This window comes from Helianthus annuus, chromosome 7, assembly GCF_002127325.2.
Source record: "Helianthus annuus cultivar XRQ/B chromosome 7, HanXRQr2.0-SUNRISE, whole genome shotgun sequence".
Classification (NCBI taxonomy): Eukaryota; Viridiplantae; Streptophyta; class Magnoliopsida; order Asterales; family Asteraceae; genus Helianthus; species Helianthus annuus.
In genome coordinates this window covers 104,199,440-104,271,528 of record NC_035439.2, presented here as the reverse complement: position 1 = coordinate 104,271,528, position 72,089 = coordinate 104,199,440, and the positions used below count along the sequence as shown (strand labels likewise).

General features: G+C 38.4%; 3 protein-coding genes and 1 long non-coding RNA gene across 5 annotated transcripts; 1 reads left to right on the top strand and 3 right to left on the bottom strand.

Annotated features, from left to right (window-relative positions):
* Positions 1–1,548: 1,548 nt before the first annotated feature.
* Positions 1,549–2,658, bottom strand: LOC110866735 (fibronectin-binding protein A-like). Its single transcript, XM_022115878.1, has one exon. It carries the CDS (start codon positions 2,656–2,658, stop codon positions 1,549–1,551), a length of 1,110 nt encoding a protein of 369 aa, XP_021971570.1.
* A 24,211-nt stretch (positions 2,659–26,869) lies between these two features.
* Positions 26,870–31,538, top strand: LOC110868171 (putative receptor-like protein kinase At4g00960). Its single transcript, XM_022117279.2, has 8 exons — positions 26,870–27,288; positions 29,097–29,491; positions 29,569–29,697; positions 29,759–29,874; positions 29,997–30,207; positions 30,294–30,525; positions 30,619–30,772; positions 31,108–31,538. The coding sequence occupies exons 1-8, from the start codon at positions 26,897–26,899 to the stop codon at positions 31,360–31,362; spliced, it is 1,884 nt and encodes a 627-aa protein (XP_021972971.1). The 5' UTR covers positions 26,870–26,896; the 3' UTR covers positions 31,363–31,538.
* Positions 31,539–32,968: 1,430 nt separating this feature from the next.
* On the bottom strand, positions 32,969–34,009 carry LOC110868173. Its single transcript, XR_002552272.2, has 2 exons — positions 33,668–34,009; positions 32,969–33,423 (listed from the first exon to the last, which is right to left on the bottom strand). It is a non-coding gene; the product is annotated as an uncharacterized LOC110868173 (long non-coding RNA).
* A 1,329-nt stretch (positions 34,010–35,338) lies between these two features.
* Positions 35,339–38,955, bottom strand: LOC110868174 (cold-responsive protein kinase 1). Of its 2 annotated transcripts, XM_022117280.2 has the most exons (8): positions 38,475–38,953; positions 37,349–37,752; positions 37,143–37,265; positions 36,830–36,957; positions 36,414–36,624; positions 36,101–36,332; positions 35,863–36,016; positions 35,339–35,774 (listed from the first exon to the last, which is right to left on the bottom strand). In XM_022117280.2, the coding sequence occupies exons 1-8, from the start codon at positions 38,855–38,857 to the stop codon at positions 35,487–35,489; spliced, it is 1,923 nt and encodes a 640-aa protein (XP_021972972.1). In that variant the 5' UTR covers positions 38,858–38,953; the 3' UTR covers positions 35,339–35,486. The 2 variants fall into 2 exon arrangements, with proteins under 2 accessions (XP_021972972.1, XP_035831070.1); XM_035975177.1 differs by lacking the exon at positions 37,143–37,265 and having other exon boundaries at positions 38,475–38,955.
* Between the last annotated feature and the right edge of the window lie 33,134 nt (positions 38,956–72,089).

Here is a 72,089-nt window from a genome sequence, read left to right as displayed (position 1 = left end):
GAAATACAACTATATACCCAACCAATGAAGCCTTTATAAAAGTCTTGTTCCATCTGAGGCATTGGTATCGTTTTCATCGTTCTTGGCGGTTTGACATTCAAAATAGTCTCTTCAACTCTCGTTTCAGGATCAACCCTCTGCACCCTCTTAGGATGATGTGGCTTCCATTTACGAAACTCTTTCAATGATTCATATTTAATGTAGCCCCACATAGCAACATCATTCTTTCGAACAGGATAATCCAAACATCTAACCTTCAGCAGTTCATCTACATCCCACCATGGTAATGACATGATGTCATATAAACGTTCAAAATATTGTACTCCGCACTCTCTTCTAACTGCATACGCATTCACCTGAGGTAAGAAACCCCAACTGATGATGTCACCAAGAGATACGCTTCGATCACGCTGATAATACTTCAAAGGTCTTTTAAACTTTCTCTCGTGACTTTTTCTGAACCACTTCGATCTGTCTTCCTTTTCCATTTCCTTTTGAGTGCTCTCGAAGTTCTTATCTTTCACCGCCTCAGTTACTTTTTGTCTTAATTCTTCTCTATTTTCATCTGCAAAGAACTCCATAAGTGTAGGATACTTAGAAGTATCTTCAACTACATCCTCATCATTCGTCCAGTCTTTAATTTCAACTCTGTCGTACTTATCAGCCTCTTCAACATACTTATACGTGTATTCAGGCTGTTGATTAATATCAAAAGTATCCAACTCTTCTTCAAAATCGAACTTGAACTCAGGATCCACAGTATGCATCATTTCTCTGTAAGCATCCAATCCCAAGATTAACTTCTCAGTATGTTCAACGATCTGAGTTTTACTAGACTTCCCCTTTCCACTTGCTTCCCCTGATTCTTCATTTACCGAATCATTCATCAGATCATCAACTGTTTTCTCAGTGGAAGCTTCTGTAACTTTCAAACCTGTACCACCTGCAGCGCCGTCATCATCATCATCAGAACCATGACTGCTCGCAAAAAACACTTTTTCATCCTCTTCATCTTCCTCTTCATCCTCTTCTTCATCATCTTCATCACTATTTCCAATTAACTCATTCATAGGAGTATCATCTTCAAATAGACCAGAAATAGCAGAAATACGCTCGGGATTATCAACCACCATAGAAGGAACAATCGATCTTTCAGTCACAGCTGAACTTCCTTCAACTCCCTTACCTTTATCTTTCATTTGTCTTTCAATCTCTGCTTGACGTTCAGCTCTAAGCTCTTCAACTTGCAACTCTTCAAACTTTAGTTCTACTGATGTTCCGAGCATGCTTTCGACAACTTTGTTCAGCATATAGAACTCGTGATCTCTTAATGCCTTAGCTGCTTCAAGCTCTTTGTTCTTTAACTTGAAGTATTCATTCTGTTCATCATGTCTTGTCTTTTCTTCTTCAAGTTCTGCAACTCTAACCTTCAAAATGTCTATCTCAGATTGATCATTGTCAATTCTTTTCACCAGCTCTTTGTTTTCCATCTCCAGCTTCTTTACTCTCATCTCTAGATTCTTTTCACGGTCAGACACTTTCTTGTTTTCAGCTTACTCTTATCTCTAGATTCTTTTCACGGTCAGACACTTTCTTGTTTTCAGCTGCTATCCTCTTGTTCTCAGCAACAACTTCTTCAACTTTCTTTTCAACATTTCTGACTTGTGAAGTGTTGGCAAAATCAAAATCTCCAACATCTAAAAGATTATCCTGTGGAGTATAAAGACCTTTGCTAGACAAACCAGGTTGCATTTGGGTGAGTGGAGGTGTTTGAAATATTTCTTGTGAGGTAACAAAAGGTTGTTGTGGTGGTGGTGATTGATGAATAGGTGATAGTTGTCTTGGTGGAGTTGGTTGTTTAGGTGGTGAGGATTGTTGTGGTGGAGTAGGTTGTCGGGGTGGTGATTGGATAGGTGATTGTGGTGGGATTGGTTCATGTGGTGGTGTAGGTGGCTTTTTGCTTTCTTTTGTTTGTTTCTTCTTTAACACAATCTTTGGAATCTTGATCTTTGGAGAGACTTTGCGTAACTTTGGAGAGACAACTTTCTTACGACCTCCAGCTTTCTTCCTAACTCTTGGAGAAGATTGTGATCCTGAGACATGTTCTGGAGAAGGCACATAAACATCATCATCGTCCTTTTCCTGTCTCTTTCTCTTTCTTAACAGCTTCTCTTTTTCTATCTCCTCTTGAATTCTTTTTCGACTTTCAATCTCGTCAATACCATCATCTGAAGAACTTGATGAACTTGTAGTATCTTTGTTTACATCATCTCCCTCAACATCTTCAACAATCTTCTCTTTCTCTTTCTGACTTTCAACATTTACCACTTTATTAACATCAGCAACAATTTCTGGCCCTGTTTCCAATACATTTGTATCAAACAATTGATCAACATTAAATGGATCGTCTTCAGCAGTTACAACTTGTTCTTTCTCAACATCAACCACAGGATTATCTTCAGCAGGTTCATCTATTAACAATGTTTGAGCAGCTTTCTTTTGTTTCTTCTTAGGTTGCGAAGAAGATCCTTCACCTTCTCGAACAATAGGAGTTGCCATTCTACGTCTTCTTCCAGTTTCTTTCACATGCCACTCATTCTTAGTAGTTTTGAAATCTTTAAGAAATTTCAGCTCGTCAGCATATCTTGCTTCTTTCATTTCCACTTCATTTCTCCAGTTCTAATGATTAACTAGATCTGGATCAACATATTTAACATCTTTAATAAAACCGAAAGGCTCGACAACAAGTGTTGGCTCTGGGTGATTCGGATGATATTTCACAAGTTGCTTCAGTGTATTATTGGTCATGTGAGCTTGCACCAACAAGTCATCTTTAATATCTCGATCAATCTCTGGATACGCATGGTCAATCAACATTTGTACAAACCTTGGATACATCTAGGTCTTGAGATCTGACTTGCTATTCTCAGCCATATAGTGGAATACTATATGTGAAAAATTATACTTTTTATTCAACACCAATGCTGTAATCATATTCATTTGGTAATCGCGCATTGCATCAAATCCTCCTTTAGCATGACTTAATGAAATCAGTACACAGTGAATCAAAAACTTGTAAGGTTTCTGAAACTTGGACTTTAAATAGTTTCCGGCATTTAAAGCTCCAGTATATCCCATTCTCAGCATACACCCTTTCACCATTCTTTCTGGAAATCTCGTTGGATAATCTGGCTCGTCAGGAAAGTTAATGACTTCACGAATCAGTGCTTCAGTGACTAATATCTTTTCTAACTTGCCATGAACTTCAACAACTGATGAAATCACTTTGCTTTGATCGTCATAACTTGCATTGCTCCAGAAACGCTCGATGTGAGATTTGTATAAAGGCCTTTGGTCAGTCAATGCCTTCTGGATGGGAATACGACCCATAAACTCCAAAATGCTTCTGAAATTCTCTAGTTCTGGGTTTTTCTCAATATCCAAATCACAACAGATGTTGTGAGTAGGATCAAATATAACATTAGAAGCCTGCAGTTCAATCACAGATACACTGAATCAGTATTACTTAGAAAAAATTTCAAACATCAAACTTTTACAACATGTTCATAAAAGCGAATCACTTTATGATCAAAAAAACGAACCAACTTAATGTACACACAAGCGGATCTATATCTGGTACAAATGAGCGGATCTAAACATGCACACATGAGCGGACCCAAAAATTGTTCACAAAAGCGGACATACACATGTTCACAAAAGCGGACCTCTACATGTTCACTAAAAGTGGACCTGTACATGTTCACTAAAAGCTGACATACACATGTTCACAAAAGCGGACCGAAATATGATCGAATGAGCGGACCTATCATCAACTATTCAACACTAATCAAATCTCAAAATTGAACATGTAATCAAGTTAAACTGATGATTCCGAGACTTGGGTATGTTTTGATTTCATTTTTGACATCTTTAAAACCCTAGATCTGAGATTGAAACATCTGGGACTCGACTAAAACTATCAATCATCAAATTCGAAACAATTAACACACACCATCATCATCTACATACTCAGACGACTACCCAGACTTGTTTTATTGTACATTTTTAACAGTTAAAGTCCTATAACTATGTTTCGTTCAAACCGACATGGCTGACATCTCAAAATAAGCATAAAATTGAACAAATTAAGCGAAGACTTACCTTGCCCATGATTGAAATACTAAAAATTAACAAAATCTGGTGAAAATTGGGCAGCACGACGCCTGAAATTGGTTGTTTTGTGGTTCCGCTTCAAATCGCCGGTGAAGATGGACAAATAAGCGAAAGTGGTAAAGTGACTTTAAAAGCGGACCCTGGTTTATATATGTGATGTAGATCCGCTTTTATGACAAATGTCATATAAGCGGACCCTTATGAACAAATAAGCGGACCACAATGAAATTTTGACACATAAGCGAACCTATGATGAATTTTTTTCAAAAATTTCAATTTTTTTATATTTTTTATTTTTCAGATTAAACACATTTACACCCAGCTGACCAAGTCCAAGTCAATGACCTTGGTCAACTGTTTGACTCACCAAGTCCAAGTTAATGGCCTTGGATTATCAGATTTATGAAGTTTGCTGACGTTTCTTTCTGAAAGCAGTTCAAATGAATGAACTTTTGAACATTTCAAACTTTCAAACACATTTTAACTTTCAAACAATATACCAATCACTGTATAGCAATCTCCAGCTTACCCATCCCTCATCAAATACTGACATGTTCTGCACTTAGGCTTTGATCCTCCAATTCCCAACATCGGTTGTCGAAAAATAAGATGAGAAAAGAAAATCTTTTTGGATTTTAATAGGATAAACTGAAACTATGTACACACAATATTTTTGCGAGTGTCTTAGGGGATCATATCAGCTGTCGACCAGACACGAGCACCGTTAAGTTGTTTATTTCATACTAAGCTTTTAAACAATTCGCGTAGATTGCTGATATATTGATCCTCTTAAATTCTCACAAAATTTTTAATCTGTTCGGGATACTAAATTAGTTTTTTAGGACTTAAACATTTACATGTGTCCCACCTCAGTATATACTCCCGTATCCAGACCCCAGTATTCAGTCTTACAGGTGAGTATACCACAGCTGATATCTGTATAGGGGTAATTGCGAGGGCCGTGAGAGCTCAGGTCGATATTTCCGTATACGCAAAGAGATGACGGCTTCGACTTTAAGGTGTGTCCCCTTTAGAGGATCTTTTGTTTTCAACAGCAGCGACTATCAATTTTATTGTTTCATCAGCATGCTGAGGGCGAGCTTATATTTCAAAGCTTGTGCAGAAAGTATTATCCGGGGACTAGGTCAGTATTTCCATACAGCAGAAGTCCCGGGATAATACCCTAGATATCACTGAGCATAAAGACCTAGTATCTCAGAATACGGGACCTTTTAAACAGGATTTCAGGGGTTACCTATATATCCTGGAGGTGTTCCCAACGTAAACGCAAGTGAATTTTATGTTTATATCCCAAACTGATCTACTAATTTTGTAAAAACCTATCAGCACATCTTTAACGAGACTGCTTAAAAGCATTTTAAACACTACAAATCTTTAGCGTACTGTGTCCATCTAGCTGATGTACTATCATTTCCCCTACTCTACACAACTCTTTTTGAAATTTTCTAATGTTTTTGGATTTTATGGTTTTCTATTGTGTTTGTATTTTTTTATTTTATCATGTTTTTGGATTTTTTTTTGCGAATATCTCCCCCTAAAACTAAAACATATTTTTGTGTTTTTGTTTTTATCAAAAAGCAGAAATACAACTGTACAAAAGAAATTTGACAACACTACACAGGTTCATGTCAGATCGCCGCCCAACTCGACTTCACATTCGATTACCCTCCCAGATTGCAGATTGTTCATCCCGTTTAATTTCAAAAGATAATAAAATCTCTTTTTGTCGAATCGTTTGGTGTAAAAATCCGCTTTCCGATCATCGGTGTTAACGTGTTCAATCCGAATCAACTTTTTCTCGTGACAATCACGGATAAAGTGATGACAGATTTCACTGTGTTTAGTTTTTGAATGGTGAACCAGATTTTTAGTAACATTAATAGCTGCTTCATTGTCCACGAAAATCGGTGTATCCAAGAATTGCAAACCGAAGTCGCGCATCTGCTGTTGGATCCAAAGGATCTGCGAACAACAGCTAGAAGCTGAGACATACTCAGCCTCACATGTGGAGAGCGCTACTGCAGTTTGTTTCTTGCACTGCCAGGTAACAAGTCGAGTTCCGAAAAACTGGCACCCAGCAGTGGTGGACTTAGCATTCTGTTTACAGCTACCAAAATCAGAATCAGCGAAATCAGACAAAGTAAAGTCACCCGATCGAGGGTACCACAAGCCGATGCTTGGGCAACCTTTCAAATACCGTAAGATACGTTTCACTATGGACAGGTGTGACTGCTTCGGATTCGACTGATATCTGGTGCAGAGACACATCGGGTACATGATGTCTGGACGGGAAGCTGTGAGATACATCAACGATCCGATGATTGATCGGTACAATGTCTCGTCCATCTTCACACCTTGCTCGATTCCATGATTCTACGCGAGGGGGGTGGATGCAGGACTGCAATCTGTCATGTCGAACTTATCGAGCATGTCCTTTACATACTTCGTCTGGTGAATGAAGATTCCGTCGGGCATTTGTTCTACCTGCAGCCCGAGGAAGAACTTCATCTCCCCCATTGAGCTCATCTCAAACTTTTTCTTCATAACCTTTTCAAATTCTTTGCACAGGTCGTCGTTGGTGGATCCAAAGATGATATCGTCAACATATATCTGCAAAATCAACAAGTGGCCTGCTTCTTCCTTGGTGAACAAAGTTCTATCTACTGTGCCTCTTGTGAACCCGTTGTCCAGCAAGTATGTCGAAAGCGTCTCGTACCAGGCTCTCGGGGCCTGGTGAAGTCCGTATAGTGCTTTGTCCAGTAGATACACCTTGTTTCTGTGCTGTGGGTCGGTGAACCCCGGTGGTTGCCCCACATACACTTCTTCTCTAGTTGTGCCGTACAGGAAGGCAGATTTGACGTCAAGTTGATAAACTTTAAAATCTTTCCAAGACGCAAAGGCTAGAAAAATTCGAATTGCTTCAAGTCTTGCAACCGGTGCGTAAACTTCATCGTAATCTATTCCTTCCTGTTGACTGAAGCCTTGAACCACAAGTCGTGCCTTGTTTCTCACCACGACACCTCTGTCATCACGCTTACACTTAAAGACCCATTTCGTATTGGTTAACTTCTGATTCTTTGGCAGATCGACAAGTCTCCAGACGCCCAGCTTTTCGAACTGTTGCAGCTCCTCCTGCATTGCATTCACCCAACTATCCTCGGTTAATGCCTCTTTGTAAGTTTTGGGCTCTATCTGCGAAATGAAACATTTAAGTGAGACTTCTTTCTGCATATCAGCAATAGAAGAGTAAAAACAAGTAAGAGCTCGGTCTATTTGATGTCGGGTCTTGACACCACTTTGTAGTTCACCAATGATCTGTTCTGAAGGGTGGTAAGACAACGTCTGTGGCATAACCGTGTCAGGAACAACTACTTCCGATTCCAAATTCGAAATGTCAAGATCAATGATTTGATCCACAGCATCCTCCGAAGTATCATTTGGCTCCTCGTCAAAGGTAGGCGCGGGTTCCTCCTCTGAGTCGTCAGAAACGTCAAATGATGGAGCTGGTTCCTCTGGTGATTCGTGAGCAGTTCCACTTGGCCCTGCTTCATTGTCGTGAGTACCCACGGTGGGTCGAGAAACTTCTAGCGGACTAGACACAGGCTCTTGTGAAGTATATTGCTGATACTGGTACAGAAAAGCTAGTTCCTCATCACTCGGCTCGACAGGCAGTTGAAACGACTCCCAGAGTTTGTCGTAATCGAATAGAAATCTTTGTCCGGGAAGTTGTGGCGATGGAGTGTGCTTCTGACAATCCACGTGTTGGACTTGAATCACCTTCCCCAGGCATGGTACGAACACCCTCTTCAGCGGGCTTGCGTAACCTACAAAGAAACCCTCATTAGCTTTTGCTCCAAATTTACCATTTTCATCTATAAACGTGCAAGGCGAACCAAATGGTTCTAAAAACTCAAGATTTGGCTTGTAATGGTGCAGCAGCTCAAAGCAAGTCTTCTTGTATTTCTTGACAGTGAGAACTCTATTCAAAGTGTAACAGGCTGCTGAAACTGCTTCACTCCAGAAGTAGATTGTAGCTTGGAATCGGCTAACATCGTACGTGCTGTCTCAATCAGAGTCCGATTCTTTCGTTCAGCTACGCCGTTTTGCTGTGGTGTGTACGGCGCACTGAATTCATGAAGAATTCCCTTCTCGTTACAGAACTCGTACATCTTGTTGTTCTTGAATTCCGTTCCGTTGTCGCTCCGAATCCTCCGGATTGGCAGTTTGTACACCGTTTCCATCTTCTTAAAAAGCATCATCAATGACTCGAATGTTTGATCTTTTCGTTCTAAGCACACAACCCACGAAAACCTCGTAAAGTCGTCTGTCACCACCAGACAATAAAAATCTCCGCTAATGCTCTTGACGTTGACAGGCCCGAAGAGATCCATGTGCAATCTCTCAAGAGGTAACCTGATAGAGTTGAGCATCTTCGGTGGATGTGACTTCCGAGTCTGCTTTCCCTTTTTACATGCAATACAATCATCAAGTAAGTGAAAGTTTTTCACATTAACGCCCTCAACTAAATCGTTATGTACTAAAAAATTCATTTTTCGCACGTGAATGTGACCCATTTTCCGGTGCCACATTATGGACTCCTTTTCAGTAGCTTTAGACTTAGTGACAAAACACTGTTTTTGATGAGTTGTTGGTGTTGCGACACTCATGTCCAAAATATAAAGATCATTTACCCGCGGAGCGCGCAACAACACCAACTCATCAGGGATTTTAAACCCTGGTTTCAACACTAAACATTCAGATTTAGTAAAATGTACACTAAAATCTTTATCACAAATCTGTGATATACTCAGTAAGTTGTTTTCCAGCTCGACTATATAGTTCACTTTGTCAAATGAGATCACTCCGTTTGTAAGCGTTCCTTGACCGGCTATTCTTCCTCCTTGATTCCCTGCAAACCCAACATACCTTCCATTGATTGACTTAACATCATAAAGAAGAGCTAAAGTCCCAGTCATATGACGTGAAGCTCCACTATCCATAATCCATCTTGATAGAATTGACTTGGGCAGCCCCTGCAACCAACAAAAACATTTTACTCAAACAATGAAGCCCATGATTTCTTTACTTCCGACACACTCCCGAACACAACATCACACTTTTCATTTGTTTTCGGAAAATCAAATGTAACATTTGAAACCTCTGCTCTCACAATTGTTTTAACTTTGTTAGTTATTGGAGGAAATTCATCAAGAAACTTATCTGCTTCATTTTCAAGATCAACCACATCATTTTTAAAAAGATTTGAATCATTTTTCAAAGCGTTCTCCATCTTCTTGATCTCAACCGACGGTTTCGATTTCACGATCCAAGACTGATTTTCAAAAATTTTCGTTTTGGGGTTAAACTTTGAAGTCTTGCTAGTCTTAGAGGATTCGCCAATCTCGAAAGTCAATTTCGGCTTATCCTCCGACTTCAACGATTCACCTCTTTTCAAAATACGGATCGGAGAAACCATTTCCTTTTTACCTTTTGAAACAACTGGTGATTTAGGTCGAGATTTTTGAACCAATTGTTTTTGAACATTTTGTTTTTGAACATTTGGTTTTTCAACCTTTGGTTTCTCAACCATTTGTTTTTGAACTGGTTTTTCAACAACATGTTTCTTAAACACTTTTTGACACTGTTTTGCCATGTGTCCAATCTCAATGCAGCGATAGCACACCCTTTTATCATACTCGACAAAAGTAGTATTGACCGTTTCTTCTTTAAGCTTCTGTGCTGCATTGAAATCGTCCATAGCTTTTTGACTAAAAATATATTCCTTTTCAACATCAGTACTAGGACCAGCAACAAAAACATCATTTATCTTTTCTTTTGGCTTAAACACTTGTTTAGCCGTTTTCTTTTCAAACCCAATTCCTTTGTTTTTAAGATGATTTTTCTTGTTTTGACCTTTACCAGCCCCATCTTTCTTTTCCGAACTTGTGGGACGTGTAGTAACAAACGACTTTTTCAGTTTCGAAAAGAAATCATTGTTATTAATTTCGTTAATGTTCAATTCAACCAGTTTAAACACTTTCTCGACATTTTCGATCTTGACATTCTGAAGCGGGTACTCGAAGTCGGAATAAAGTTTGTCAGTTCCAACCATAGTGTATACCACCATGATCGGATCATCATTCGTACTCTTTTCCGATTTCGGTACATATCGATCTAAGAGATTTCCTTCGTCTTCAGAATCACTGACAGCCTTCTCAGAATGAGCCTTTTCAGATTTCTCACTTTCCTCATCCAACACCTGATCGATAACATTTTTGACAACTTGAGATTCGTTATCAGTGTCAGATGCAGTGAAAGTGATATCAATGCTGTCAGGTAAATCACTCTCAATCGTTTTCAGCTTAAGATTTAAAGCAGCTTCCACCCCATCTAGATATTTCTGAGTGTAGTGATTCCACATTGGGGGTGGAACGCTCTTGAAAATAGGTGTAGCATGTGGCTGTTAAGGGACAATTTGTTCCAAAACATAAGACGATGCCACATAGCTCATTAACTTTTTATCAATCCTGTCATTCTCTATCTTGGCCAATTCAAGTTCTTTTCTTAGTGACGCAATTGTGTCAAGATGATAATTGACTTCTTTTTGTTTATCAAACAGTGTAGCTTTAGCCAATTTAGTAGCTTTATCATTTTCGAAACTTTCTTTTTGAATCATCGTAATTGATCTTGCTAAGGTATCATAAGCTTCTTTTAATTGTTCAAGGTCAAACTTAATCATATCTGTATGATGTTTCAATTCCCGATACTTAGTGTCCTTTTCAAGACACTCCACGCACGGTTGTAAACAACTTTGGCATGGCGTTTCGGAGATTGGAACAACCTTTTCATCAACCTTTTCATCACAATCAGTTTTACCGACATGCTTTGACTCAGACACAGACTGTTTGACAGATTTGACCTCCTGAACTCCAGATTCCTCTCTGTTAACCGACACCTTATCGACAGACTTTGACTCCTTGGGTTCTGAATCTACCTCTTTAAGCTTTCCCATTAGAGCTTTGTCAGCAATGTCTTTCAGAACTTCTTCGGTCATCTCTTTAGACACGTCAATCACTTCTTCGACGGCTTCTTTCTTCTCCTCAAATCTAGGACAAGATCCGGTTCTTGGTTCCTCGAAATAACCTGCAAAAGAATCAAACACATTAGGAGGCATAACTGATTTCATAGTATAAACTAACTCCTCCTGTTGTGATTGATAGTAGTATACTTCAGCTGCTATTTCCTCAACATCTATAACATTTTCTGTGGGAATTTCTTCAACAACTTCAGAAACAACTTCATCAACAATCTCCGGTTCAGACACAACTTCAGAAATCTCAACAACCTCTGCCATCATGGCCTGATCATCTCTACCAGGGATATATTTATCCCAACTAAAACCTGCAGCTACCTGTTCATCATCTTGGTTCACAATCAATGCCTTTTCAGGTTTGTTTTCTATCTGTGGCCTTTGAACCGTTTGCTGTTGGTTCGGTCGATGGTAGATTGCCTGTCGATAGTAATCATTGGTGAACGGGTTTTGGTGATTGTTGACTTCACGGTTTGGACACTCTCGTTTAAAGTGACCGCATTCTTTACACTTGAAACATGTTACTTTCGACTTATCAAATCCCAACTTCTTATCTGGACCTGATAAACTATTTCTTCCCATGATTTCCATGAACCTTTTAAGCACGACGAACTAAGCTTGCCATACCCCATTTAATGTCAATCAGTTCAAGCTCCTCGGGGTCTATTTGGTCATAGTCCTCCTTTGTCATGTCCAGATTTCCAATTCTCCCTGCAACTAGACCTTCATATGCCTCGAGAACGGAAGCGAGTAGTACAATATGTTGCTTCGCAGCAGTTTCTGTTATCTCGTTTCCATTTTTGATGTTCACTGCGATATTACACTGTACTCCAGAAACATATGCCTGATGATTTGATCCGGTAGAGCTTTGAGGCGAAGACTGTTCCTGAACTTTGACATTCGGTTCAAAATTCACGAAAGGTGTAGAACTGCTTGATTGATGAGAACTTGATGTAGCATTTGAAGTGTTATCAGAACTGAATCATGTTTGTATCTTTAGGCTTTGAAGATTCGCAACTGAAGGACTGCCTTTGTAATATAAAGATACATATTGTTGCACGCTAGCAGAATTCATCTTCTTTATCTTCAACAACTCAAGCTCGTGGGCTTTGATCTTTTCAATAAATGAACTCAGATTGAGATTCACAAAATCAGAACTGTTTTTCAGTATCATAAGATACGTTCCCCACTCATCATATGGAAGTGCATCACAAAGTTTATCAATCCATTCTTCATTTGTTTTTTCAATTTCTAATCTTTTCATTTCAACTACAATGTGGCAATATCTTTCAATTAACTGTTTTGTTGACTCTCCTTTGATCCCAGTAAAAATATCGAATTCTTTCTTGATAAGCGCCTTTTTGCTCTTGATCATAGAAACACTTCCTTTAAACTTCAGTTGTAGCGCTTGCCAGATTGACTGAGAACTTTCGTCATGTTGTAATAACACAAGAATATCTTCTTTAATTGCTTGCTGCAAGATGCTCACCATTTTCTTTTCAGCTTTAAACTCCGTCTGTTCAGTATCTGTAAGACTTCCAATGCCTTTAACCAACCCGAGCCCATCAACTGGAGGTATGTATTTCTTTTCGATCTTCATCCAACACTCGAAATGGTTGGCTTGAACCCAATTTTTAAACCTTCCGGACCATCCAGCATATTTATCTAAGCTCATCAGTTTGGGTGGCTTTTGCATTGTTCCCAATTCATTTTCCATGTTGACATTCTGTACGATACTAGCTGGACTTTGGATAGCCGCACCACTTCCCGCAAACATGTTGAAAAAATCTTAGTGTTCCATTTTAATGACAAGTTTTGAAAATGTTTAACTTTTTCACAAAACAGGTTGTTTTTATCAAAAACTTTTAACACAAATTGAACTTCCAACACTTGATCACGTACAAAACGGACTTGAACGCTCAAAATATGAATTTCACACACTAACAGGTCAAATAAGCGGACCTATACACTAAGTGTACGTATAAGCGGAACTGCCTAAGGTCAAATAAGCGGACCTAAGTGTTGTCTGTATAAGCGAACCACAAAAGCGAACCTCCACAAGGTCACAATAAGCGAACCACAAAAGCGAACCTCAAATACCTGTAACTACGAGCGGACCTCTTGAGCGGAACTCCAACAAATGTGTAACTAGGAGCGGATCTCTAGAGCGAACCTACTACAATTATGTCCCTATGAGCGGACCACTAGAGCGGATCTACAACAAACATGACCTAATAAACGGACCTAAAAAGCGAACCTCCCATAATGACAGAAAAGCGGAACCTATTCACGAGCAGTTTTAGGTCACTTTTAATCCGATTTTAACCCTGAACTTCTCAAGGGTTTGATATTTAGCAGTTTTACACTATGTGACAAGTTTTCAGTCCATTCTGTCCGTCGGAAATGTCAGAAACTCAAAATGTGTAGGTAAAAAGCTTTGATTCGTGGAAACTAGCTCACAACTGGCTCTGATACCAATTGTAGGACCGAGTATGACAGTCAAATGAGTCAATTCGAGCTAGTACCTACCGAACATGTAGCGGAAATACATATTTGGCTTGAATCAAAGCAAAACGATAGAAGAAATGAGTAGAAACAGGTAGAATTCACTATTAACTTGTTTTCACATTAAATCTTCAGAAAACACACGGTCAGCAGTTCGGCTCCCGATGACATCAAAGTACCAAATGTGAAAACAGACTTGGGGTATTTATAGGAGTGACAGGTTCGCTTATATGGACATGTCCATATGAGCGGACTCTAGCATGTAGATCCGCTTTTATGGCATGTGTCCATATAAGCATATAAGCGGACCTCGTCCATTTACATCACAAAATTACATATTTCACCCCTGTACAATACATAAACAACCCATCTAGACCCTATACATTAAACTAATAAGACTAAGACGCAGGCTTTAGATATAATGCACCAACAGTCAAGATTTGTGATCCTTCGCTGTAGTCAAGACTAACTATGAGGATCAAGGATCCTTACCTCAGTGACGAAGTCATGGAATTGACGCTCAATCTGGAAGCCATCCTCCTCAGGATCAGATGGCTTCTTCCTCTTAGATCCTGCCTTGGCTCTAGTGGTCATAGTCCTTAGCTTCGGATGGGTTTGGCCCTTGGCCAGCTCCTTCTTGATAGAACGGGGGGAGATCATGCTGTCGATGTCACCCAGGTCGAATTTGGAAGCTGACTTGCTAGTGGATCTCAGAGCACCTATTTAGTCAACAAACAAATAAGTTGTAACTCTTTGCATATTCATACTTTCCTGATTTAGCAAGCATTGTTGTACTTTCCATTTTTAGTTACTTGTACTCTTGTTGTATTCTATTTCGCCTCAATTTGTAACACGAGACAATTGATCATAATGAAAACGCAAATATTTTAACCATATTCATGTTATTCATGTTAGACTTATGTGCAAACTCGTAATCATAATTCACATTTCGAACGATATATTATTCATGATTCTGGACTCTTCATTATACTTGATGCTTGATACTCGAAAAATCGATTAAAACATATAAATTAATCAAGTTTGAAACCAAAAACATCAGAAATGAGTAGGTTCACACGGATCGAGTAGATCCTCACGAACCTGCCGATCCGCGCTAAGTCCATTCGTCCGAAAGTATTGGAAACCCTAATTTTTCCCCGAAGCCTATAAATAGGCAGACTACTCTATTATTTCACTCGCCCACTTTCTTGCAAACACTCTCAAGCTTTCCCTTGGCGATCAGAACTTGTTGTAAGGGTTTTCTTTCATTTTCAAATACATTTCATTACATTTCTTTGCATTTTATCATGAGTTCTTCAACTTTTCACAAACCTTCTTGATCCAACCTATCTCAATGATGGTTTCCAACTAGTTTGCTTGGGAAAACTGCTTTTGGAGCATCATACATATGATATTAAATTAAGATTGATAAAAATCTAAACATTTTAAAACGTAATTATAACTTTCTTGTTAGTTATTACACGATCTTGAAGGAATCCGGAACCATCAGACCCCATTAGGATTAATTTCCATCAAGAAATGATCTAATTAAATGGATCAAATACACGTTTTCAACAAGAACAGTAGGTTTAAACGAACGGACTCTGTCTATCCGCGCGAACGAAAAATCTTTTACGTTTTCAGCTTTGATTTTTCATTGCTGTTTTCACACATGATTTGATCGTTTTATTTACTGATTTGAATAATGTGAACAACTTACTTAATGGCTGCAAATGAATCGAATTATAAATTAAACGGTACACGACATTTACAGTCGGTTCGCACGAACGGACTAAGTCCATCCGCACGAACCGACCACCTTCTAGACTAAATCATTTTATCTTCTGTTTTAAACATCGGCCACTACACCCGACCCTTTTATTTACTGTTTTGAACTATATACTTTAGTGTTTTACAATTAAATCAGTTTGTATCCAACCATAGCAGCCGGTCCGTTCTTACTGAAAACGTTGATCCGCACGAAAGGACTATGTCCATCCGTGCGAATCAACCTGTTACCCGTTTTCATCTCGCACACTTCATGCAATTTAGCATTCTGGTCCGACATTCTTTCACAACAGAATACTTAGACTTTTGCTTGACCATTTCAGTGTAATCTCTGTGTTCGTACTTCGTCAACTCCACTCGCGGTTTAAGTGTATACCCTATGTTGCCGGAATGGTGATTAAATTTTATTTTTTCACATAAATTATGTCTTTTCTTTTAATGTTCTTTTGAAATGGTTGTGTTGTATAGATATTTCTCAAGGAATAATTTTTTACGGACATGACAATTATATTATGATCAGCTAGTCAAAATTGCCAAGGTATGAGTACCGTCTCAGATGTGTTTATAATCGCCAAGGTATTAAGAAAATGGATTAATTCGGTAAAAAGAATGTGTCCATTTGAGTCTACTAAAAGGGTTGACATATTTACACACCTTAATGCCTATTTCCACACCTTTCTAGACGCCTCGTATAGGGCTATACGAGGCGTATAGGGTTGCTTTTCCCGACCAGCTTCTGCACCTCGTACAATGTCACATCAGTCACACCAGGCGGGGAGTCTAGGCCTGTACGAGGGACCAATACGAGAGTACTTAGACGCCTCGTATAGGCATATACGAGTCGTCTTACTGACTGATTTGACTATGTGTCTGACATGTGACTTAAAGGCATACGGGGAGTCTATAGCTATAAGAGGCGTCTATATCTCACATAAAATGCAACATACAGTGCATTCTTGGTCCACACCTGAGCATTCAACAAACACACACATTCACACATTCTGTTTCTTCTTGTATTTATTCGAAAGACACTCTTGTTGTTTGTATTTGCATTCTTATCATCCCGGAGTGTTGAAATGTCATCATATTGGGACGGCAACTATATCTTCGGGCAGTATTCTAGCGACAACTGGGTGCACGAAAGCATTCCGATAACAGTTATTAGCTTAAATGTTTTAATTACTTGTTGTTTTAGTTTATTATTTACTAATGATGATATGGTTGTCTATTTTGGAGGAGTCTGGCGTTCCCGATTCTAATGAGCAAGAGGAGGTTGTGTCTATTATACAAGGAAAACAAAACAGACCGTTTCTAGATTTGAACAAGCATCCTCCAGTTGATGAAACAGCCCCTGTAGATGACTCATACCATGCTGGTGGATACGGAGGAAACGGTGGATACGGAGGAAACGGTGGATACGGAGGAGACGGTGGATACGGAGGAGACGGTGGATACGGAGGAGACCGTGGATACGGAGGAGACAGTGGATATGGTGGATATGGTGGATACGGTGGATACGGTGGATACGGAAGAGACGGTGATCATCAGCAATTCATTTCCCCGGGCACTCCTTACGTTCATCAAAACAATCCGGACGTTGGAGGATATGGTGGATATGGTGGTTATGGTGGATATGGTAGATATGGTGGTGAGGCACCTCCCATCCTGGACAGTCCGTACTTAAAAAAGCAGGTATAAATTACTATTTTATTATTATTATTATTTATTATTATTATTATTATTATTTTATTATTATTATTATTATTAATATTGTCGATGTTACAGGTTTCCAACTCTTTAGATGAACTAAAGAAACGGATACAAGAAATAGCAAACGCTGATGGTTTCGTTATTGTCACCCGTCGATCAAAGAAAATCGGGGGAAGAACCAGGAGGGTATGGCTTGAATGTGATCGTGGTGGTGAGCACCAGACTACAGCAACACTTAGAAAAGCTGGAAGCAAAAAAACCGGTTGCCCGTTTTACCTGCTGGCTGTGCGAAACCACCCGTATGAAACCTGGGAGATAAAAGACGGAACAATTGAACATAACCACGAACTTTGTGAGGACCTGTCGGCCCACGCGTTTGTGCGAAGGTTTACTCCAAGCGAAATGAAACTGATCGAACAGCTGACAGCTCAAAACATGGAGCCGCGCAAAATATTTCAAACGATAAGGAAGCAGGACCCCGATAGGTTTCATGTTCAGAAAGACGTTCAAAACGTTGTGGCGAAGATTAGAGCCGAACAAAGACAAGGATTGACTCCCACGCAGTCACTAGAAAGCATGCTGATAAACAACGACTTTATTTACGAGACACGGGAGGAACCTGGAACAGAGATCGTAACAGAGATCTTCTTTCTTCATCGGTACTCGAGAGACATGTGGCGTGCATTCCCCCACATCATGCTGATCGATGCGACGTACAAAACAAACATATACAATATGCCATTTATCCAGATTGTTGGTGTGATGCCTACCAACAAATCATTTATTATCGCGGATGCCGTTGTTAGTAAAGAACGGGGTGATAACTTTGTGTGGGTGCTTGAGAGGGTCAAGTCAATGTTGGATGAATGTATGGAGCCACGTGTGATTTTAACGGATAGAGACCTAGCCCTTATGGGCGCGTGTGCTAAAGTATTTCCAGACGCCTCCAGGCTTCTTTGCAGGTGGCACATACAACAGAATGTTATGAAGCACCGCAAGGGTGCCTTCACAGACGAAGACTTGGAGAAATTTTTGTCATTCTGGGGGACATTGATTGAGTCTCCATCCATACCCATCTACGAGTACCACTTGCGCAACATGCGAAAGCGACTTGTGGAGTGCAAACGTTCTAGTAAGTTTTTCTAATAACATACGACTCACCTATGCAAATTTTATTAAATTATTTTTACTTTTTAGGAGTCTTCAATTACGTGTACGATAACTGGCTAAAAGACTATAAGGAGATGTTCGTCTTTACGTGGACTGATAAGAGGCGCAACTTAGGTAATCGTACCACAAACCGAGTTGAGAGCCAACACGCCAACCTAAAGAGATACGTCCTAGATAGGAGCTCGCTGGACTGTGTAGTTGGTTGTGTCCGGGATATAGTTGAGACACAGTTCGGTGAAATAAGGAAGACTTTTCGAGAAAGCATCGAAAAAAGAATGAACCACCACAAACACCCGATGTTTCAACACCTACTTGGGAAAGTATCCCATACAGCCCTTGACTTGTTGAGGGGAGAGGAAATTAGGAAGCTAAATGTCTTGGAGTGCTTTCATTCATCATGTGGTTGCCAAATGTGGTACAGCTGTGGGTTGCCCTGTGCTGGTAGGATAGAAAAGTACATGTGTGAAGGTAATAATTGTTAAACGTACAACACTTATGTGATATATTTCCGTTAATCATGTGACTTAAACAATGTTGTTTTTAACCGTGCAGAGCGTCCGATTCAACTCGAAGACATAGACGTCTTCTGGCGGAAACTTAACTTCCAAAGTTGTAAATTGATAGACGATGACGTTGACGTGGTCGAAGAGCTAAATATTGTTAGACAACAATTAGAGTCGCACCCCCAGCTCAGCAAAAAAGCCTGATGTCAAAGATTAAAGCGGTGTTGACTCCAAAGAAATCTACCAAGAAACCACCGGTTGCCTAACAAAATACTCGTGGCCGACCAACAACAAAGCAGGTACAACAAAGGTTGGACGAGGCCTCTCGTATAGATGAAGAATTGAGAAGAAGCTCCTTCGGTGATACAAACACGTGCTTTGAAGGTTCTCGACAAAGTAAGTACGATAAACCTCGCCACAGCTCATAAGTTCCGTCACAGGCCTCTCAACAGTCGGTTATAAGGTCCCAAAAACCTAAAGCGAGCCTAAGCCGTTCAAAGAGTTCTAAGAAGAAAGAGACACGAGATGATCACGATTTTCCTTTAATTATTGGGGACGAGTACATGGGAATCATCGAATGGTTTAAGTCTGCCATTCCGCCAGTGTTTCATCCGCACGTCTCGTGCATACAAGATGTGATGTCGGACGGTCATTGTGGGTTTCAGTCTGTGGCTGTGGGCTTAGGTATGGATCAGAGTTCATGGGGCTCATTCGAAGGGACCTTGTCCAAGAAATGGATCAGAACGAATCGATCTGGTTCCCAATATTTGAAGCATGGGATGAAGGCTACTTTTACACGCATCGTCAGGGCCTAATTTGGAATTCAGTGTCTGGTTGTGGGGAGGATCACTGGATGGACTTCCCCTTAGCAGGACTTCTTATGGACGTCCCCTATTTTATCATCCAATGGATGTCGTTATTATATATTATTTCTAGATGATAAAACTAATTTCTTATGGACTTATGCTCTCTCTCTCTCACAAATCTCAAGTTTTCTCTAAATTTCTCGAATTCAACCAACTCATCAAAACACAATTCAATACTTCTATTAAGTGTTTTCAATGTGATAATGGTCGAAAATATAACAATAATTCTTTTCATCAATTTTGCAAAACAAATGGCATGCTTTTCTGTTTTTCATGTCCCTACACCTCTTCTTAAAACGGAAAAGCCGAACGAAAAATTCTCTCTATAAACAACATAATGCGTACCATTCTCTCTCACTCATCCGTTCCCAACCATTTTTGGCCTCACGCCTTAGAACACGCTACTTATCTACTTAACATCTTACCCACCAAAGTTCTGAACCACTCCACTCCAACACATCAACTATATCATTGCCCTCCAACCTACGACCATCTACGCATTTTTGGTTGTCTATGTTATCCACTTATACCTTCCTTCACTATTCACAAACTCGCCGATCGCTCGACCCCTTGCGTCTTTCTTGGTTACCCTTCAAACCATCGTGGTTACAAATGTTACAATCTCATCACTAACCAAATCACCTTATCAAGGGATGTCATCTTTGATGAAAATATTTTCCCTTTCACCACTAATATACCATCTTCACCAACCTCGGACCGTACCCATTGTGATCCTAACCCATACCTATGGCTCACCTCTCCTACCCCTACATATACAATACACCAATCCAACAATTCCCCTCCACCCTCTCCACATCCGCCCCTTTCACCACTTAATCCCACACATACACCCACTGCTCCTTTGTCACCCACCTCTACCCCACCCTCCTTTTCTCCTATACCGACCCACCCATTCATCTTCGGACCCTCCTACACCCGCATCTCCATTAAACCAGCCCTCCCCACATGTTTCTCCTCCACCCGCCCCACAACGTCGGACCATAAACACACGCTCGATGTCAGGCATTTTTAAACCAAAAACACCTTTCAGTTTACACACTTCCACACACATCTTTCCATACCAAAATCACCACATGAGGCCCTTTCAAACCCGGACTGGAAAAATGCCATGGATGATGAATTTCGTGCCCTTATTGAAAATAAGACTTGGGATCTTGTACCCAAAACTTCGGACATGAACATACAAAGCATGTGGATATTCCGTCATAAAAAGAAAGCAGACGGGTCATTAGAAAGGTATAAAGCTCGCCTCGTGTGTCATGGTCGCTCGCAACAAATTGGAGTTGATTGTGGGGAAACCTTTAGCCTGGTGGTCAAACCGGCTACTATCCGAACCGTCTTAAGCTTAGCGGTGTCTCGTTCTTGGCCAATCCATCAACTTGACGTCAAGAACGCTTTTCTACATGGCAACCTTAATGAAACCGTATACATGCATCAACCAATGGGTTTTCGGGACCCCACTTTTCCGAACCATGTTTGTTTACTAAAGAAGTCCCTTTACGGCCTCAAGCAAGCACCCCGCGCATGGTACCAAAGATTTGCGGATTATGTATCATCCATGGGGTTCCGCCATAGCCAATGTGACCACTCTTTATTCATATTTAAAAATGGCGAACACATGGCTTTCATTTTGTTGTACGTGGATGACATCATTCTAGTGACTTCTATTGATGCTCTACGTGACTGTTTCATGAACCTTCTTGCTCGGGAATTCGTCATGAAGGATTTGGGTCCACTTAGCTTCTTTCTCGGCGTCTCGGATGCATACCACCAAATCTCCATTCTTATAACAAGAGAAATATGCCGCAGAAATTCTGGAACGGGCCGGTCTCACTAATTGTCACCCTTCAGTTACACCTGTTGACACACAACAAAAGTTAAGTACCGCGGCTGGCACACCATTGGATAACTCAACCGAATACCATAGCCTAGCGGGTGTTTTACAATACTTAACCTTCACACGACATGACATTACATACGCGGTTCAACAGGTATGCATCCATATGCACGCTCCTACAACGGTCCACATGAACGCTATTAAGCGCATTCTTCGATATATCAAAGGCACCATCACCCACGACTTATATATAAACCCCTCTCCGATTACATCCTTGGTATCATACACAGATGCGGATTGGGGTGGGTGCCCGGATTCCCGTCGTTCCACCTCAGGATATTGTGTCTACATGGGTGATAATTTACTATCTTGGTTGTCCAAGAGACAACCAACTTTATCTCGTTCTAGTGCGGAGACGGAATATCGGGGCGTTGCTAATGTTGTTTCTGAAGTTTGTTGGATTCGCAACCTACTACTTGAACTACACACTCCTCCAACGCATGCCACCATCGTGTATTGTGACAATGTAAGCGCAATTTATCTAACCGGTAACTCAGTTCAACATCAACGGACCAAACATGTCGAAATGGACATTCACTTTGTATATGAAAAGGTGGCTAAAGGACAAATTCGGGTGCTCCATGTTCCTTCAAGATATCAAATTGCCGATATATTCACAAAAGGGCTTCCCAAGGTACTCTTCGACGACTTTTGATCCAGCCTCAACATCCGAGATCCTCCCGTTTCGACTGCGAGGGAGTATTAGCATATGTCACTATTGTATTTTTGGAATATATTTGTATTTATTGTAATAGCCAAATTAGTGGAGAAATCTTTGTAAATTAGTGAGAAATCCTCCAATTCTCCTGTATAAATTCGTATAGTGCAATACAGAATGAGACAAGGAAAATTATCCCATTTATCATCTATCAGTGTGTACTACTAGTACTAGCGAGAGACAGAATAGCACATAACGGGCTTGGTATTATGGTTAAGCTAGCATGTATATATACATTATACTTGTTTGGTTTTCAAGCTCTAATCACACAAGAAATACAAACTCATAAGAAGAGCAATTTTATTGCTTCAAAACCCTTGCATTAATATAAGTTTAACGAAAGAACTTACATCATACAGAAGAAAAAAAAAACTTGCACCTAAAGAAAAGGAAAACTAACCTATGACCTATTAAATTAGCTAAACATGTTGTAATGAATATAGGTTGAAATAACAATAGTTCAAGTAGGGCAAAGGGGAATTTTGATACCTACCCCATGACGTCTATTTATTCTTGCCCTTTTCTGAGGTGGTCCTCACATGCATGGTGAGCACATGGTTATTCAACAAGTGTGACTTCTCCTGGATCCTTTCTCCCCTTCTGGGTTGTTCTACCTGGACTTTCTTTTCTTGCCCATCTTGTGGCCCAATTGTGGTATTTTGCTCTGGCCCATTCTGATGAGTGTTGTAAGGGTCATGCAAAAACCTAATTAAACTAAGTAGATAGCGTAAGTAGGGTATCGTATCCACGTGGAATTTATAGTTAGTGTTTAACTAGAGACTTATTATATATTAAAGAAAAGCAACTCCCACCCAGAATCCCGATTACAAGTTTAACACAAAAACCCGTTTACAGATTCATAACACCACATAGACATGGTCTTGGAATTAATGACTTTGACTAATTATTAGGGATAGTTTTTAAGACTCACTATACAACCTTATAACCCGTTTGATTATACCAACTACCCACCAATTTACTAACCCGTTAGCGATGCAAGGAAATCGCCAATACGCTTGACAAACGACAAACAATCCAAATATAACAAACGTTTCACAAAATCAACACAAGTGGTCAGGATTTACCAGTCAATAAGAATCAGAAAAATAGAGTTTAATGTGAAAATCTAAAAATCAATCATCCGAGGAAAGTCATAAGAGATAAAGGTAACGTTCTCCAAATTTCAGATTCTAGGTTCACACCAAACTCAGTTTAATCATTAATTGGACACCACATAGGCATGGTGCTAAAAGTCGGTTAATTTTAATGGTAATCAAAAACGGCTCTTTGTCATCAGATATTTTACAATTCAATTACCCTATTTACTAATGTGAGTCAACCTACTCTATGTCACCCAACAAGCTACAAGGTCTTGTAATCAACTGAGCAAGTTTTAAAGCAAAAACTCAAAACACATGCAAATAGTTTAAATAAACCAACACATCAAATAGTTTATATACGTCTCTCTATTAAAGGTTAGATTATATCTTAAATATCTCGTTTTTTTCACATGATCAACTACATATCGTATTTTCCAAATATCTGAAGGGTTGAATTATATCTCAAATATTAATTATAGACACATCAAAGACCCCCTCGTCCATCCCACACCACACATTTCCAAATATCTTGGCACTTTTCTAAATATCTCGAGTTATATTTGTAAATATAAATAAATAAATTTTCAGCAACTGTATTTGACTTACAAATTACAATAATGCATTTTATTTTAAAAAGTGGCAACTGTGGACACTTTGAAAGGTATGCTGTATTTTCATGTTTTAGGTTAATCGAATTGGGTTTCTCAAATGAGAAATTTTCAAGTGAATCCAAAGTTGAACAAAACTTACAAAACGAAACCGAACTTAAAAATCCAGGGGTTAAAATGAATTACTTGGAAATATACATAAATTGTAGCAAGTTACAATAGCCAAATGATTATAAATACAAAACAAAATATTAAACTGCATATATATTTATTATAAATCATTGTTGATACAACGCTTACGGGACATGATTAAGTTTGCTTTATTGATGATTAGGCTATTGCCCGCGTTAAACGCGGTTTTAAAAATAAAAATAAATTTATTTGTTGAAATTTAATATTGTGTAAAAAACAAATATATTAGAAGAAACAAATAACAAATTATTCAAATGTCAGTAAAAATCTTCTGATAGATCACATTGTTTGTCTTATTTGTAACATTTACGTCTTATCTAGCATAAGTCACTTGACATCAGCTCTGCTTTTAACTCTTGAAAATGCGACATATAGTTGACCATGTGAAAAAAACGAGATATTTGAGATATAATCCAACCCTTGATAGAGAGACGTATATAATAATAATTTTGAGTACTAAACCCAACCCTTTATATTTGAGATATAATCAATGGATACTACCGGCAGTGGTATCCATGGTCACAATTTTGAGTACTAAGGCCAAACCTTGTTAACTTTTTTTATTAAGTCTTTCTAAAATGACTAAAATGCTCTTTAATAACTAGAGAGTCTATTTTTTAGTTAATTATATTTGACTAAAATAATTTAAAGTAATGTTTTCTATTTACTTTTATATTTTTTTATAAAATTATATGGATTTTTATAAACTTTGAGTTTATATATAATAATATGCTAGTAAAATAAACTTTTTAACTTAATCTAGGCATATAACAGTTTTGTAAATTGAAATAAATATGGGGCTTTTGTTTTGTATAATAAAACAAATAAATAGCATGTAATATCCGTACCAGTCTGCGATGGTATGTACAATAATTGCATCGTCAGAGTCTGGTATGCCGATGCGGCTCCAATCCGTTGTAGAAGAAATTGGCTGTGAAATTGCGTGGGAATGAGGTCGCATTGGGTCAAGAGCCGTATATTTATACTCGAATTGAAGATATAGTGGATCGAGAGGATGATGGGAATTTCAGAGTTAAACGGGTTAGCGGATAAACATAATTTGCAGTTTATACGTGACAGAAACGAGTTGTTAATTTTGATTATGATGGAGATACATACTAATGAAAAAAAAACGAGTTAAACGAACAAATTTTACGGATCCGATATGGCCGGAATCCGGTGACTTTACCGGAGAAGACCCCCTGAAAGGCGGGCATTCTGTTTGGTCGATTTAACAAGTATGGTTATTTAACATGTATAGTCCCTTCAGTTTCTAAGTTTTACAAAATGACTAAAACTTTAATTATTAAAGGTCATTTTAGTAATTTTAGTAAGACTTAAAAAAAAATTAATAAGGTTTAGCATTTATACTCAACATTGTTACAAAGTTTGGCTTTAGCACTCAACATTGTGACAAACTAGAACATTAATACCTGATGCTGCAACAAAAAACTATTAGTACCCGACATTAAAATTTAACAGAAACCACAAGGACAAACAGTGTAATTTTTTCTTGTGCTTATTTTTTTATTTTTATCAAAAACTTTATTAGATTACCTAAACCGATTTTTTTAATACTTAGCTTTAGAGAACCAACCTAAAATTATTTTTTTACATTGTATCAAAGTATGCTAAAAAAATTTAAACGTTACCCCTTAATATTTTGTCTAGATTCGCCACTGTTTAACATACTTTTGATGATTATATGATTTTAGTTTGATTTTCTTTGTTTTTTACATGATTCCACGCACTACGAACCGGAAAAAAAATATTATGTAGCTAGGGTCTAAAATCCCTAAAGATTTTCCCCACCAGCAGAAAAAAATTTTCTGAGTCCTCCATTGTCCACCACCACTGTCATCACGACCATCACCAACCAAAACCCTACCCCGGCTGTTAAAAAGCGTAGGTCTTCCAATGAAGTTAGGCTGTTGATGGTGGAGTCGGGGGCTGCATAGGAAAAGAGTGAAATTACTGCGACCGGATTCTCCATGGCTCCATGAGTGTCCATCATATATACTTTGTTAGTTGACATCTCCAACCATTTTTCTAGTTGATTTTGGCTCAGTTTTTTTTATATTTGTTTTTATTGTGGTAACGATGAGTGGTTTTTGTTGCGGACAACGGTTGGTGGTATTAAAACCGATCTCAATCGAATAACATTTGCTAGAAATTTCTTATTCTAATGTTTCTTTCCGTGGAATTACCAATACTAATGATCTTGTTTTCTAGTTGATCATGTTTTCTTTTTATTTGTTATTACCTGCCGGCTGACTTTTCTATAAGAAAATTTAAAAAAAATGGTCAAAATAGTTGTCTCTTGTAAAATTTGGCATAATGTTAGATTTTGCAAGTATAGGATACGACTTTTAGGAAACGTGTAATTGTATAAACCATTGAATGGAACAATGCCAAACTAATAAATTTTCTCTTATTGACTTTGACTTTGACTTTGTATTATGAAATTTCTTTCTTATTGTCACTGAACATAAACGAAAAACCAAATATACCAAAATTAGAAAGAGAAAAAGATAATGAAACAAGTGAATGTCCGGTTGTGGATCAGCCTGCTAGTGGTGGTGGTGGTGGTTTTCATAATCATGACGGAACAAGTGACATCACAGCCGACTGAAAGAAATAGCACCCTGATCGCATATAGATGCAGTCTATTCAAGGTTGGGAACCCGCTGTATTTCTTCAGCAATCTAAACACCACCCTTTCCAGACTTCGTGGGCAGTTAACCACCAGTGTCCAAGCCGCCGCAGACACTTTGTCCAATAGTGCGTCGGTGTGGGGCCTTGCTTGGTGCATGGGATATCTTTCGGTTCCAGATTGTCTGGGTTGTTTTGACTATGCTGTTAATCAGCTGAAAGCATGTGGTTATGACTCTGGTGCTCATGCTATTTACAGCGACTGCGGTGTCAGGTGCACATATTTATTTCATATATGATATATCTTCTTAACTAGGTTATAGATGGAGTTAGTTTGGCTGCTAGAATTCCTTGATCAAATTTGAAATAAAACATAAACATTATATGAGGGGTCCTTTTTGTAGGTATTAGACTATGGGCCCACGGGCTCGGTTAGGTTTCTAGGGTTACTCGTAATCCCTATATATTGTAACCTACTCATTCAATAATATTCATTCAGTCTTTTCAGAATCTTACGTGGTATCAGAGCCTGCCTATGCTCTATATAGTTTCCGCCGCGCCACACCCAAATATACAAACCCTAGCCGTCACCACTTGAGAAAACCCCTAGACAGGGCGGCGTGCCGCCACTGCCGCCCTGTCCGGTCTTTGTTGGTTTTCCGTTTCCGTTTTTTTTTTTTTCAGTTGTGTTCAAATAAAGCTTCGTCTTCGATTCTAGATTCATCGGTCTTCTTACGGTCTCTACCACACAGATGATGCTACGGCTCATCCTGTTGATTTCGCATCTCCATCAAGCCGCCCCTTGCCGCTGTGCCGCCACCGCTCATTAGATTACGGTCTTAGCCGCGCCACCTGCAGGATTACGATCCGCCGCCGCACCGCTACCAGCCGCCGTTGCACTGCCGTATTGGTTGCCTCTTATTGGATTACGAGATCATTCAAAACCGTGTATCGAAGATTATGGATTGAAGATTGCAAGATTATGGAATTTTGACTGAAATCGAAGACAGTTTTTTAGGGATTATTATTGTTTTTTGTTTTCAGTCTAAGCTTTTAGTTCCATCTGCTACGACTGCGGGGGAGTATTAGACTATGGGCCCACGGGCTCGGTTAGGTTTCTAGGGTTACTCGTAATCCCTATATATTGTAACCTACTCATTTAATAATAGGGATTGCTAAATTTTCGAGATTACAAAATGTCTGATAGTTATTGAAGTCAAGATCATAAATAAATGTGTAAATTAATGCAATCAGTGTGTTTTTTTAAGAGGAAGGAAATAATTGAAAATAGCTAAAATTAGAGAAAGTTATGAAATCCGAGTCCCAATCAATGGAGCCCGGACCTGGCAGATGGGCTAGAAAAAGTCTTGCCACATGATCCGGCTCGTCGAGACCTTTCAACCCGCTAGTTATTCAAGGAAATCAATTGAACAAAGATCACAGATTGTCACAAAGCTTAAATCTCTCTTATGCCATATTCAACAACATTGATTACATAACACAGACACGTATATATACATACGAACTGAGGCCTCCAAACAACGAACACTTGGTAAACAAATTTGATACCTTAATGTACCTAGTTACATTTAGGACCCTACTAATTACGTTATACAACTGTGATCCCTAAAACATAGCTTACGACAATGACACGTTGGATCCCTAAGTTTAGTTTAAACTTTCAACAATTGTAACTCCATTCATAGCCCAAATTATACTCGTTTTATTTGAAGTTAGATGCTTCTTGCCTATTTCCCCCCTGGACCAATTAACTGACAAATGACATAATCAGATAAATACAATACAGCTACAGTATATTAAAAATCAATGTTGTAGCTAAAGAAGTTAAAAGCAGCGCACCCCAAATCCACCAGAATTAAAAAAAAAAAAAAAAAAAAAAAAACACCTTGTGGGGCAGGAATGCAAACTAGCAAGGTTACCTGGAAATCAAGTATTTTAAGTAGGAGCTAACGTTTCGAACAATAGATATTCATTAAAAATGCAAACTAGCAAAGGTCTAGAAGAACAAAAGAGGATTATAGCATTCCATTACAAGCGAAATCAGAGTTGTTTTTGATACAGGTATGAGAACTATAACTTCTACACTCAGGCTAATACTGTGGTATATTCACTTTGCAACAACAAGACTGCGCATCAACCAAGAGAGTTCCGAAAAGCAGCAGAAAAGTTATTGTTAGATCTTCAAATTGCAGCACCAAGAACAAAAAAATATTATGCAGCTTCTACTAGGAAAATAGTTGTTGATAATGAAACTGTGTATGCCATTGCCCAATGTAATCTAAATGTAAGCCAGAGTTCTTGTTTAGAATGCTTACAGTTGAAATCAAGATTTCTACAGGTCTGTCTTCCTAGTACCTCTGGTTTCACAATGACCAACAGATGCTTCATGAGGTATGGCAGGACTCCATTTTTTAGACAAAACCAAAAAACTGATATTGCATCTCTCCTTTGGGATGGTGAGACCACTAATCTTCTACAAATGATGTTTTACCGTTCAATAGTTATTAATATTATGCATGTTTGTGTTTTAAAGGACACTCAAGCAAGACAAGAAGCATAATTGGGGTAGTTGTTGGAGCTGCAAGCTTCTTGTTGCTTGTACTCACATTTTTCTTATTATGGTATCGCAGCAGATGGAACAAGACAAGTAGAGGCCAACAAGGTAAACATAAGATTACTGACTATAGAATGTATGTATTGTGCTGACACAATTGTGACTTTAGGCGCACAAGATTTAAATGGGGCAATTTACTACAACTACAAACATCTCGAGTTGGCTACCAATAATTTCAGTGAAGAGAATATTATAGGGAAAGGCGGTTTTGGTGAGGTATTCAAGGTAATAAAATATTTGAATGTAATAACAGAAATTACTAGGGATGATTCTTTGTAATTCTGGATGAAAAGCTAGTTAGATTCTACTTCTTTGGAAACTGAATAAGTCTTATGATGGTTTAATAGGCAATTCTTGATGATAAGAAAGTTGTGGCAGTTAAGAACCTGAAACTTGGATATGGTGGAGCAAAAGTACAATTCGAAAATGAAATCTTACTTATAAGTCAAATTCATCATCGAAATCTTCTAGGTCTCCTTGGATGGTCCAGTGAAGGATCCAAGCTACTTCTTGTCCTCGAATATATGCCAAATGGAAGCCTTGACAAATTCCTATGGGGTAAGTTTCTTTTTAACAATATAATATGGGTTTTCAAGAAAATCTTAATTTGCTAACTTTTGGTATACTTCATATATTTATCATAGGAGCAAACAAGGGTTCCCTGAATTGGCAAACACGATATAACATCATCATAGGGATAGCTCGGGGTCTCTCTCATCTACATAAAGAATTCCATGTGAAGATCGTTCATAGGGATATAAAATCAAGCAACATTCTCCTTGATGATGATTTTCAACCCAAGATTGCAGATTTTGGATTGGCAAGGTTTCAACCCGATGATAAAAGTCATATTACCACCAAGTTCGCTGGGACATTGTAAGTTTGATTTACCAAACATGCACCCTTCATTTTTCATGTTGCATCTAATGACATTCTTTTGTTAATTATTACTGTATATCACAATACTAGGGGCTATACAGCGCCGGAATATGTACTTTATGGCCATTTATCGGATAAGGTTGACACTTTCAGCTTTGGTATTGTGATCCTTGAAATCATTAGCGGTCGAAAGTGTACTTATAGGAACTTTGATACATCATCAATTGCTTGCCTCCTGGAATATGTAAGAGCAAAATTTTACACATTTCCTATTTATTAATATCTTCTCTTTACGTAAGAGCAAAACTTTTCGCTCAGTAGTGGAGAGTATGTATTTTTCGTATAGAAATTTTTGGGTATATACGTTTTCGACCCCCGTTTTATAGAAATTTTGGGTATATACGCAATTCGACCCCCCGGTCGGAAATCTCAAGCTCCGCCACTACGTGTATGGTGGGGGATATTTATCTGGGTACATCATATATGAGTTTATTATCTACCCTGATGTTACCTTTCTCGTTTTTGAAGAATTATTTTTGAACTCTTAAATAGTTTTTTTTTTTTTCCAAATGATGACAGACGTGGAAGTTGTATGAAACTAACAACCTTATGAAGCTAGTGGACGAGACAATAGATATGAATCAATACAAAGAAGAACATGTTGTGAATATCATCGAGATTGCTTTGTTGTGCACCCAATCACCGGTTTCAAAAAGACCGACCATGTCTGAAGTTGTTTTGATGCTTCAAAATGATCCATCATTTGTGGAAAAAGAGCTAACAAGACCTGATTTCATTGATCAGGATTGGAGGATTCAAACCGTTTCTTCATAGAATTATAAAGGTACTGTAATGATTCCCAAATTCCAAAGGAATTAGAGAGCAACTGCACAAAAAATCTGATGAGCAACTAGATGACATTGAGAAAGGGATTAGTATATCAATGAAATGGTAATGTTTTTTATTTTTATTTAACATATATGAAATATGATGCTCACTTTATTTTGCTACTTAAAGGGAACAAAGTCAAATGGCATAAGTGTAACTATGCATCCATATTTATACCTATATCTATTAATAAGAATATGGAAATAAATAGTGATTACAATGGTGTGGTCATCTGATAGGGTTTTACGAGGTCAACGAGCAGAGATTGACGGTGTTAGTCTTTGTCTGTCGGCCATACCTATATGTTGCGCTATGTAGGGGTGTTCATTTTTATCCAAAACCCGAAACCGACTCGAATTCAAAGCCATCCGAACCCGAATTAGCGAATAACCGAGTAACCCGAACCCGAGAAACCCAAACCCGACCAACCCGAACTTTGAATGGTTCGGTTATCGGGTCACTTTTTCCTGACAAAAACCCGAACAACCCGACCCGAAAAACCCGAAACGCGAAACCCGAAAAAAAACCCGACCATTTATTGTTTTTTTCTTATAAAAGTGCTTAGATTTGGAGTCTTTAACAGATAAAACACTAAGTTTTGGGAGTTTAAAATATTATAATATCATATTCTCAACTAATATTTGAACTTTGATTATATTTTTAAACTAGCAATATGAATTTTGATTCTATTTTGTAAAAAAAAAAATATTTATTTTCATTTTACATCTAAACCAAAAAACCGAACCAACTGGGGTAGCCCAGTTGGCCACCGACACCCACCTCTTCCCAGAGGTACCGGGTTCGAGTCTTGGGAGTGGCATATGTCGCCTAGGGTAAGAACTTGGCATGGGGAATTCACCGCGGAGCTAGCTTGGTCGGGTAGCGGCTCCCGGAGTGAGATCACTCCGGCGGTTGGGAGGACCGTGCACTATCCCCCCCCCCCAACCAAAAAACCGAATAAGCTGACCCGAGCTAACCCGAACCCGACTAACCTGAACTTTAAAATGGGTTGGTTATCGGGTCAATTTTTCACAGAGAAAAACCCGAACAACCCGACCCGAAAAACATGAAACCCGAAGAAAAAAACCCGATGAACACCCCTAGCGCTATGGCCAAAGCGCAACATATAGGGGGTGTGGTGTTTTTATTTGGTATGCTACACTTTGGCCAAAGCCCAACATATATGTACGAGGTCAACGAGCAGAGATTGACGGTGTCAGTGCGCTATGGCCAAAGCGCAACATATAGGGGGTGTGGTGTTTTTATTTGGGTGTATTTGGTTGTGTTTTTGTTAAAAAAAAAGTTGTAGATTTTAGCTTTTTTAATATATATTTAAAAAGTAGTACATTTTTGTTTGAAAAGTTGTAGATTAGACTTATTATGTTATTGTTTTATAAATTTTAACCGATTTTATTGTTACCCTGGTTCTATATTATTTTAACAATTTATAAAAGAAACTTCAATTTTTATTAAATTACACAAACCTTTTTAATTAAAACATCGTACAATATACAATATGTTGTAAAAAAAATCGAAAAGATTACAAACATTCTAAAAAAACGAATAATCACTTTGTACATACAAAACAAAAGTATAACTGAATATCTAATACAAAATAAAAACTAAACTAACATAGGCTAGTGGTCCTCCTCTAGTGGTGGTGACGGTGACGGTGGAAGCACCCCCAATCCCCCCCCCCCCTAAGTCCATCAGCGTCTGAACCCTCCATATCTAATTGCGCTCAGCACGTCAGAAGCGGCGATCAAAGTCTCAAGCGACCACCCATGCAGCAGGAGGCAAGTCGTCGAAGACGTGCTGTGGGTATTGTGGCAGCTACTTGGGCGGCCACGGCGGTGGTTGTGGGAGATCATCATCGAGTTGATGTTGTTGCGGCTGTTGATGCTGCGGCTGAGCAGGCGCTGGTACTCCCGACTTCAGCTCAATATAAACCGGTATCTCCTCGGGAAACTCCTCCGGGACAAAAATCTGATCAAGTGCCCTTTGGCTCTGATACAAAAGACAGCAGCGAATCAACTTTCAAAATCAATCAATCAAGGCTTTAACCGATAAACCCTAAGTTTCACAGAACAGAGGAATGCCCAGAAAACTGATCAAGAGCCCTTTGGCTCTGATACCATATCACAAATTAAAGTGGTATTTATTGATCAGAAAGGTACAGTACAAGAATGCAATCAACGATTGACAAGAAGAGGCTGAAAATTAAGCCAATAGATGAAATAAAAATACGAACTGATATGTGTTTGTAGACTGAATTTGAGATACACTTCAACACCACCAACAACCTTCTTATATAGTATTGTAGAGCAGGAAACAAATATAGAAACCGAGCACCAAAAAGGAAGGCGCGGGACAACTAGCAATCACTGTACGCAGCTGTCAAAGACTGAGAGGAGAGAACCCTAGAGAGGCAGCGCCAAGGAGAAGATCAGGTTGGACCAATTCTTCGACTTCATTAGAAAGAGACTAGATATGGGCTTCACCTTGACATGGGCTCCAAAAGACTTGATCATATCTTGGGCTCGAGCAGAAAACCAAACATAGCCCAAAAACATGAAACAAAAAATAAGGAGAATTAAATTCAAGAAACAAAGAGAAGAAATATAATAATTTTAACAGACTGTTCTAGTTTTATACAATCACTTTCTTTTACCAATAATTAGTAATTGTAACCTTTGAGGTCCCATATCTTGAACCGTCGTAAAACTGTTTCTTTTTCAAACCCTTGCGAAAAAGACATCATCATGTTGCATAAATCCATCTCGGAAAACTTCATCGAAAAATTAGTGAATCCATAGGCCCCTATAATATTTCAAGACTTGTTGACGTGCATACCATTTGGGAAAGTCTTATACTAAAATTTACAAGACCGCTCATTTCAACGCCTGGGGCTTTAAACGAGCTGAACGTTGATGAACTTGTTCAACATGAAGTCGGTTTATTTAATAAACGAACGAACATGAACACATTTTTTTATTCATTTAACATGAACAAATGTTTTGTTCGTGAACGTCCGTTTATCATAAAGCGGACCTAGGTAGAGGTTTGGGTGGGCGGACGCACCCCTTGAATAAAAAAATAGTGTATTTTATAGAGAAAAATCCCGATCGCATCTCTTAAAAATTTGGTTAAACCTTCATTCGCACCCCTTGAAAATATTCCTGGGTTGGTTTATTTACATTTGCTTATGTTTGTTCGTTTATGTTCATTTCAATTTAAATACATAAGTAGTTATATTTATATAAATATTAAACATAAAAAAAAAACTTTTTAACTACTTAATATATTTAATTGGTAATTGAGTTTTCTAGTAATATAAATGGGTCTTCCAATGTAATTTGTCGTAATTAATCACTAATTTCTATTAAAACTTACTTTATATTCGTTTATGTTTGGTAAATTATATTCATTTGTGTTACTAAAATAATGTTCATTTGTGTTTTTTATTGTTCGATAAATTATGTTCGTTTATTGTCATTTACGATCCCTGATCGTTTAGGTTTTAAAATAACGAACATGAACAAAGAATGTGTTCAATTATATGTTCATGTTCGTGTTCGTTTAAAGTTAAATGAACGAATATGAATATGCCTTTGTTCGTGTTCGTTCGGCTCGTTTACAGGCCTACCAATGGCAATATATACGATGTTCATGTTGCCACTAAGACATGTAAAGGATGGATGACCACATGCTCCAAACCTTCAAACATTCTCGACCTCGTTTGAGATACGTATAGCCAATTGAATTCTGATTAACTCGCAGTAGGCCGTTGTCGGTGAACCATCAGTTATACTGAGGATCATCAATCTAAGAATTTAGTTTTACTTTTTTAGGCCTATGATCACAGACTCATGTGCCTGACAGTGGACTTTTTATCTATGAAAGTCAGTTGTAGTCTAATGTCTTAAGAAACATTAAATCTATTTATTAAGTTTAAACCTTTAGATCTTAAGAAACATTATTGCAAGATCAAACTTTACATATGTTTGAATATCATACACATTTCCCTTACTCAACCTGTATCTTAGCACAGAGATATAGATGGTAACAATTTACCTTCCTGACAATTCAGTGATAGTGGTGCCGGCGTTACTCATGGACGTGGAGTTAATTTTATTACTCAGATTGACGTTTCGTCTACTTGGTGGATTTTGCACCCGTGATCGGTCACTTAGAAGCTTCACCACTTCGGACATCGTTGGCCTTACCGAAACTGGAGACTGAGTGCACATTAGTGCTATTTCTATAACTTTCTTTATGTCCTCTTCTTTATACTTAGTTGGGTCTAATGTCTCATCAACCAACTTCAATTGCATGCGAGTTTCATAAAGATTCCAAGCCTGTTCCCACAAATTCAAGAGGTTTACTGCATGTTTATCTCAAAATAAAATTATAGATGTATTTAAGTTGTGACTGATGCTAACTTACATGCTCAAGGAGGTACTGCTCACCAGCTGCTTCATCGGGGATGTAGGTGCATCGTCTTCCACTAACAATCTCAAGGACCACTATACCAAAACTGTAGGTGTCAACTTTCTCAGACAACTGTCCGTGGATTGCGTATTCTGGTGCTGTGTAACCCCTATAAGTAATTAGAGAATTTGTTACTCTAATTGTCCACAAATACGAAGGAGGTATAATCGCGCACTAATAGGATAACACTTACAAAGTTCCTGCAAATCTAGTGCTAATATGGGTCTGATCCTCAGGTATAAACCTTGCCAATCCAAAATCCGCAATTTTAGGCTGAAAATCATTGTCGAGTAAAATGTTGCTTGGTTTGATATCTCTATGGATGATGGTTTCATTATATTGCTCGTGCAGATATGCCAGACCTCTAGCTGTGCCGAAAATGATATCAAACCGTTGTTTCCAGTTAAGGGTCCCTCTTTTTTCACCTAAAATAAGAAAATGGATCGAAACTACTATAATGATAGATTTGGTTCTGACATATGATATAGAATTAGGACACAACTAACCATATAGGTATTTTTCAAGGCTTCCATTGGCCATGTACTCGAGTACTAGAAGTAGTTCCGGCCCTTTGCTACAGCATCCAAGAAGGCGGATAAGATTCCGGTGATGGATATTACTAATAACCCGTACTTCACTCTCAAAGTGATCCTTTGCGGTAGTGGAATCTATGGCTAGCTTCTTCACTGCAAAAATGCTCCCATCCTTGACAGTACCCTGATTGGCGCGTGACACAACACCATAAATAAACAAGGGAGCTACTACATACACCCCCCTCCTTTTACCTGATACACCCCCTCCTCTCACATACTTACATGTGGGGCCTACAACGTTTTCTCTCACAAGAGAGGGGGGGTGTATTTAGACACACCCATAAACATTTACAAACTTAAAGTGAATTCAAGTGATGAGTATTGAGTACCTTGTACACATCTCCAAATCCTCCTTCTCCAAGCTTATTTTCTTCTCTAAAATCCCTTGTGGCTTTCTTTAGGTCACTATAGTTGTAATACTTTGGACCTTGCAATTCAGTTGCCCCAAATAAGCTATCTGGTATGATGGAAATAAAATTAGCTAATCTCATCACGGGGTGGGTTAATTGCCTTCATTTTGTATTCTTTATTCTTTCTATTAATAGATTTTTCCAGGGTACCGTCCTCTTTTCCAAGAAAAATCAATTAATCTATTTGAGTGATCTAGTTTAATTCATTTAACTGGCAGTTGATAATGCGTACGTCCTGGTGTAGTTCTTGTTGATCGACGGTGCCACAAAAGTACAGCTATTAACAACAAGATCAGACCACCTACACCTCCAACAACGCCTCCAATAATGGCTCCCTTTTGGCTTGAACTTTTTTCTGTGAAACAATACGGTAAGTCCTATATATATGTAAAATCACTATTCTAAATGAAAACTGACATACGGATGTAGAAGTCTCACCATCAACTAGAAATGGCACGATGTCAGTTGTTTGGTCATTTCTGAAAAATCCAGTTGCTGAGTACCTCATAAAACACCCCGAATCAACGGCCCACCCATCGATAAAATTAGTGGCACAACTCCTTATGTTGGCATAGGCCACCTGCATGCAACTTCTGCAACCATCGGGTGTAATCGTCTCGGCACACTGCGCTATAGCATAAGCCGTAGTTGTGTTGCTACCATTAACTGGTGTTGTGGCTGCAGCATAGAAACCATTAATTTTTGGTGTCGCGATAGAAAGATTGGACAATAATCCATTCACAGCCGTCTCAAAAGCGCTTTGTCGTGACGAAGTGCGATTACCACATAAGCCTTCATAGCCTATCAATGTTGTTTCATCGAAAAAAGAACTATTCTCGTACCTGCACAAAACAACATAACTATGTTAGGCATGATGTTTACTGTATTTTAGGATGGTTATCTTTGACAGTTAACCATATCTACATATATATATTATTGTTATATTTTACCCTATAAATAAAGGGCTCAGTTATTGAATGTTATATCGATTATTCTTATCATAAATTATTGAGTAAACTGCCAAAATGGTCCCTGAGGTTTGGTCACTTTTGTCACTTTTGTTCAAAACTCAAACTTTTTGAATCTGGGTCCCTGTGGTTTCAATTTTGTTGCCATTTTCATCCAAAATAAAAATCTGGTAAGATTTTTCAGTTAACATCCATCTTTTTTGTCTTTTTCCTCCATTTTAATGAAGGGGAAAATGGTCTTTTAACAAATTAGAAAGATCTGACCATTTTGCCCTTCATTAAAAGAGAGGAAAAAAACAAAAAAACTGGATGTTAACTGAAAAATCTGAACAGATTTTTATTTTCGATGAAAATGGCAACAAAATTGAAGGACCCAGATTCAAAAGGTTTGAGTTTGGGACTAAAGTGGCAAAAGTGACCAAACCTCACGGACCATTTTGGTAGTTTACTCTAAATTATTATTCTCCTAGTTCTACACTTCTACACAGAACTTAAGGGTACAATTCACAAAACAGCCATCAAGTACATCTATACCGCTAAACTAAGACTCCGCATTTGCTAGAAAAGAAAACAAAACAAAGTGGAAGAATGTTCACCGGAGAAAACAGCCATCAAGTACTGATCGAGCACCGTTGAAAGTGGTGCAGGCACGTATAGAACTAGCTGCGTAGTCGAAACACCCAAGGCAGTCACTTGTCGACATATAATTCCTGCACTGAGCCATCACGTAAACCGGCTCCGAATTTGTTGTCAGATTTGAGGTGGTAAAGTAGGTGCTGTTGGATAATTTTCTACGGACATCTCTAAATGTCTCGTTAAGATTGCTGAAGAAAATTTTGGTGTTGGTTGCGTTGAATCTGCTGCAAGTCTGGAGTAACAAGTGTGTTTGGGGCTCTGATCGCCCCGGATTTGTGAGAAATACCATTAACACGATGGCAACCACCACTATCTGCCACCTAAAGGACCACCACTGAGCCATGGCTCCTCACTTTGTTTCTTGATTCAAAGTGGATTTGTGGGTGTGGAGCTAACTATTAGAAGCGTACTTGACCAAGCGACGACTTCTTTAGTTAGATGAAATAATAATGACAATTGTAATGATAATAGTAATATTAATAGTATTAATGTGTTATCAACTTATTCGTTCTTCCATTGCTAAACAAAATTGTTTTGTTTAATGAACTTTTTTATGAATTTAACCATAAGAGGGGTTATCAACTTATTGCTAAACACTATTGTTTTGTTTAGTAACCTTTTTTATGAAATTTAACCATAAGAGGGGTTATCAACTTATTATAAAAAAAGACACTTGACCATAGCCATTTACGATAAGATTGTGTACTGGATATGTATCTTGCGATTACATTTTGTTACTGGTATATATGCACTACTAGAAAACCGATTTCCGGTGTCACAAAATTCATCGTATATTGGTGGATTATAAACGGGGCAGCGACATATTATCAAATTAAAACTATATATATTTTTAAACTTTCCGTATGATGAATTTTTCAAAATTGATGTATATATATAAAGAACACAACGGAATCTAATTTGTGATACTAATGAGAAATTGAAATGTGAATAAAAACAAAACAACTGTACTGTCGAAATCGAAATCATGGTGATTCAATCCAGTTACAATCATAATGTATATATACATATCATCCGACAGTTACAAACGGTTATGTTTGGCGGTTTATGGCACCAAACCAAAGATAACTGTCATATAACGGGTAATATATCAAGTCCGCATTCTATCCTAAATATACGTTGTAGGAACGGTTTTGCTACACTCGACGCAATAAGACGTGAAAACGGTGCAAACAATATCTATGGCATTTGTAAAGACGCGGAATTCAATTACAAATGTTGTATAATGTTCAGATATCAAATATAAGTTGTTGTATAAATTTTGACAGCACTTCAGTAAAATGAGATTTCCTTACAAGCTCCACGAATTCCAAGTTATGAGCTCATGCGCACGGACCACCTTATATATAGGCATTAGTCATGCGTGCGCATGACTCCTTACATTTCAAAATCTAATATTCAACTAATGGGCTGTTTGTTTACCTCTTAATGGGGCTCTTGATGGTTCAGACCTCTTACTGGTTCAACACTTAATGGTTCAGACTGTTTGTTTCGCGAGCACATGTCTGAATGGTTCAGACATTTGCCTCTGAATGGTTAAGCATTATACTAAGTCTGAATGGTTAAGACCTCTAATCTGAATTGGTCAGGCATTTGCCTCTAAACGGTTAAGCATCATACTACCTCTTAATGGTTCAGACCCCTTAATGGTTTAGCACTTATTGGTTCAGACCTCTTAGTGGTTCAGCACTTAACCATTCAGAAGTTGTCAAACAGTCCCTAACTTAACAAACATGTTTCCCTATACATAATGAGACATACAAAAGACACACACATTAGACATAAAGTGTACTAACTCCCCCTTAGATATTGTCAGAGTCTTGTCTCCTGACGGTCTTCAATCTTTACTCATTCATCACAAACACCCTCTTTTTATTAAATCTATTTATTATATTTTATAATTCAATTCTGAAAGCCCCTTCAACCGATAAATTGGCAATTGATACCATCTGAATTCCGAAAATTCTAAAATTTTTACCGAAGTGTCACAATATTCCTAGAGGTTCCCTGTAAAAGTTCCAGGTTCAACCGAATTTCTAAAACAAGGTTTTCAGTTACCGAAAATTCGATAATTCACGATTTTTAAAATCATATCTAGATCAACCAATAGACCCCGAATTTTTTTGGATCATTATCATGCCATAAAAAGTCTCTCTACAAAATTTGATGAGTTATTGAATATGTCTGATATTTTTCCAGAATTAACGACATTAAATACCAATAAATTCACTAAATATTCTCAGAAATGCCAAACATTCTCAAATTTGGCAGAGATCTTATTTTCACCGCACATGATCATCCTGTAAAATATCAAGTTCTAAAAATACCCACGCCAAAAGTTATGCTAAAACTAAGTTTAGTGCCTCTAAATTTGGTTATAAATTGGGCTTACAGGGTTAGTTCATATTAGTATTTGGACATTTATAGATGATTTGGGTCATGCCTAAGGCCATGTGGGCTAGACAGACCTATGCAGAGCCCATGTTGGGCATTGGTTTATCTAGGGTATCTAAACTACTTTATCTCATAAATTAGGGTTTAAGGCCTCCAAGTTACATAATTCTAGAGAGAGAGAGAGAGATAGAGAGAGGCTATTTAGATTGTTCATCCTGTACTAGACGGTTTTGCTAGTCATAATAATAGAATCGTGTGTAAGGTTTAAAAGTGATTTCGGTGTGTTCTTCGTTTTTGTTCCTAAAATCACCTATTGATTGGATTCCACACAATCAATAGGTTGTTTGATATCATTGCTAGATCTGGTAAAACGGGACTTTTAAGTGGTATCATAGTCTTTAGGACCAACTTCTAGCTCGATTCAAGTTTTATCTTAGTGTTTCGGAAAATTTTGCAGCTGCGTTTTGAGTGTTCTTCAAGGAAATTAAAGAATTGGTACTTTTGGAAATCAAGTTTTCTTCGAAGAACAAGAGTTGATCTCGGAGAATCTCCTGAAAATTTCAAAAATATTCAAATCCCTGATTTTTTTTGGGATTTTGGTATTATCTCACAAGTTTTTGTTTTGCAGGTTTCCGGGAATAGATTTTGTTAGTGCACTACATCTGTTGATTTCGTCTTGGATCAAGTCAAACATTGTATTGTATAGATTAGGGCACATTCTATGAGAAAACTGAAGAATGTAAGTGTTTTAGGAAGAGGTTTCGCTTGTAGGGACATATGCTTGAGGTTTCGCTTATGTGTTCACATGAGGTTTCGCTTATGTGAACATGTCACTTGAAGCGAAACCTGAACACTATATAAACCCCTGAAGCGAAATCATTTGCATCTTTGTCAAATTCCATACCGAGGTGTTGTCGGTGTGATGTTTGGGCTGTAAACGTTGATAAATCAATAAAACAGTAGATTAAAGTGAAGTGCAAGCTATTTCTACCTAAGTTTCTTGTTATTCCGCACCTGAAAAATAGGAGAACGCCTCTGAACGACTCGTTCGGGTCAAGACACGATCCTACAATTGGTATCAGAGCTTGGGAGGAGGTTTTCTACAGAAATTAGCTGGATTTTGTCATTGTTATCTACTTCTACACCTTCTATTTTCAATTCAGAAAGTTGTGACGGTCAGAATTGGCTCAAAATTTCACAGGTTGTGTGTTACTGGACATTAAAAAATCCTAGAAAGTTTCGGACCAAAATACGTCCTAAAAATGAACAAAATGATCTTCGGACTAGGTTTCGCTTCAAGAGACACTTGGTAGTATCGCTTATTTGGACAGCTAGTTCCGCTTCTGTGTCACATCAATTGAGAGGTTCTGCTTCAAACTGCATCATAGTTCCGCTTATTCGGTCAAATCATCAAGGGTTCCGCTTCAAAGTTCCGCTTCAAGGGACAGTTTTTGGAGTTTCGCTTATAGGTTTCGCTTCTAGTGCACATAAGTAGTTTCGCTTCTAAGAACATTAGCAGTTCCGCTTATTTGAACTCAGAGGTTTCGCTTCAGTGATCAATCATTGTTTCGCTTATTCAGACAACCTTAGTTTCGCTTGTGTGAACTTACCTGGTTTCGCTTATTTGTCACTGATTTTGAAAAACGTGAAAAATCATCATGGATACCAAGTTTTACAACGCGTTTGCAACACCGTCTACTCCAGCTGCGATTGCTCAGGCCATGAACTTAGAAAACGAGACGGGAACCACCCAAAAGCCCTCGAAATTGATGAGAATCAAAGAATACTACGGGTGGAAAGACAGATTCGAGAACTGGGTTCAGGCAAACCATCTTAGATCGTGGGAATGTATCTTGAAGAAATATGTGTTGCCTCGAATAGAATTGCAGACTACCAAAAATTTGTCGGAATTCACGGAGCAGGAACGGGCTATGTACAAAGCTGAGAAAATGATGATAAGTCTGCTTCAGCAAGCGATCAAAGAAGACATCTTTATCTTACTACAGCACGACAAAACAGCAAAATCAATTTGGGATGCACTTAAAGTCAAATTTGAGGGAAGCGAGAAAATGATAAAGAGCAAGAAAGCATTGCTTAAGAACGAGTTTGATCTGTTCAGCAGTCTACCGGGTGAAGACACAAAGAAGCTTATTGAGAGATACTGCCATCTTGTACGATCAATGTCGATGTTAAGTATTGAAAAAGATCGTGATGAGTGGGTAGACAAGTTAGCCGATGCGTTACCACAGAAAGAGTGGGGAACATATTTGATGATTCTGAAAAACACTGGTGTTTATGATGGGTTGACTATATCTCAATTTATAGAAAAGATTGAAAGTCAGGATCTAGAACAGCAGAAGATTGCTAGGATGAGTAATCCGAGTGGTCAACAGGATGTAAAGATGTATTACAAAGGTGGTGTTCCGGTTCCAGAATCTGAGAGAAGTCCAAAAATCCAAACTGCTTTCAGTGCTGGAGATTCAACAAAAAAAGCTGATCAGAATTCAACCAAAAGTAGCAGCGGATTTTCATCATATCCAAGTGTCAATCCTAAAGAATTAAACACAAGCTTTCAGTCTCAAAGCACGAAAACTGGAAATGGATATGTGATTCAGTGTAACATCGCGCTAAATCTTCCAGAAGGCCAAAGCTTTTCAGAAGACACTGCTAAAGACCACATGGCTCTACTTGGTTCTGTATTGTTATCTTATGAGGGTCTAGTAGCTGGTCGGATCGGAAATCCCATGCTCACCAAAGAGGATTATGATCAAATAGACGCCGAAGAAATGGAATTAATGGATATCAAATGGTGTCTTGCAAGTGTTCTTCGACGTGCTGAAAAGTTCAAAACAATCACCGGGAGAAATGACTTTCTTGATGCTCATGTATCTACTTTAGGTTTGATAAATCTAAAGTTACTTGTTTTCGTTGCAGGGAGAAAGGACATTTCGAACGGGAGTGCAAGGGCAGAGAAGCTAGCGGTGCTCAGAATCCGTTCGGAAAAGATGATTACTACCGGAAAGCCATTTATCAGCAGGTTGGTCAATCACAAGACTCACAGACGGCTCATGGTAGGAAGATTGAAGATTCTAAGAGAGCATGTTTAGTGGACTTCAGCTAGGACAAATACATATCTTCTGACAGCAAAGCCTGTATAGTTGATCAAGATGATGAGAGACTACCTGAGGGCTTCTGCTGGGATATGTTCGTTGATGAAAAAGGAGAGTTCAAAGCCTTCATCGCCAAGATTGTCAGAGAGCCAAACATGTTTGCTACCTGGATGAAGTCTATTGGAGTGAATGTGACTAGTGAGGATGAAAAGTCTGTTACGTCTGATGAAAATTCAGAAAATGTTGGTGAACTTTCAGAAAGATCTGGGGAAATTTCAGAGGGTTCAGATAAGAGTGTTCAAAATGTTGCTAGTTCTGAAGAGGAAGTTGTATTTGATCAAACACCATCTGATTCCAGTTTATCAGATACTGATTCTGAAAAATCTGTACAGTTTGATCAATCACCAGTTGATAGTAGCAGTGATGATGAGGATGAGAAACATATTAATGTTGCTAAATCTCATCTTTCCCCTGAAAGTTTTCATTTCTATTTTGCAGATCGAATGGAGAAACTGAAGGAGAAACAAGCTACTAAAGAACAACAACAAGTGAAGATTGAAGAAGTTGTTCAGAATGAAAATGTTGAAAGTGCTGCTGAAGAGATAGTTGAAACTGAGAAAGTGAAAGAAGAACTAAAGGTAAAAGAAGAAGAAAAAGTGATAGGAGTTGTGAAAACAATTGAAGTTGAAAAAATTGTTGAAGTCGTCAAGCCTTGTATGAAGTGTTTGGAAGCTTGCAAGGATTGTGCAGCAAAAGACGACATCATTGCTGAATATGAGAAGAAGAAGGAGCAGTTACTGTTTAACCTCAACTATGTGAAAGAATCGTATGATGTCTTGAACAAAACAGTAACTGGCCTCCAAAAGACAAACTCAGAGAGAGAACAAGCGCTGACGATGATGAATGCAGTCATGATGTCAAAGCAGAAAGCCATCAACTTTTACATCGAAGAGAGTGCCAAGTGGAAGCAAGAGTTGGAGACCGAGAAGATCGAAAATGAGAGGATTAGACGTTTACTGCAAAGCTATTCTAGTTCTGATTATCTCATTGATCGTATTTACCCAACTGTTGCAGGAATGGAAGCTTTTCAAGACGAGAAGCCAAAAGAAAAGAAAGATTGTGGTAAGAAACCGACTGTTATCTATAACAAGTGTCCGCCTCCAGTTTGGGAAGGGTACTCTCCTAGAAAACCAAACGAGGAGCAACTTGAAAAAGCAGTCAATATAAAGCTTAAAACCGACACAACTGACGTTTTACCAGATAACATTGATGTCACGTTTACCTCGTCCGATACTGATCATGAGTCTGAGTTGATCAAAAAGGTGGTCGATCAGGTGTTGGATACTGATGAGGAGTCCGAGTCAAAGTCTGGGTCTGGAGGGTTAAATTCGTCAGTCAACAGCGAAAATTCGTCGGTTAAACGGTCTTATAGTAAAGAGTTTTTGTTATCAAAATCAAATTTGAATAATGAAACATTCGAAGTTGTTTATACTTTGAATGGTTCTGACAAATTATATTACAACAAAGAGTTCCCAATAATGAGTATTAAAACAGAATTGATTAATAAAACTTTCAAACTAATAGAAATTAATATTCCTGAATTGAAAGTTTTAAAAAATTTTGAAAAATCAAAAAAATATACTTCCAGAGTTCAACAACGGTTAAACAAGAAAAAAAGTTACAATTCCGGGTCTGGTTTTCAAAAGAAACCAAATCAAAATCGTAGCTACAAAAAGAAAGGTCTCGGTTTTGTTCCACCAGAAAACCATAAAAATGATAAAAATTCTAAAACAAAAACAGAATTTGTGTCAGGTGGAAGCTCAGATGAGGAACAGAAGAAACCATTCTGGAGACAGTCGAACCAGGAGTTTCTTGCTGAAAAGAAGAGAAATGGAACTGAAGTGTTTTATCAAAGAGTGGCTCGTACCTGTTACAAGTGCAATGAAGCTGGTCACATTGCATGGAATTGTTCAAAGAATGCAAAAACAAAACAGGGAGTTTCTCAGAAACTAAAAGAAAAAGTTGTTGATGTTGAACAACCAACTGAAAAATTTAAAGTTTTTGAAAACTCAACTTATGAGGTTGGTGAGTGTTCAAAGAAGAATTTGTATGAAAAGAAAGGAAAAGACAACCAAGTGTGGGTTATTAAAAAGAATGATGTGAATGTCGGCGATGAATCTGGTTCCACAAAGCCAGAAGAGCCACAGGTTGAGGAGAAAATTTCAGTGAATGATGATGAGTTTCCATCATTGAAATTTGAAGAAGTTAAAAAGAAAATTGGAAAAGTTGATATCTCGAAGCAGTTTTACACTGAGGAAAAAGAATTTGATGTCGAGAAAACATTTAATGGAAGTGTAAAGAAATTTTTTGGGAAAATGTTGAATGGGAAAGCGAAGGGGGTTAAAGACTTTTATGCAACTAAAAAGGCAACATACAATCCCACTGCGCAAGAGTTGAAATCCATCAAGTCTGAGAAGACTTGGATGGAAGTCTGCTTTCCATGATAGTCGAAGGACTTTGCCGGAGATCCCAAGTTTATATCATGGATCAGGAATCGGCATCATTCTAGTGTTTGAAAAATTTGTTTGAAAGATTTTGAATAATGTTTGAATGTTTGCAGGTGAAAGGACTACGCCGGAGCTTCCAGGTTGGTAAGTGCGAAGCAGGAATCGGCACTTTGATGGGTAAAATGTAGATGATTCATTCCTACAATTGGAATTGATTGGTTATATCTACAAGTGGTTATTTGTACAAGTGGTACAGGTTGCTTAATTGCAAAACAGTGAATCAAGGACATTAAGTTGTATTTGATTCATTACATTGGATAAAACTGACAAGATGATGAACCATATCCCTATTCTTCACAAGTGGTAAACTTAAAAGTGGTAAAAACAAACTCATTTTCCGGAAAAATCATTTTGTTTAAAACAAACTTAAGTGTTTTGAAATCTAAATGAGAAAATGGTTTGTGATAGGGGGAATTCAGATTGTTTATGCCAAGTGAATGGCGATTTGATGTGATTCGATGTCGGTTGTCAAGTTTCTGTACAGTTTTTGTTTTACTTTTTAGTTTTCAAGTGGGTCAAGAGTCTAGTAGTTTTCAAATTTCCTTTGAAATGTGTTTGCATTTTAGGGGGAGTAGGGAAATTTCAGAAAATCCAAAAACATTTGAAATTTTGAAAAAGCCAAAAACATGATAAAATTCAAAAATGAGTTTCGTTGTGAAAAGAGGAAATGATAGTACATCAGTAGGCTGTCACAACATGCTAAAGAAATGTAAACATAAATTGTGATAAACAATCTCACTGCAGATATGCCAGTAGGTTTCTGCACATTTAGTAGATTGTGACAAGATATAAACTAAATTTCAAACTTGCTTGTTCTGTGGGTTAACACAAACTTGGATATATAGGTAACCCCTGAAATCTTGTTTGAAAGGTCCCTTATTCTGAGATACTAGGTCTTTATACTCAGTGATATCTGGAGTATTATCCCGGGACTTCTGCTGTATGGAAATACTGACCTAGTCCCCGGATAATGCTTTCCGCAAAATGCTTGAAACATAGCATCGCCCTCAGCAAGCTGATGAAACAATAAAATTGATAGTCGCTGCTGTTGAAATAAAAAGATCCTCTAAAGGGGACACACCAAAAGTCGAAGCCGTCATCTCTCTGCGTATACGGAAGTATCGACCTGAGCTCTCACGGCCCTCGCATCTAACCCCTATACAGATATCAGTTGTGGTATACTCACCTGTAAGACTGAATATTGGGATCCGGATACGGGAGTATATTCAAGTAGTGAGACACACGAATAAGTCAGTATCTAAGACATTAACATCGTATCTCGGATCAATTGAACTGTGTGTGAAAATTTCAGTGGATTGATATACTTACAATCTAGGTGAATTGTTTAGAACATAAAATGAAATGAAGCTTAACGGTGTTAGTGACATGTCTCATAAACTGATATGATCCTCTTACACGAACTCACAAAACATTGTTTGTAAATATTTCTTTACTGTTTTTCATTTTTCTTTATCACAAAATCCAAAAAGATTTTTAGTGTGTTTTAGCATAAACTTTTGAAAAAATTTAAAAAGATTTTCGACAACTGATGTTGGAAAGCTGATTTTCAAAGTTCCAAGTGCTAAACATGATGACATTGTTGTGAGGGGGAGAGTGTCTAATTGTCAACATATATTTTTCAAATAAACAAGTGGTTCATCATAGGTTGAGGAAGAGTTGTAATTGGTGCACATGAATTCGAGAAGGAGTTAGTGTTGGTGCACTCAAGTTGTTAAAACTAGAAATTTTATTGCTAGGTTAAGAATGTGCAGGTATAGTCAGGTTTGATTTTGGATCTGAAGACAGAGTACCAGGTTTCGATTCCTGAAGATCTCTGTTTAAGCCAGGCTGATCGATTCTAAGAACCTGTGTAGACCAGACAACGATCCTGAAGATATTGCTGAAGAACAAAGGAATGCAAGCAAATCGAGAAGGGGAGTCTGTTGGTGAAGATAGAGAAAGAGATAAGCCCAGAGACTGATCAAGACTGAAGAGATGAAGACACAGCATGGTGTGTATTGATGAACGACTCCATCAACATCTGAGGGGGAGTCTGTTGGTGCACTACATCTGTTGATTTCGTCTTGGATCAAGCCAAACATTGTATTGTATAGATTAGGGCACATTCTACGAGAAAACTGAAGAATGTAAGTGTTTTAGGAAGAGGTTTCGCTTGTAGGGACATATGCTTGAGGTTTCGCTTATGTGTTCACATGAGGTTTCGCTTATGTGAACATGTCACTTGAAGCGAAACCTGAACACTATATAAACCCCTGAAGCGAAATCATTTGCATCTTTGTCAAACTCCATACCGAGGTGCTGCCGGTGTGATGTTTGGGCTGTAAACGTTGATAAATCAATAAAACAGTAGATTAAAGTGAAGTGCAAGCTATTTCTACCTAAGTTTCTTGTTATTCCGCACCTGAAACATAGGAGAACGCCTCTGAACGACTCGTTCGGGTCAAGACACGATCCTACAGATTTCGACAAGGATCCATTTTCAATAAGCTCTAGTTTTCAACAATTTTCAGATTTCGATAAGGACCCATTTTCGACGAGCTCTAGTTTTCAACAAGCACAAGTTTTCGACAAGTGTCTGGTTTTCAAGAATATCTGGTTTTTGAGATCTTAGACTTTTCGAGAAACTCGGACTTTTCGAAAACAACCTAGTTTTCGAGAACAGCTTTAGTTTTTTATAACCATAAGTTTTCGAGAAACCTTTGTTTTCAAGACGGTTGGAATTTTCGGGATCAAGGACTTTTTGAAAATACTTGACTTTAGACTTTTCGGACTTTTAAATTAACATAATCTGATTTAATCATTATCTGGTAATTCAATCATTAACCACGAATACTGGAGATTTGACCAATGCTACTCTCGCTGCTACTAATGCTACAAATCTTCAAACGGAAGTTGATTCTATCATTGGAACTTCTACCAGAATTCCTAGACTTATGATAGATGATGACTATTTAGAGCAGAAATTCATGTTTGAACAATATTTGAAGGCCAAAGAGGCCAAGGTATGGAGATGCATTCTCAGGGGCCCATGTGTGATCATATATACTACCCATGATGATCCTGAGACTAAGCTGAAGAAACCGGAGGAGTTGTACAGTGATGAAGATTTTGAAATCATAGAAGAAGATGGTATGGCACAATCATACCTGACCGTGGCCCTAGGTCCTAATAGATCTGTAAGTTTCAGGGATGCTACCTCAGTAAAACAATTATGGGCCAGCTTGAAGGAAGTTTTTGAAGGAAATGAAGATATGCAAGAAAGTCGGAGAAATGTTTTCAATCAGAACTTTAGTACATTCAACTACATTTATGGTGGAACTATTGAGAATTTGATTAGAAGAATGGTGAAACTGGTTACTCAAATGAAGGCTACTAAGATTGAGTTGAAAAACAGTGTTGAAAGCTGGGACTCGAGTGTCGCCATGATCAAGAAAACAAAAGATCTAAATCGTATTTCTCTCACTGAAATGATTTCAATAATCAAGTCGTGTGAACTTGATGATCAGCAGAGAGACATGAATCATAGAAACAACTTGCTGGCTGCCGGAATAACAAGCTCTAGTGCCAGTCAAAATTCGGCACTCATATCCCAGAATAGTAGATTTCAGATGTTTAATGCAGCCAAACCCACTCCTTTCTATGTCTCATCTCTAGTCTCTACATGTAGTCATGCTGTTGTTAAATCAACTAAGTCTAAGTCAACCGTTACTGCCACACAACCTATTGCTCCAACCAACTCAGTTCAAAATGTCAAGTTTATCACAAAGCAAAATGAAGAGAAGTTAGCACTTACCGCTAGCGTGATCAACTTCCTGAATGCTTTTCTGGCTGGTGAACTCACTCCCCCAATTATGAATGCTTTCGATTTAAATTAAATTCATCCAGAAGATGTGGAGGAAATGGATATAACGTCGCAATTGGCGTTGTCTGCTTTTAGAGCCAACAATTTTATTGCTAAAACATGTTGAATCAACTGGGTCAATGGTCGTATGGGAACTCCCAAAGATAATCTCAGGTGCTACAAATGTAATGAATAAGGCTGATGAGCTGAAACCTGAACAAGCAATCGTTCTTGTATCTATTGCTGGTGCGTCATCCTCAACAGAAGCAAGTTGAGTCTAAAAGAACAATGGGCTGACGGCTCCGGATAAAAATGCTTTCATTTGGTCTTATAAGATGAGTGCATTGAACCTAACAGATGCAGCCCCAAATTAACAAGCACTCATGGTGCAGATGTCTAGCGAGGGTCCTACACTCGATGAGGTATATTCTTGTTTATATACTAATGAATGGAGGGCTAAAGTTGCACAGTACAGGGAACACAATTTTGCTCTTCTTGAGAAATCTAAAGACCACATAATAGTAAAATTCACTTTTAAAGCAAATCAAATAAGCTTTTAGAAAAAATTGAGGCTGAAAACAATGATATCATTCAATTAAAAGAAGATATCAGTGTTTTAAAATGTTTGAACAAAGATGCTCGAGAAAACCTCCATTCCAAAACTACTGAATTGAATTCTTTAAAAGAAAATTTTGAAAAAAAATAAATAAACATTAAAAACTTTGAAACCTCAAGCAAAGTAGTACAAAATATCTGTGATGTGCAACTTGAATATAAAGAAAAGAAGGGGAAGGGATTAGGGTTTCAAAAGGTTCCTCTACCATATAATCATAATTATATAAGTATGCCTCTAACTGATGAGGAACTCAAAAATGAGAAACATTTAGTGTACGCAAAATCAACCCAATCCCCTCCTATTCGGATATCAGCACCCAAGTCGACTCCTATGAAAATAACTGCCCCCATCAAATCGATTTTTGTCAAACTTGTTGAAGCACCAGTCATGAACAAACCGTCTCAATCCACTTATGGTAGAACATTTGATACTGAATCAATTGTGTGTTAAAACATCTAATACTAAATCAGTTACTTGCTCAGCGGATAATATTAAACCAGATTGTGTGAATGCTACTAACTCATCTGTAACACCCCAAAAATATTAGAAATTTATATTTATTTACATGGTATATATATATATGTTGGTCATAACCAAAGAATAATGTGACTAGGATTAATTAACCTAGTTAAAAATATCTAGCAAATGATAAAGAAAACTTGAAACATTGGTATTTTATAAACCTTGAAAATATCTTGAGGGACCAAAATGGCCAAGTTTGAAAGTGAAAATACTTATAGGAAAAATAGACTCAAAACACACACTTCGTGTGTGTTTTGGTCGACGATTTCAACAGAGCAGGAAGGGGGTTCTCCCACTTGAACCCTAAACTCACAATTTGATCAAAATCAAAGGGAAAACAAGCTAGGAATTTGGGGCTTTTACTAAATTCGTGATCACTAAGACTAGGAGATCACAAGGTATGTCAAATTCCATCATTTGGTGATATCTTGAAATTTGGATAAACACTCGTGATTGAAATTTATGCTTGCATGTTGAATCTATAAGTGATGTTGTGTTAAATCCATGTCTAGGAGTAAACCCTAGTCGAAAGTTTGGTGTTTTAGTGATGAAAATTATGAAAAAGATAATTACCCATGCATGTCTCAAGTGGGTATTATAACTAGATGATGAACACATGAAATTCCATGTTCAAATGGTATAAAACTGATGTTATGATGAAAGCCTTGATATTGTGTATGAATACTAGGCATAAGAGCTTGATTGATGCGAATAAAACTTGGTTAAAAGTTAATTAGGAGCTAAATTGATGGAAGTATGAAAATCATGCCCACAAGGTGTTTGTAGAAATGCCTAAAAGAAAACTGGATGTTAAAATTTTGAGTAAAAACGCATATTTGAATGTTATAGTGAACTATGCGTTATATGAAATAATAGGAGTTCTAAACAAATCGTTGATTGAACTCTATTGGCAAAGGAATTGAATCTTTAAGCGGACAAGTCGGAGTTGATACGCGCTTGAAGGAAGAGCACCAAAGGTACGTGACTTTCGGTTTCGTTACATTATGCATAAACAATAGTATTAGAAATATTAACGGGATTATAGTGTAAAATGCGAGTTTGGTAAGTCAATGAAGTGACGAAGTTCACTCGACAAACCAAACGGGACAAAATAAACGGTTAAAGCATGTTTAGAATGTCAATGAAGTGATGTAACTCACTCGACAACCAAATGGGTCAAAATAGTTAATTAGATATGTTTGTTGGGAATATTGTTTAATTAATGCGAGTTTGGTAGGTCAATGAAGTGATGTAACTCACTCGACAACCAAACGGGTCAAATTAGTTAATTTGATATGTTTGTTGATAATATTGTTTAATTAGTCGTGTTTGAAATGTCAATGAAGTGATGTAACTCACTCGACAACCCAACGGGTCAAAATAGTTAATTAGATATGTTTGATAATAATATTGTTAAATTAGTTATGCTTGGAATGTAAATAAAGTGATGCAATTCACTAGAAACCAATGTTGATGAATTATTCAAGTATGTAACCGTGATCCCGTTACATTATGTTATTTGAATAGTTAGGGATGCTTGAAATTGTGTTTATTAGAAATGGTGGCGTTAGTTAAAGTGACGTAGATCACTATTAGTTAAACGAGTCAAAAACTTGAATAGAAAATGTTTGGTAGTCATTAGAAATGGAGGATTCCATAAATGAGCCAAACGGGTCGAATAACTGGTTAGTAAGTAGTAAAAATGTGTTTTGAATAGCATTTGACGATGATGGATCACAAGAGCGTGAAACCATAGGTTTGGTAATGAAACGCCGGGGATCGTAAGCCCCGGATGTTGGGTAAATACTGTCACACCCCGACCACGTAAAACATCAAATCGTAGCGGAAACGTCGGGGAGTGTTGTAACAGAATTATTGTTCCACAACCATGGTAATTAAAATAATATTTTATTCATCACCCAAGGGTGGAATACATTGTTTCAAACGAGAACCCACATGTTACATTGTCTTAAAACTACTGAAATAAAGAGTACATAATGTAATTAAACTAAGTCTAGCTCTGTTTTATGTCATTAAGGCCCGAGTCCACCCTAGCGTGTCACGATCATCATCCTATACATTAGCTCCTGAAAACACATGTGAAAATAGGTATGTCAGCATAAAAATGCCTGTGAGTAACATAGGTTTGTAAAAATAGGATTCATGACTTAGGTTTAAGAAAAGTGTTTAATAAGAGTTAGTCATGAATCTTGTAAAATGTTTTGTTTTGTAAATCATTTGAAAAGCGATGAAATCAAATGATATGTATAAATATAAGAATAACGTATGGTTAAAAGAATAACTAAGTAAAAATAAGTTGTAATAAACAAGTTGTTTTTGTAAAACGAAGTCTTGTGAAAATGTGTTATTTGTGTAAAAATGTATAAGTCCAAACTAAATGATTTAAATAACGCTATGACATGTAATACAATACAAGCACTTATATATAGGAAGTACCAGCGGCGTATCCACCATGCTTGTATCATACTACACACATATCGTTACTTCAGTCATTAAACAAACCACCAATGTATAAAGTCCATGTTTAAACCAACCATCAAATGTTCTTGTCTAAACCATTGCCATATGTTTAAAACCCAAAATGTAGTCATGTAGTTAAGTGTAAACAAAAGTTATGTATGGTAAGTAACAAAATGAGAATACTTAACCATAAGTAAAAAGGAACAAAACAAAGTATTTTGAATAAATCAAAAGTTATGTTTTTCCAAGTAAAAAGCTTGTTTTATTGATACAAACATTTATGTGGTAAGTTAACGCATTACATTCAAGCCTTGAGATAGCAGGATAACCTTAGAGTAAAGGTTATCAAAGTAAAATGTTTTCGGATTCAGTCATTCCTTTCACCCAAACAAACCTAGGGTGTCAGGAATGGGATTTGTCAAGTCCTATGGTACCATTACTTACTACCGAGCGGCGTAGCTAATGTCAATGAATGTATTAAAGAACCGTTTATGCAAACCAAATGTCATACCAAATGTAAACAAGTTATGTGAAAACAATGTACTAAGTATGCTAAGTAAACATACAAAGCAGAAAAGTCATGTAAAACAATGTGCTAATATGCCATGTAAACATATATAGCAAAACAATGTAATGTAAATCAATGTGCTAGCATGCTAAGTTAACATACATAGCAAAACAATGTAATGAAATCATGTACTATAAGTGTACTAAAGAATATAGCAAGCATATGATGTGAAAACAAGAAAGCACGAAAGTAACAAGTAGGCACATGTGTTTCACCCCAAAACGTTTGAAAACAGTAAAAAGAGGGGTACTATGTACTCACTTGAGATTGCTTAGAAGTCGCAGGATAACCACCAAGCAATGCTAGAAGATCACGGAATCAAACGACACCTATATAGGTAACTACATAAATAAACGGCCCTATCGGAGGATCGGGTAGTACGAGGGTTCGTAAACCAAATAAGTATGGGAACTTATGTAATATGGTTTGACAAACCTATGTACTAAAACGAAACCTATCCTAAGTGCTTTTGACCCGTTACGACTCGTTTAGGTAGCTTATGCTACTTTAACGTGTCGTTTGCGTAAAACGCATTCGGAAAGCCTAACTAGTCCTATGACAAGTAAGATATGCCTTAACATGCTTAATATTGTTGCTAAATCAGTTTAGATGTCAAAAATTATGTTACATAGGCTTAAAATGAATTTTGGCGCAAAAAGGGTATTTTGGTAATTTGCCTAAGGCATAAGAGCTACTTATCATACAACTACTTAAACGTCGTGACCATAAGGTATAACCTCGGAAGGTTATTCCCTATACAACTATGGTCACCTAAAATGTTTGGTCGGATCCTAAAGATCGACCAAATTGGTCGGGTTCGTAAGCATAAGCGATTGATTAGATCGCTTACCTTTACAACCCTAAACAAGCACAAATCTAAAACCGACGAGCTAAACATGCTAGAACATGTTTAGTAATGTTAGAAAACAGGTTTGGTACTAAAACAAACGGTTTTAATACCCTAGAGTAGTTTGGTTACAAAATACGCGAGAAAACGCATTTTGGCCGAAACTACGACTCGTCACTGAGCCTAGATAACGTGGTAATCAGTAGGTATAGTCACTAGGGACTATAACCATCGTGATTTCGCTCACGTTATGAAGTTCAAACGAACTTCGCATTGACCATAAACTGGTCAATGCAGAAAGTCAAACGCAGTTTGACTTTAACACTAAAACGAACGAAAAACGCGAAAGAATACTTACAGAAGGTCCCCGCAAGATTGATTTCCGAGTATTTCTCAGGTATGAAGTGTTTATAACTCCAACTTAGAGAAAATCTCAGAATCAAGTGGGTTTGAATGAAGTTGGGGTTGGGTATTTATAGGAAAGGCACAACCGTTAGGATCGTTTCTCGATAATCGAGCTTCAATCTTGGCCCTCCACTTGTGCCCATTGTTTTACAATACAAGGGGTGACTAAAAACCATCAAAATCAGCCCCTAGATTGATCAAAAACATGTCCAAGTTCAACGAATACAAGCTGCTGTTTTGTAAAATGGTTTTCTGTTACTGGGCACCTTAGGCGGCCCGCTTCAGATATGTATATGGGTTCACGCGGGCCGCATGGGTAACTATTGAGAAATGACAGTTTAGCCCCTGCACTTCAGAAACATGTGTTTTGGCCCATTTTTGGCACGTTTAAGCCCCGTTAACCTCATTTCAAGCCTCTAAAATGAAGTTAAAGTATAGGGAACTCAAAATATGCTCAAAAATATCTCGGATGCCGGTTCGTTTGGTCGTACGATCGCGATGTTCGCTTAATTACGACGGAATGCACATAAGCGCGAAAAACGATCCAAATTGCGCGAAGAATGGATTTTTCTCATGCCAAACATTAAAACATAATATTTTAATGCTTACATAAATTTTTGGATGTCCGGAGGTATTCAGAACGTAAGTTATGCGTGAAAATGCAAACTTATGCACTTTTTGACGCTTTTAGTCCCTGAATGAGCATAAAGTTTATTTTAGCACACTGAACCCCTCAAAGCCTATTTCTAAGCTATGTAAAGGATATTTAAGGTGTGTTTAACTTATGATCATGTTTCAGGAATGTTCGTTACAGTTCAGATTGGCATACTTTCGCAGTTTGTCAATTTTAGTCCATGTAAGCGAATTAACTTGAATTTGCCATACCAAAGCCTTCAAAACTTATTTCTAAGTTATGTAAAGGTTATTTAAGGTATGTTAAGCATAAATTGATGTTCCGGAGTATTTGTTGCATATAACTGATTACGTTTACGCACCAGTTTGCGTATAATTCTCCAGAAAGCGATATAGAGTTTGAAATCGAATAAAAGTCAAAACATGAAAAACATCAAACACAAACAAATAAACATAGGGATCAAATAACTTTATTTCATTGATAACTGAACTGTTTACAATGATTACAAGCACAGATGTCACAGTCTCCCCTACTTGTGGAAATTTCGTCCCGAAATTTGTTTAGAGGAAACTCGTGAGAATAGATGTGGATACTTCGCCTTCATTTGATCTTCACATTCCCAAGTAAACTCAGGTCCACGTTTAGATTCCCAGCGAACTTTAACCAACGGAATGCGCTTGCGTTTAAGCCATTTGACTTTACGATCCATAATTTCCACAGGTTTCTCAACAAAATGTAGTGTTTTATCAACACGGATTTCGTCAAGCGGTATGTGGAGGTTCTCATCAGCTAAACACTTTTTGAGATTGGATACGTGGAAAGTTGGATGAACATTTCCAAGTTCGGGAGGTAATGCAAGTCTGTAGGCTACCTTACCGATTCTTTCGACGATCTTGAATGGTCCAACGTATCTAGGTGCAAGTTTTCCTTTCTTTCCAAATCTGATCACACCTTTCCAAGGTGAGACCTTAAGTAATACACGATCACCGACTTGGAATTCTAAGGGCTTGCGTCGTTGGTCCGCGTAACTCTTTTGACGGCTTCGAGCTGCCTGTAAGTTATCACGAACTTTCTTAACCTTGTCAGTTGTCTTTAGAATGAGGTCAGGTCCGGTAAGCTGAGCCTCACCTATTTCATTCCAGCAGACTGGTGAACGAAATTTTCGACCATAGAGAGCCTCGAAAGGAGCCATGTTGATGCTGGAGTGATAACTATTGTTGTAAGAGAATTCAATCAATGGAAGATGTGAATCCCAACTACCACCAAAATCGATCACACAAGCTCTAAGCATATCCTCCAAAGTCTGGATTGTTCTCTCAGTTTGGCCATCTGTTTGTGGATGATAGGCTGTGCTCAGATTGAGTTGGGTCCCCATAGAAGATTGCATGGTTCTCCAAAATCGAGAAGAGAAGCGAGCATCCCTATCAGAAATAATGTTTAAAGGAACACCATGTCGAGATACAATTTCATCCACGTAGATTTTGGCCAGATCTTCAGCAGATAGATTCTCACGGATCGGCAGGAAATGCGCTGACTTTGTAAGACGATCAACAACTACCCAGATGGCATCATGACCTTTCTTAGTGCGCGGAAGTTTGGTAATGAGATCCATAGCAATGTTTTCCCATTTCCAAACTGGGATCCCAGGTTGCTCCAAAAGACCATATGGATGTTGGTGTTCAGCCTTAACCTTGAGACAAGCAAGGCATTTAGAAATGTATAAGGCAATGTCTTTCTTCATACCAGGCCACCAATACTGAGTACGAAGATCCTTATACATCTTGTCTGAGCCAGGATGAATAGAGTAACGAGACTTATGGGCTTCATCCATAAGCAAAACGCGAAGGCCATCTAGGCTTGGTACCCACAAACGGTCCATGAAATAATACGATCCATCTTCCTTCAGCACAAGGTCAGGCTTAATGTGATAGGGTAATTCCTTACCCATCAAGTCTTGTGAAACACAAGCCTGTTGAGCCTGAGCAATGCGTGCTTGGATATCGGATCGTGCTTGAATAGCAGATTGAACACGAACACAATGAAGCATAGTACGTTCCTTTCGACTCAATGCGTCAGCCACAACATTCGCTTTACCAGGATGGTAGCGAATTTCGCAATCATAGTCGTTTAGGAGTTCGACCCAACGTCTTTGCCTCATGTTGAGTTCTTTCTGATTAAAGATATGCTGAAGACTTTTGTGGTCAATGAAAACTACGCATTTTGTACCGTACAAATAGTGTCTCCAGATTTTGAGAGCGAAGACAACTGCACCCAACTCAAGATCATGAGTGGTGTAGTTTCTCTCATGTACCTTCAATTGTCTAGATGCGTAGGCTATGACTTTGTTCCTTTGCATTAGAACACAGCCAAGACCCAATTTCGATGCATCACAGTAAACGACAAAATCATCATTGCCCTCAGGCAAGGTCAGAATAGGTGCATCACAAAGCTTCTGCTTCAAGGTCTGAAACGCTTCTTCTTGCTTAGAACCCCATTCAAAGGGTTTGTTCTTATGAGTTAGAGCAGTTAGAGGAACTGCAATCTTTGAGAAGTTCTCGATGAAGCGACGGTAATAACCCGTAAGACCAAGAAAAGAACGAACCTCAGTAGGAGTAGTAGGCGTATCCCAATCCTTAATCGCACTGATCTTGGAGGGATCTACATGAATACCTTGTTCGTTGACAATATGCCCCAAAAATTGAACTTCCTTAAGCCAAAATTCACACTTGGAGAACTTGGCAAAAAGTTGCTCTTTCTTTAGGAGTTCCAGAGTAAGACGAAGATGTTGCTCGTGATCAGCTCGCGTCTTAGAATAAATCAAGATATCATCAATAAAAACGATGATGAACTTATCCAAATAAGGCTTGCAAACCCTATTCATCAAGTCCATGAAAACAGCAGGAGCATTGGTCAAACCGAATGGCATGACTGTGAACTCATAATGCCCATATCGAGTGCGAAATGCTGCTTTGGGAATATCTTCTTCATGCACACGAAGTTGATGATACCCAGAACGAAGGTCGATCTTCGAAAAGCAAGTAGCACCCTGTAATTGGTCAAAGAGATCATCAATGCGAGGTAGGGGATATCGATTCTTGATGGTAAGCTTATTCAGCTCACGATAATCGATACACATTCTGAAGGATCCATCCTTCTTCTTGACAAAAAGAACAGGAGCACCCCAAGGTGAAAAGCTAGGACGGATAAAACCTTTGTCAGAAAGCTCCTGAAGCTGTTTAGACAACTCTTGCATCTCAGACGGTGCAAGATGATATGGAGCTTTGGCAATAGGATTTGCACCAGGTACAAGATCAATACGGAACTCGACTTGGCGTGCTGGAGGTAGACCAGGCAACTCTTCAGGAAACAACTCCGGATAATCCCGAACAACAGGAATATCTTGCATAGACTTACCTTGGTCTTTATCTGCTATAACATGTGCCAAGAAGGCCACATAGTTCTTTCGCAGATACTTCCGAGCTTGAAAACAAGACATAAGTTTGAGGCTACTAGCAGGTTTCTCACCACGAACCTGTAGTGTCTTACCTGACGAAAGCGGCACACGAACGATCTTCTCAAAACAAACTACCTCTGCGCGATGCTTAGCTAACCAATCCATACCCACAATAATGTCGAAGCTCCCAAGTTGCATAGGCGTGAGGTCAATAGGAAAAAGATGGTCGCTAAGGTTCAACTGGCAGTTGCGGAGAACAGAATCAAGAATAATAGGTTCACCACTCGCAACTTCAACAGTCAAAGGCTTACCTAGTTTCGTTCTAGACACGCGAAGCAAGGGCTCAAAAGATAACGACACAAAACTCTTATCGGCCCCTGAATAAAAAAGAACAGACGAAGGTTGATTATTAACAAAGAACGTACCGTTCACCACCTCGTCGTCTACTTGCGCCTCAACAGCATTCATGTTAAAAGCTCGTCCACGAGCCTGAGCTTGAACTGGGTTCGCATTCACCAATCTTGGACACTGGTTACGGTAGTGGGTCAGATCCCCACAGTTGTAACAAGAACCTGGTGGGAAGTGAGGTCGTGCTGCTTGACCTTGTTGCTGAGCAAAAGGCTGAGCAACTTGTTGAGCCGGGTTCTGAACTGCCCGATTCAGATTGGCAGGAATGCGGCATGTAGCAGCAAGATGACCAGGTCTTCCGCAGTTAGTGCATTGACGGCACTGGTGGTGTGGTTGATGATGTCCGTTACACTTATTGCACAGAGGTGCATTGCCAAAGTATGGTTTCTTGGCAAGAGGTTGCGCAGGCTGATTCGTCTGCGTAGTAACGGCAAAGTTTTGGGAAGCCTTCCGCTTCCTAGAACCCTTCGAAGAACCCGCATCACTCCCCTTCTTGTTTTTACCTTTCTTGATATCCTTCTTGTCAGATTCCTGCTTTTTACCCTTCTTGTCACCCTTTCTATGCAACTTACCCTTTCGAATCTGCGACTCAGTCAACGTTGCAGATAGTTCGATTGCCTGACGAACAGTGGTAGGTTTACTACCGGTAACTATGTCTTGCACAGAGTCAGGTAGACCATCGATGTATCTTTCGATAGCCTTATCAAGTGGGGTAACCATCGTTGGGCATAACAAACTCAACTCTTCGTACCTATCAGTATATGCCCGGTGCTCGCCACTAAACTGCTTTAGATCATCAAACTCCCTTTCCAGCGCTCGCAGTTCATGACGAGGACAAAACTCACTCATCAGGAGAGTCCTTAACTCAGCCCATGACTGTGCTAAAGCGACTTTAGCACCTCGATCTCTCATAACCCCATTCCACCATGTCAACGCCCTCTTTTGAAAAACACTAGAAGCAAACTCAACTTTGCGATTATCAGGACACTGAACATGACGGAAAGTATTCTCAATGCTCTCAAACCATTGAAGGAGCCCAGTTGCCCCCTCAGTACCACTGAACTTGAGTGGTTTAGCCGAATTGAAGCTCTTGAAGTTACAAGGAGCGTTCTGATTGATGTTGGCTTGGTTAAACTGAGCAATAAGATTCGGGAACGCAGCAGCCATATGCTGTGCGATGATTTCTGCCAGTTCGGCATTCGGTAGCTGATTTTCGCGTCGAGGAGGCATGCTAAAAAGAGGAAAACATGAGAGGAAACGAGTGAGATGATTAGATGAAAAGAACGAGATGAAACAAAACCAACAAAGCAAGGATGGTGGTCATTCGTCCGTATCACAAAGCAAACAAATGACACACAATGACTAATCAAAGTAAATGGGTCCATAAACAATGCTTAGTGAAGACATGCTCGCCTATAAGTGAACACTCACCCCAAGAGTTCCCAGGTAAGAGTGACTGGTCCGATTATGTGGATTTGTACGAACACTCTAGCCTTAGACAGAAAACCCAGGGTACAGGCATTCACTCTTCCAGTTTGCACGTGTCTACACTATTTAGAACCCAAAACTTTGACGAGATTTTGAAAATTTGGAAGGCACAAGGCCAAAAGAGTCATTAAAAACAAATGACAAATTTCCAAAATCAATTTGAAAAGTCAAAAGGGTTCAAAACCATAAAATAAATCATTTGAAAACAGAGGATTGTTTTTCAAAAATCGTTTTAGAAAACTGGGTTCTTGTTTTGGTGATCACCTAAGGATAGGTGAAGTGCATGTTTTAAAATCTAAACACAAGACAACTTGTGTTGGGGTCCTAGAAAGGTTATAGTCTAGGTCAAAGCATTACTAATAACCTAATTCCCTATAACCATTGGCTCTGATACCAACTCTTCTATCACACCCCGACCACGTAAAACATCAAATCGTGGCGGAAAAGTCGGGGAGTGTTGTAACATAATTATTGTTCCACAACCATGGTAATTAAAATAATATTTTATTCATCACCCAAGGGTGGAATACATTGTTTCAAACGAGAACCCACATGTTACATTGTCTTAAAACTACTGAAATAAAGAGTACATAATGTAATTAAACTAAGTCTAGCTCTGTTTTATGTCACTAAGCCCCAATTCCACCCTAGCGTGTCATGATCATCATCCTATGCATTAGCTCCTGAAAACACATGTGAACATAGGTACCTCAGCATAAAAATACCTGTGAGTAACATAGGTTTGTAAAAATAGGATTCATGACTTAGGTTTAAGAAAAGTGTTTAATAAGAGTTAGTCATGAATCTTGTAAAATGTTTTGTTTTGTAAATCATTTGAAAAGCGATGAAATCAAATGATATGTATAAATATAAGAATAACGTATGGTTAAAAGAATAACTAAGTAAAAATAAGTTGTAATAAACAAGTTGTTTTTGTAAAACGAAGTCTTGTGAAAATGTGTTATTTGTGTAAAAATGTATAAGTCCAAACTAAATGATTTAAATAACGCTATGACATGTAATACAATACAAGCACTTATATATAGGAAGTACCAGCGGCGTATCCACCATGCTTGTATCATACTACACACATATCGTTACTTAAGTCATTAAACAAACCACCAATGTATAAAGTCCATGTTTAAACCAACCATCAAATGTTCTTGTCTAAACCATTGTTATATGTTTAAAACCCAAAATGTAGTCATGTAGTTAAGTGTAAACAAAAGTTATGTATGGTAAGTAACAAAATGAGAATACTTAACCATAAGTAAAAAGGAACAAAACAAAGTATTTTGAATAAATCAAAAGTTATGTTTTGCCAAGTAAAAAGCTTGTTTTATTGATACAAACATTTATGTGGTAAGTTAACGCATTACATTCAAGCCTTGAGACAGCAGGATAACCTTAGAGTAAAAGTTATCAAAGTAAAATATTTTCGGATTCAGTCATTCCTTTCACCCAAACAAACCTAGGGTGTCAGGAACGGGATTTGTCAAGTCCTATGGTACCATTACTTACTACCGAGTGGCGTAGCTAATGTTAATGAATGTAGTAAAGAACCGTTTATGCAAACCAAATGTCATTTATGTGAAAACAATGTACTAAGTATGCTAAGTAAACATACAAAGCAGAAAAGTCATGTAAAACAATGTGCTAATATGCCATGTAAACATATATAGCAAAACAATGTAATGTAAATCAATGTGCTAGCATACTAAGTTAACATACATAGCAAAACAATGTAATGAAATCATGTACTATAAGTGTACTAAAGAACATAGCAAGCATATGATGTGAAAACAAGAAAGCACGAAAGTAACAAGTAGGCTATAACACCCCGAAAATATAAAACGTTATATTAAAAATTATAGAGTATAAATAATCGGGAAAAAAATACTAACTAGAAACTTTTAACCAAGTTAGTTAATAGACTAGAAATAGCTTATGAGGTGATTAAAAGCTACTAAACTACATGTGGAACAAAATAGAGGGACCTTAGTTGTTAAAATCTGAAACTTGATTAGAAATAAACCAAACACTCGAAAAAATTGAAGTGTTGGTCGACTAAGAAGTAGCAGGGGGCGACACCCCCATTCCAAAAACCCTAACCTCACAAAACAATCAAATTGAAGGCTCAAATCTGATCAAAAACGAAATCTAAACATAGATTAGTGATCCTCATCACAAGAGGGTTACAAGGTATGTAAAAATTCGTGTTAATTCTTCGTTTGAATTTCTCATGATTTTGGAAAATCTGAGAAACTAATGTTGCATGTGTGTTATTTGGTTTGATTAGAATTGATAAGGTGTTTAGAAGTGAAACCTAACTGATTTCATGCTAAATCATGACCAAATTCAGGAAAATTCCATGAACACCTTGAAGGTGGGTTGTGGGTTTTACATGATGATGATGAACACTAGGGTTTAGATGACTATCCTAGTATAAATTGATTATAGAAAAGTGATTTTAGAAAGATATGGTGATTATAATGCTATATGAGGGCTTAATTGTTGTTAAGTTAACTAGCTAGCAAATTATGAACTTAATTTCAAATGATGTAGAAATCCTGCCCTCATAGTGTTTGTAGAAATGCCTCAAAGAAGGCTTAAAAAAATAAGAAATGTAAAGCTTTAACGCATAATTATGATGTTTCGGTATAATATGCGAAGTGAGGTCTAAAGAGAGTTCTAAACATGTCTTGAATTGAACTCTATAGGACAAGACACCGGAACGTCGAGCGGACAAGCTGGTGGTGATTCGCGGTTGAAGGGCGTGCGCTAAGGTATGTAACTTGACCCGTTACATTAAGTAGATCTTTATGATTAATAAATGCGTAATTGGATTTTAGAATAAGGGTTGTATTGAATTAGAGCGGTGATGTCGCTATATTGAATAATAGATCAATGTTGGTTGGAACTCGTTGGTAGTCGTCACAATGGAGGATTCCTTAGACGAGCCAAACGGGTCGAATAATCAATTAAGGCATGGTTAATGCTCCGGATTATGATGGATTGATCTTTGATAATGGATTATATATAACATATTAGAAATACGAGATTTTAATGTATTGGTATCCTAGAAAACTGAAATCCGAGAGTTGGATTTTAGTCTAATGAACAAACCAAACAAAAACATGGATTTCCAGGAGCTACCGTAAGTTACGGTAGTACCGTAACTTACGGTAGAGATCAGAAGCTTACGGTGGTTCACCCCTGTTTTACGGTGGACCAAAAGTTTTCCAGGACTCACCGTAACTTACGGTGACACCGTAAGTTACGGTGGAACCAGAAAGAATTTTATTATTTCTTTTATTTAAAATTTGATGTTGGATCTCATGTTGTGTATTATTTAACAAGGTCAAAACTAATGTTTTTATGGTTTTGACCCTAGGTGACGAGGTGGCTCTTACGGATGACGGTCAGGCAACGTCGAAGAACCGAACACGACTTTTGAAGCTTCCGCAATGTTTTAATCTTACTTAGACAGTTGTTCATGGGTTGTAAACAATTTCTTAAACAACTTTTGAATGTTCCAACTTAGTCATTAGTTGACTAAGGCTAACGTACTTATGAACTCCGTTAATGAATGTTATGTTATTTAACTAATGTTTTAGTAGAAATGGTATATTTTATTATTAAAATCAAGTGAAAAATTTAAGGGTGTTACAAGTTGGTAATCAGAGCTTAAGGTTGTCAACAAAGTGTTCGGTTCAAGCTTGATCGATCGTCCGGTAAGAATTAACTTATTATGTTAGTAGATTAGGTCTTATGTAAGGAATGAGGAACGAATTGATATGCATGGGAAGAGTGTGTTAACACACTCAAACCCGGAAAGTGCATTAAATGTGAACGGTTAAAGCAAGTTAGGAACTTGGCTAAACCGAAACAAACAAAGCAATGTCATAAATGAAATGTTTAACGCTTGATGTAAACATTTCAGTTTCAAGATGTCGAAAGGGAGCAATAATGATCCGGTGCCGACAAGCACCGAACAAATGAAAGAAATAATTGCCGAGGAAGTAGGAAAGGCAATTGAAAGCAGTCTATCTGGGTTTATAGACAAGATTCAAGGTACGGTGTTGTCACTCGTAGAAGAACGAGTTAAAAGGTTGGAGGATATGGTCAACCTTATGAAAGACAAAACTGGAGAACGTAAAGGGTGCTCATACAAAGAATTCATGGCGTGTAAACCGCCAATCTATAACGGGGAGGTTGACCCGATAATTTGCCAAAGATGGATAAGCGATGTTGAAGGAGTGTTTGAACGAACCCATTGTGACGTAGGTGACTTTGTTGCTTACGGAACGGGTCAATTGAGAAATCAAGCCAAGGATTGGTGGGATAACAAAAAGAAGGAAATGGGAGCCGAAGCGGAGAGGGTTATGACTTGGGACGAGTTTAAGGTACCATTCCTTAAACACCACAGTCCCAAAGCGGTTATTAACAGAATCAAAGAAGAATTCATCCAGCTGAGACAAAAGGGTGAAACAATCGATAAGATCACGGGCACCTTCATGGATAAGCTCAGATTTTGTGACGAGTTAGTCACCACTGAAGAACAAAAGATATATTATTATTACAACATGCTGAGTGCTGAATACCGGGAATTTATGACTCCGTCAAAATACGAGACCCTCACGGAGATTATCAACACCGCCCGGGAACGTGAAATCGAGTTAAAGAAACAAGTGGAAAGAGGTGAGCGAAGGGCACATGATGTAAATCTAAGCCCTACAAAGAAAGCCCGAACGGGAGAATCGGGAAAGAAGGTGGATGCTAAAGGTGGGTCGCCAAATTGTAAAGTCTGCGGGAAGGGACACAAGGGGGAATGTCGATTCAAAGACAAGCCATGCCCCATATGTAATAAGACGGGGCACACGGCCTCGCTATGCCCGGGAAAGGTATCAGTTTGCTACAATTGCTATCAACCCGGCCATAAAAAGTCCGAATGCCCGGACTTAGTTGGAAAGAGAGACGCGAAGGAGTCTCCAGCAGAAGCCCCCAAAGCAAAGGCTAGGTCCTTCCAACTTACCGCAGCTGAAGCGAAAACAGAACCCGATGTGGTTTCAGGTATATTCACAATTAACTCAATTCCAGCACGTGTATTGTTTGATACGGGTGTGAATAAATCCTTCATTTCGCATGGGTTTATTCGACATCCTTCCTTTGTATTGACGAAATTACCTGTGCCCTTAGAAGTTGAAATAGGGGACAACAAAAGTTTTATAGTTTGTGATGTTTGTCGAGGCTGCAAATTAAGCATCGACGATGAGGAATACGTGATAGATCTAATCCCGATGTCAATGGGGGAATTTCAAGTAGTCGTTGGGATGGATTGGCTAGCCCAGCACCATGCAAAAGTCGTGTGTTTTCGTAAAGAGATAAAACTAACATCTCCGAGCGGGAAACACGTCAGCATTTATGGCGAAAAAGGAGGTAACCTTATAGTGTGCTCAATGTTGAAAGCTCATAAGCTTATGAAGCGAGGATGCAAGGCGTTCATGATGTACGCAAATGAACCCGAGAAAGAACTACCAAGAATTGGAGACGTGCCCGTAGTACGTGACTTTGAAGATGTATTTCCGGATGATTTACCGGGAATGCCGCCCGAGCGGGAGGTGGAGTTCGGAATCGAGTTGATTCCAGGCGCGAAACCCGTAGCAAAAGCCCCGTACCGACTCGCACCGTCGGAATTACAAGAGTTGATGTCCCAAATTCAAGACCTGCTTGACAAGGGATTCATAAGGCCGAGTGTGTCTCCTTGGGGCGCACCGGTATTGTTCGTGAGAAAGAAAGACGGGAGCATGCGCATGTGTATCGATTACCGGGAGTTAAACAAACTCACGGTAAAGAATCGATACCCGCTTCCGAGAATAGACGATTTATTCGACCAATTACAAGGTGCGAATTGGTTTTCAAAAATTGACCTTAGGTCTGGGTATCACCAACTAAGGGTCAAAGAAGAAGACATACCGAAGACGGCTTTCCGCACGAGATATGGACATTATGAATTCCTCGTAATGTCATTTGGGCTAACAAATGCACCCGCGGCTTTCATGGACCTCATGAACCGGGTTTGCAAGCCAATGTTGGACAAGTCAGTCATCGTGTTTATCGATGATATCTTGGTATATTCGAAAAGCGAAGCTGAACACGCACACCACTTACAAGAAGTGTTAGAGACACTTAGACGAGAAAGGCTGTATGCGAAATTCTCTAAGTGTGCCTTTATGTTGCGAGAGGTACAATTTCTTGGCCACGTCATAAGTGCCGACGGAGTATTGGTGGATCCGTCCAAGATTGAGGCTGTGTCAAAATGGAATCCCCCGAAGAACCCTTCGGAAATTAGAAGCTTTTTGGGGCTTGCGGGATACTATAGGAGATTCATTCAAGATTTCTCCAAGATTGCGTTACCGCTAACAAAGCTAACCCAAAAGAAAGAGAAGTTCATTTGGGGTGTCGATCAAGAAAGAGCGTTTCAGACGCTAAAAGAGAAGTTAACACAAGCTCCGGTACTGACATTGCCGGACGGGGTCGAAGATATGGTAGTTTATTCGGATGCTTCACTGTCGGGACTCGGATGCGTTTTGATGCAGCGGGGCAAAGTTATAGCTTATGCCTCAAGACAATTGAAGATACATGAGAAGAAATATCCTACACACGACCGTGAATTGGCTGCGGTGGTATTTGCCTTAAAAATATGGAGGCACTACCTATACGGGGTAAAATGCACCATATTCACCGACCACAAGAGCCTGAAATACTTCTTCGATCAGAAAGAGTTAAATATGCGACAAAGGCGATGGCTTGAAACGATGAAGGATTTTGACTGTGAGATACACTACCATCCCGGAAAGGCAAATGTGGTAGCGGATGCTCTGAGCAGAAAAGCGGATTACGTCCCAATACGGGTAAGGTCGATGCAACTCGTGGTGACCTCGGGTATACTTGAACGTATTCGAGAGGCACAATTAGAAGCAGTAAAAGGGGAGAATTGGAAAAAGGAAAGAATAATCGGGCAGTTGAAAGATTTGACGGATGGGAATAACGGATTGAAGACTCGATTCGGGAGAATATGGGTTCCAAATACTTGTGGGGTAAAGACACTTTTACTTGAGGAAGCTCATAAATCCCGATATTCAATTCATCCGGGAGCGACCAAAATGTACAATGATTTAAAGCAAAACTATTGGTGGTCCGGGATGAAAAGAGATGTGGTGAAGAAAGTAGAGAAGTGTTTGACTTGCTTGCAAGTTAAAGCAGAGCACCAGAAGCCATATGGTAAGCTGCAACCGTTGGACATTCCAGTTTGGAAATGGGAACAAATCACCATGGATTTGTTGACCAAATTGCCCAAAACTAACCGTGGGTTCGATGCTATATGGGTAGTCGTAGACAGACTAACGAAAAGTGCTCACTTTATTCCGGTACGTGAGACGTATACATCCGAGAAAATGTCGGAAGTGTATACCAATGAAATCATAGCACGTCATGGGGTACCGATATCCATTGTATCAGACAGAGATACTCGGTTTACTTCGAAATTCTGGCGTGAATTCCAAGAACAAATGGGAAATAAATTGTTCATTAGCACTGCTTACCATCCACAAACGGATGGGCAGAGTGAAAGAACAATACAAACGTTGGGAGATATGCTGCGGGCTTGCATTATTGACTTCGGAGGTAGTTGGGATGTCCATCTACCCTTGGTCGAATTTGTATATAACAATAGTTACCACGCGAGCATTAAGATGGCCCCGTATGAACTGTTATATGGCAGAAAATGTCGAACTCCGGTATGTTGGGGAGAAGTGGGTCCACGAGGGATAGCACCAACCGATATAATCCGAACTACAAATAAGAAAATCGACATAGTTCGGGCACACTTGAAAGCGGCTCAAGACAGGCAAAAGGCGTATGCGGATAAAAGGAATAGGCCAATTGAATTTCAGGTTGGAGACATGGTTATGCTGAAAGTTTCCCCATGGAAGGGCATTATTAGATTCCGAAAAAGGGGAAACTAAGCCCGAGATTTATTGGGCCATTCAGGATCGCTGAACGGGTCGGCAAAGTAGCCTATCGTCTCGAATTACCCGAGGAGTTGAGTGGGATTCATAGCACGTTCCACGTGTCACACCTCCGAAAATGTTTGGCTGACGAAACTACCCATATCCCTTATGATGATATCGAGGTGGATAACAGCCTCAACTATGCAGTAAAACCAATTGCGATTTTAGATCGTAAAGAGAAAAGTTTGAGGAACAAGGTGATTAATCAAGTCAAGGTCAAATGGGAGCACAGAAAAGGTTCGGACACTACATGGGAATCCGAAGAGGAGATGCGACGTCTCCACCCTACATTATTTGGTACGTAATTCGGTTTCGGGGACGAAACCCCTTTTAAGGGGGGTGGACTTGTAACACCCCGAAAATATAAAACGTTATATTAAAAATTATAGAGTATAAATAATCGGGAAAAATTACTAACTAGAAACTTTTAACCTAGTTAGATAATAGACTAGAAATAGCTTATGAGGTGATTAAAAGCTACTAAACTACATGTGGAACAAAATAGAGGGACCTTAGTTGTTAAAATCTGAAACTTGATTAGAAATAAACCAAACACTCCAAAAAATTGAAGTGTTGGTCGACCAAGAAGTAGCAGGGGGCGACAACCCCATTCCAAAAACCCTAACCTCACAAAACAATCAAATTGAAGGCTCAAATCTGATCAAAAACGAAATCTAAACATAGATTAGTGATCCTCATCACAAGAGGGTTACAAGGTATGTAAAAATTCGTGTTAATTCTTCGTTTGAATTTCTCATGATTTTGGAAAATCTGAGAAATTGATGTTGCATGTGTGTTATTTGGTTTGATTAGAATTGATAAGGTGTTTAGAAGTGAAACCTAACTGATTTCATGCTAAATCATGACCAAATTCAGGAAAATTCCATGAACACCTTGAAGGTGGGTTGTGGGTTTTACATGATGATGATGAACACTAGGGTTTAGATGACTATCCTAGTATAAATTGATTATAGAAAAGTGATCTCAGAAAGATATGATGATTATAATGCTATATGAGGGCTTGATTGTTGTTAAGTTAACTAGCTAGCAAATTATGAACTTAATTTCAAATGATGTAGAAATCCTGCCCTCATATTGTTTGTAGAAATGCCTCAAAGAAGGCTTAAAAAAATAAGAAATGTAAAGCTTTAACGCATAATTATGATGTTTCGGTATAATATGCGAAGTGAGGTCTAAAGAGAGTTCTAAACATGTCTTGAATTGAACTCTATAGGACAAGACACCGGAACGTCGAGCGGACAAGCTGGTGGTGATTCGCGGTTGAAGGGCATGCGCTAAGGTATGTAACTTGACCCGTTACATTAAGTAGATCTTTATGATTAATAAATGCGTAATTGGATTTTAGAATAAGGGTTGTATTGAATTAGAGCGGTGATGTCGCTATATTGAATAATAGATCAATGTTAGTTGGAACTCATTGGTAGTCGTCACAATGGAGGATTCCTTAGACGAGCCAAACGGGTCGAATAATCAATTAAGGCATGGTTAATGCTCCGGATTATGATGGATTGATCTTTGATAATGGATTATATATAACATATTAGAAATACGAGATTTTAATGTATTGGTATCCTAGAAAACTGAAATCCGAGAGTTGGATTTTAGTCTAATGAACAAACCAAACAAAAACATGGATTTCCAGGAGCTACCGTAAGTTACGGTAGTACCGTAACTTACGGTAGAGATCAGAAGCTTACGGTGGTTCACCCCTGTTTTACGGTGGACCAAAAGTTTTCCAGGACTCACCGTAACTTACAGTGACATCGTAAGTTACGGTGGAACCAGAAAGGATTTTATTATTTCTTTTATTTAAAATTTGATGTTGGATCTCATGTTGTGTATTATTTAACAAGGTCAAAACTAATGTTTTTATGGTTTTGACCCTAGGTGACGAGGTGGATCTTACGGATGACGGTCAGGCAACGTCGAAGAACCGAACACGACTTTTGAAGCTTCCGCAATGTTTTAATCTTACTTAGACAGTTGTTCATGGGTTGTAAACAATTTCTTAAACAACTTTTGAATGTTCCAACTTAGTCATTAGTTGACTAAGGCTAACGTACTTATGAACTCCGTTAATGAATGTTATGTTATTTAACTAATGTTTT

Coding starts and splice junctions, on each gene's coding strand:
- LOC110868174 (XM_022117280.2), bottom strand. CDS start 38,857: ATGGCTCAGTGGTGGTCCTTTAGGTGGCAGATAGTGGTGGTTGCCATC. Junction 37,266..37,348: donor CGTGCCATTTCTAGTTGATG/GTGAGACTTCTA, acceptor ATTGTTTCACAG/AAAAAAGTTCAAGCCAAAAG. Junction 36,333..36,413: donor CCTTGAAAAATACCTATATG/GTTAGTTGTGTC, acceptor TTCTTATTTTAG/GTGAAAAAAGAGGGACCCTT.
- LOC110866735 (XM_022115878.1), bottom strand. CDS start 2,658: ATGAAAGAAGCAAGATATGCTGACGAGCTGAAATTTCTTAAAGATTTC.
- LOC110868171 (XM_022117279.2), top strand. CDS start 26,897: ATGAAACAAGTGAATGTCCGGTTGTGGATCAGCCTGCTAGTGGTGGTG. Junction 29,875..29,996: donor GTTTTGGTGAGGTATTCAAG/GTAATAAAATAT, acceptor ATGGTTTAATAG/GCAATTCTTGATGATAAGAA. Junction 30,773..31,107: donor TTGCTTGCCTCCTGGAATAT/GTAAGAGCAAAA, acceptor AAATGATGACAG/ACGTGGAAGTTGTATGAAAC.